The sequence below is a fragment of the Halichoeres trimaculatus genome, unplaced genomic scaffold (genome assembly GCF_033239565.1).
Source record: "Halichoeres trimaculatus isolate MK-OKI-2021-1 unplaced genomic scaffold, fHalTri1.1 fHalTri1_scaffold_4, whole genome shotgun sequence".
Lineage (NCBI taxonomy): Eukaryota > Metazoa > Chordata > Actinopteri > Labriformes > Labridae > Halichoeres > Halichoeres trimaculatus.
This window is the reverse complement of record NW_027437182.1, coordinates 2,765,703-2,817,600: the sequence shown is the minus strand read 5'-3', so window position 1 is coordinate 2,817,600 and position 51,898 is coordinate 2,765,703. Positions and strand designations below refer to the sequence as shown.

Sequence of the window (51,898 nt, the reverse complement as noted above, 5' to 3'; positions counted from 1 at the left end):
AAAGACAGACATGGCTCTGTAGTAGGAATCACTGCATGGAGTCAAAGTCACTCCCAAAAGAATCATAACCACAGTTATCCGCTAAATAATCAGCTCACGGTTAGATATGCAATATGATACAGAGCTCACAATAGGAAATACTCATGATACGAAAAACTTTACCTACCCATGAAATTGATGTTCTGTCCTGATGGAAAATGATACCTATCCATAACAGCCGTGCCACAAACAGGGCAGACTGGGTGGGTAAACCAGATGCACCCTTCCCAACATTGTGTTAATGAGGTAGCTGGCAGCTTTAAGCACATCAAACATACACCATCCGGTAATAATACACCTTCACCACACACTTTACCCTTCAAAGGAGCAGATAGTGTTGTTTTTGGCGACCTGTTTTAATTTTAGTTTTGGTCTAGTCTTTGTGTCAAACCATTATTTTAGTTTTTATTAGTTTTAGTCACATTTATACTCATTTTAGTCAAGTCAAGTTTCAGTTGACTAAAAGTCTCAGCATTTTAGTCTTATTGTAGTCAGAATTATCCATGGTTATTTTAGTCTAGTTTTAGTCAATGAAGATAGGACAGACCGCTTATTAATGACTTTGTTCTTGTTTTCTAATGTTTATTTGTTTATTGGGGCTTTGCTCTCTGTATGATCCCGTCTGACTCTCTCCCAGCTCTCCATAACAACGCGTTAAGTTTCGTTTCTCTACATGCGCTATTTCGCTCATGCGCACTCCGCCCTCCTCCTCTCCGCTGAGTGTTACCGCTGCAAAGTGAGCTTGAGAGTGATAAGTGTCCTCTCTTTTCAAAAGTAAGGGAAGTTTTGACTCTAGTTTTTGACTCAGATCCTGAAAAACTGTTGGTAACAGAGAGTGAAGGAGACTCTCTAAATCACGTTATCAGACGCTAAACTCCAGGAGCTGTCAAGCTCCGTCAGAGCCTCTGTCAGCGCACAGCGCTCTCTGGAAGTGGAGATTTTTCCTCATCAATATTCCTCACGTATGAACTGAGTGATCTTTTCCGTTAAAAGTATCCAATAACACAGCACCTTATGCTGTGAGCTGAAGTTACAAATGAGTATTCCCCCCCCCTGGTGTTTGATTTCACCATGTGACAACAACAATAAAAACAATAATACGACGCGTCAACTATTAAAATTTGCATCAATTATTTTTTTTCGTTAACGTCGACTAATCGTTGCAGCCCTACTGTATATTAGCAGAGTTTTCGTCTTGTAAACCACATTTAGTTCTGTTTTTATTCATCAACAATATTGCATTATATATTTAATTATAGTTTTAGTCACATAACCAATCACGTCCCGTCTCCTCCCGTTTCCGTCAGGTGATAAAGGTTCGTTGACGTTGATATTTAGTCATAATTCTGTTGACTAAAGCAACACTAGGAGCAGATGCCAAATAGTTGCTAACAGTGGGACAACATTTCGCCCTTGGCACTATAGAGGGATTATTTGTTTACCAACAATGGCGGATGCGTGCGCAACTTGGGTGCAGAAGCACTGCGGAGTATAATGGTTTGTAAACTGACGTGGAGGAGGTAACCACCAAAAAATGCATTTTTAACTAAATATTGTCACTTTCATGGATGATATGAAATAGCAGTGAGTGGACAGAAGAGATCAGCAAGGTGACAGAAATTAGGTGATAGAGATAGAGGAGAAATCCAGAAATTCAAACTCACAACTGTCATTCGATGCTCATTACTGCATTGTGGACACTCACCAGACTGTGACAGACCAGGACGTAAACATGTGTCAATAAATCAGAAACCCTCCCAGACCAAAAAGAGCACACAGACTGCTGAGTCTGAGACCAGGTTCAAAATAAAAGAACCAGAAACTACGTCCAGGGAACTGCAACAAATCAGATTATTAATGATTGTGTGCCTAACCCTAGCTCATTATTCACTGCCCATGTTTGGTCATAACCTCGGCCCCCAAACCAACTTTTTTCTTAAATAAGCAAAGTCAAATCTGCATTTTGAGTATCAGCAGTAAAAGTTGCTTGTTTGTGGTCAAACATGGTTAACTGAGGTTGGACAAAGACGGCACATTTAATTACTGACATGCAGACATCACTGGTGTTTCAGTGTAAAGTGTGACCCTGTTAACTGGTGACTCTCGGCCGTTGATTACCTTCAGCTGAGAGTCTCCAGTTAGCATGGTCGCTATTAGCTCTGAAACACTGGTTGTGCTGTGATGGTCAAAACTTGTTAGAAGTTGCTTCTATTGTGTAGTAAGGTTTCTGACAGCTGTCCACAGAACACTAACGCTAACTCTTCTGAATGAATGGAGCTAAAGATGCATGCGCAGCTTTACGATGACGTACACTGATAATTCCTCTTTAGGAACTAACCTTGTCATGGGATATTTTGTATATTTTGTATACGTCATCTAAATTACACCAGACATCCAATCATCCTTGATCCTTGAGCTTTTCTCATTAACTTTGCTGCTTGTTCTGAGTCATGCTTTATAACACTTTGAGTTTCCACTTTCTGGTCTATCACTCAGTTAAAGTCAGCCCCCATGATGACTAGTACCTTTGGCACAGGTCACTTTATCACTCCTACTAAAGATGCAGGGAAGCATCTTCAGAGTGGGCTGCATGGTGGGGCACTAGCCATTGCCCTACCATGCAGCCCACTCTGAATTTCCCTTTTGGGGATAAGTAAAGTACATTCTATTGTATTCTATTGTATTCTGTTCACCTCCTCTGGCTAATCAGTACCTGCTTGCTATCTGGGCTGAAAGGTGAATTTATTGATGTGACCTGAGGTCCAGGGTTCTCTGAGGCCACATTTGCTGTTCACATATACACTCACTGGCCACTTTATTAGGCAAATTTTTAATGAGCCAATCACATTGCAGCAACTCACTGCATCAAGACATGTAGACATGGTCAAGACGATCTGCTGCAGTTCAAAGCGAGCATCAGAATGAGGAAGAAAGGTGATTTAAGGGACTTTGAACGTGGCATGGTTGTTGGTCTGAGTATTTCAGAAACTGCTGATCTACTGGGATTTTAACCCACAACCATCTCTAGGGTTTACAGAGAATGGTCCCAAAAAGAGAAAATATCCAGTGAGCAGCAGTTCTGTGGGACAAAATGCCTTGTTGATGCCAGAGGTCAGAGGAGAATGGACAGACTGGTTGGAGCTGATAGAAAGGCAACAGTAACTCAAATAACCACTGGTTACAACCGAGGTCTGCAGAAGAGCATCTCTGAACACACAACACGTCCAACCTTGAGGCAGATGGGCTACAGCAGCAGAAGACCACACCGGGTGACCCTCCTGTCAGCTAAGAACAGGAAACTGAGGCTACAATTCACACATCAACACCAAAACTGGACAATAGAAGATTGGAGAAACGTTGCCTGGTCTGATGAGTCTGGATTTCTGCTCCACATTCAGATGGTAGGGTCAGAATTTGGCCTCAACAACATGAAAGCATGGATCCATCCTGCCTTGTATCAACGGTTCAGGCTGCTGCTGCTGGTGTAATGGTGTGGGGGAGATTTTCTTGGCTCACTTTGGGCCCCTTAGTACCAACTGAGCATGGTTTAAAGTCCACAGCCTACCTGAGTATTGTTGCTGACCATGTCCATCCCTTTATGAGCACAGTGTACCCATCTTCTGATGGCTACTTCCAGCAGGATAACGCTCCATGTCATAAAGCTGGAATCATCTCAGACTGCTTTCTTCAACATGACAATGAGTTCAGCAACTGTGTGATGCTATAATGTCAATATGGACCAAACTCTTTGAGGAATGTTTCCAGGACCTTGCTGAATCTATGCCACCAAGGATTAAGGCAGATCTGAAGGCTAATAAAGTGGCCTTTCTTAAAAATGCAGCTTCAGCAAATGCAGATTCTCATTGTCATCAAACAGGCTGTGATCTAACCAACAGGGTCAGGAGGCGGATGTTTACTTTCTGCCTTGCCTGTATCTCAAACAGCAGATTACGTGGACCATGCTCTAAAACAAAATGAAAAAAAAAAATCCTGGAGGGCAAAAAGTTGTTGCCGATTATGCCGGGGACACACCACCTAGAACTAAAATGAGGGAATGAGGGACAGATATCTGGTTTAACAATGAGCTGCTGGCCTGGATGAAACAGTTCAAACTAAGCTCGATTGTTTGGCCTCTTTAAATCGTCCTCTGAACTTTCTCCAAACACCTAATTTGACGCTAACAGAGTCATAAGCCTAGTCCCTAAAAGTTGTTAAGAGTCTTCTGCATTATCAGTAACCCAGTTCTTGAGGACTCTCTGGGATCACATGACCTCGGACGTGGGAGTGGCCTTACCTGCTTAGGTAAAGAACTCAAAACTGCCTGACACGTTGGAGCTAAGTATTGTCTAAGGCCACCATCTCTGTTTAGGAAAGGTTATGTAAATATGGTGAGTTTGCAGAAGCACGTTATCGTGGCATTAACCCATCGCTGACCTCACTCATACCTATATTTTCAGTTTCCACCTGGAATAGATTAAAAATGTCATGACCCTCATTCTGAAATGTTACAGAAAAGCTGAATTTGGTGGTTTGAAATCCTTTAAAGCTCATACATGTTAAGGAACAGATCAAAGACAACACACACATTTCTCATCATTTTTTAAGAGGCAGAAAAACATATTCCTGTGGGTGTTGATAAAAGGAGTTATTTTTGTGTCAAAGATAAAATAAGCTCATAGAAAGTAAGATAGTCATGATGCTAATTGCGTTAGCCCATGAATGGGATTTTCCATTGACATTAGTGTTAAGCTAGCAGACTTTCGCTAAGCGATGCTAGCTGGTTAAGAATCACTTTCCTTTGCTCAGTTAGGCTGTGTATATCGCTTGCTATCTGTTTTACTGTGTTTTTGTGTGTTGAGTCTAAATAAATGAACAAATCAACAACAACTGTCTTTCAATTCACTCCAAATTATTCAGCGATCTGTCGAGCTGAGGGCTTACGATCAAGGAGGGGGAATGGAGTACATTAGGTTTCTACTCTCTTACACACACATACTTCTACTATGACTATTTCCATATCAGTATTATCAGCAACCTTAATTCATGTGAGCAACAGACACGCCCGGAGAAACTGTCAGCGAGCAGAGCTACCGCTTGCATACCCAGCCATCAAAGCGTCTCGAGACATCTCAAGACATTTGTGAACATCAAGACGTCTTAAAACGTATTAAAGTGATACTCCGGGATGGAACAAGTTGGGTCCTATCACAAGGTTTAGGGCAGAAATTACCCCTACAGCAGTGTTTTTGTGCAGCAGAAGCCCAGAGCGCTCACACCAAACACCCCCTCCCTGCTCCTCTGCCGGTTTCCTCTGCACTCAGACGGGGCCATATTTTACTTGACCAAAAACACAAATAAACGGACTCCCACCGAAAAACTCTGATATGGGTCTGCATTCACGCTTTATTTAGAGAGTTTTCAGCGTGTTACTTTCACACAAAAACACCGCTAAATAAGGCTCTAGTTCTCATCGTGTCTCTTCGTCCTGGCAGACTACCTGCGTTTGTTTATATCTGGCACGCCGCGCGTGGACTGATACACTAAGCGGCGAGAGCCTCGTAGCCAGCTGTGGCTCTGCAGCGGAGGTAGCGCCGTTTTACGACACGCTGAGAACTAGAGCCTTATTTAGCGGTGTTTGTGTGTGAAAGTAAATTCTCTGTAAATGACAATTAAGTGTTTTTTCAATATTTGACTTCAACTATTTTTAATTGCCTTGAGAGCCCAGTGTAATGGTATTACGGTTAAAACAAACAACAAGTTGAAAACGTAAAATATTTTTTCTTATGAAGAAAGATACAGTTAAGTACTGATTTTTAGTGTAACAAATGTTTTCAACAGAAGGTGAACATAAACAGGGTGAAATTATGTTTATAAGTGTTTGATTAATTAAAATGATAAATTACAAGAATTTCACAATTTGTTTTGACAAATTAAACAATTTAAATATACAATATACAATACTTCCATTTAACAAATTTTATATATATATATATATATATATATATATATATATATATATATATATATATATATATATATATATATATATATATATATATATGATGAGAGGAACTATCTGGGCATTGTTTGGGACACGTCTCTTCACATTTCTATGCTTCAGTCTCGATGATGTCCTTGTTTTCTTTCTTCACGTGTCATCAGGTCATCAGCTGTATCATTAGCATCCAACACAAATATTTCCTAAGCCTAACCTTTACCAAAGGCTGCGGCAAAGTTTCTACCGTCACTAAATACAGTGCTAATATTTTCCAGTGTTTACCAGATCACATGCAAACTTTGGAGTTATTCTGCCAGAGAAAGGTATATAAAGAGAAGTTTTTCAGCAGCACTGTGTCTGAAAATCTCTACTAATCAAGTCTCGTCTGATCGTCACAACAAGGTGAGTCAAGATACTTTCTTTACAGTGTGACACATCAACTGACAGAAACTCTGCCCCAAGCAAAACTGGGAAAGCTTTTAAAAATGGATTATGAAATTAGCTAGAAACCTTAAAAAGTTTACAGATGAGATCGATTACTCAAAAGTTGGAAAAATATCCTTGAGATATCTGTGCTCAAAGGAGTGACAAGAAAAAGAAAAATACACAATATGGCATCAGAGATCTTTGAGATAATTGTCCTTTACTCCTAAATTTGAGATAATAAACTAAGTTTGGAGCCCCCTCTGAGGAATCAAAGTATGGGAGCAAGTTTTTCGTCTTTGTAATGACGGTAATCAAGACATCTCATTACTTCTTGTTTCATGTTTGGTGCACTGGACGATTGGAGTCAAAAGAAACAAACATGTTGTAAACTATCAAGGCTGATAACCACGTTTGATCTTCCCCCAGATGGCCTTGGTGTTTGGTCTTGTTGTGGCTCTTGGCCTGTGGCTGGGCGCAGATGTAAGTATGATCAGAGAGTTTGTTTTGCCCTTGTTAGGCTTCTTTTAGACCAGTGGTTTTCAACGCCCTGGGGGGCGCCAAAGACTTCCAAGAGAGGCGCGAGAAGAGAAACAAAAAACAAAGCACAGTATACAGTTGCTATAACTAATAACTCTTTTAACGTAATTTGAAAAACACTGGTGGTGATTGGTTTACGAATGAAGCTGTGATGCTGTGAGTACAGAAACAATAATTTTGTTTTTGACATTCACAGGCCGGATGTACCAAAAGAGGTTGGTGCTTCTTTCTTCTTGTAATCACAGACACGAAGGTCCTCTATTTCTGAGGCTAAATGGCATAAACCATGTTTGTTGCAGGAGGCTGCTGTATGGCCTGCTCCGAAGGTTGGACTGAGTTAAACGACAGCTGTTATATGTTCTTCCACGAGGAGAAGCCTTGGGATGATGCTGAGGTAAGAAAATGATGAGTCAGCACCACTCGTGGCGTGTTTCTGATGTACGATTGTTGTGGTCTCGCTTCACTCAGCGTCTTGTTGGTCTTCCTGTAGGAGCACTGCATCAGCATTGGGGGAAATCTTGCTTCGATCCACAGCAAAGCAGATTACGAGGCTCTCTTGGGCTTGATAAGAAGGGCATCAGGCAGGGATAAACCAACGTGGATCGGCGGGTATGATGCAGTCCGGGTGAGTGTTTTACGGGTCATTCTTTAAGCTTAAATAGCAAACTGAAAATAAGATAAACACTTTAAAAAGCAAAGCACTCGCCTCCAACTGAAGAACTTAAATCCTCCAAGGACTAATGGCTGAGTGAGACGAAGAACATTGCTCATTTTCAGGTGTTATCAAGTCTGACATCTGGTCATACCTGAGCCGGGTGCTGTCGTTTTATTCTATTAACACTCTTAATATTGTTTTTAATATTTGCTGTCCTGTTTCCTACTCTCTTTCTCCTGCTGACTGGTGTTTTTAGCTTTTATTTTGGCCCTCTGTTCTCATTTTGTATTGTGTGGTTTTTGTATTCTCTGGGTTCATAAGTCATATGAAACAACAGTATCTGTAGGAGTGCAAATTGCGTGCGTTTTGCTTGAGATAAACCCAAACGCACCAAGCCACAAAATTGAGTCGGCTGTGAAATTTTATGAATCACCCCCTAGTGGCTCCTACCTTGGGCTACTTTGAGCTAGAGCTCTGAAATTTTGTTCTTCAGCATCAGGAAAACCTCAATAGCTGTCTTGTATTTTGTTGTCTCAGGACCAAAATGCACACACTTGTTAAGCGTGTCATCCTGAACATATCTATATGCCTGTTTCAGCTCAAAGTACAGCGCCCCTTACTGTCAATAGGATGTAATATGTTTTTATCCGTCATTTAAAACCCTTCTCAAATGTTTTTCAAGCCCTCATAAAGCATCATGTATTACGTCATGTTCTATAGTTAAATCAATCAATGTTTATTTCTAAAGTCCTTTACAGAAACCCAAAAGGCCCCCAAAGTGCTTTACAGCCGTATCAGAGAACAAATAAGAACACTATGGATAAAAGCAACATAATACAATACTGTGAGAACAATACATAAAAGAAAAAGATACATAAAAGTGCAACGGGAGGTAAGGGTGTCTTTGGCGTCTAGTCAAACTCTGATATCCAGCCATGAACCAGGAAGTCAGTGTAACTCCTTCATATGAGGTCCAAGTTCATGTATGCATCCACTCACATGGCTGAAGCAGATTATGCTGCTTCAGCGGAAAAGGCCAGGACATGCCCTGATGGGCGCACGTGGGCCGAGGGCCCGCTTAGCGCTGCTTGCAGCTTTAACTATTATTACTTCGTTATTACAAACATAAATCAAAAAGTAACAAACGGATCTTGAGGACATTTTCAGGAAATGTTTGAAGTGGGAAAAGGAAGAAGTGATTAAATTTTGGAGGTGATCCGGATCACCGTCTGGATCGAGAGGCACCCATCTGCAGGGACTGAGCGTCGCCATATCGTCAACACATAGCGGAAAAGGCAAATCGGAAGTTTGTCTTCTTCATCTATATTTTTCACTTTTTCCGCTGTACGACACCATGCAGGAACTCGGGCGCCCCTTAGACCCAATAATACCAGATCTCAATGAAACACAAATAAAATTTTGACGTAACCAGATTTTGTAGACGTTATGCTGTTTACATATATTATGCACGTTTCAAATGAAACGGTAAGAAACAAAACAGGAAACAAAAATTTAAACCAGAAATACAACAAAAAATGGTAAAGAAACACAACCAGGGATATAGCGCCAGATGTCCGTTAACCATAAACAGGAAATTAAAAACACATTTTGTTGTGGAGCCCCGAATAAAATCTCAAATATGTCCAACTTTCAGTTTAATGAGAGCACCGTGGCGCCAAAAAAAGTCAAAAAGAACACGAAGAATATTTTAACTTTTCTGTTTCTTGTGTTGTTATGTGTATATTTTTGTGCATCTTTGTTGGATGATTGCTGTATCTTAGCCCCTGGCTGCAACTCTGTGAATAATGTTAATTATACTTTGGTAATACTATAAAAAAGGGAAAAAAAGGGCTCCAAAAACAAAAGAATCTTCAGTACTGTTATAACTTTAATTGCACATTCTTACATTACAAAAAAAAAAAGGACACGAAGAAGACAAACTTTCGGTTTGCCTTTTCCGCTATGTGTTGACGATATGGTGACGCTCAGTCCCGGCAGATGGGTGCTCTTGTCTGGATCCAGGACTTTTTTAAAGGATTTTTTTTATCATTGTGAGATAGGGCCGTTTTCACCATATGTGTTTATAACGGATTGTTTAGAAAAACAATACAAGACAAGGTCACCATAATTTCTGACAAATGCAAAAGTACGATCCAGATCCTGGCAATATTCTGGATACAAATATCCAGAAGATGAAATATGTACTGGGTCATCATCATTTTCAACACTGTCAGGAAAAAAATTATCGTACAAACCTGCAACTAACACCAAATTGTAGCAGACAGTCTGCTTAAAGGAAGTATAACATTAAAGTCGGACTAAAGTGTTGATGACAATTACAATATGCTTGGTGGAGGTCTGCGCTCTGACTGCTTTTCTAGTTATTATTAATTTAAGTTTTGAAGCTGAGAGCAATGTTTACTGGACAAGTTAGGGCTGTCTTTTACAAGCTTTTACATGTAGCTCATTCTCTGAGGACACTGTGTGCATCAAGTTTTGCCTTTCAGACACAGAAGCTGCATTTCCATCATCCAAACTTTGGTAGAAATGTAATTCGGGGGTATAACTTCACCCCTGTCAACGACTGACTGAATCATCCTTTTCTTGCAGGAGGGCTACTGGAAGTGGGTGAATGGCAGACCATTCACTTACAGGTTTTGGGGCCCAGGTCATCCCAACAACTATGGGCAGAAGCAAGACTGCCTGGAAGTGAACTATGCATGTACGATTTTTTTTTCCATTGTAAAAATAAAACTGTGTTCATCTTTGTTTGTGTAACTCTAACATGATTGATAAAAGCCAAACAAACCACCTGTGTGATGTGTTTCTACCCACAGTGGACAAAGAAATCCCCAATGACTTGTTTTGTGAAAGACACAGATCTTACATCTGTGGACGGGACCTGGAAATCAGGGAGAAGCAATGAGACGGTCACGTCTCCAGCGGCCTTTGACTGATGCTACGTCCTGGCTGATTTCAGTGCTTAAAAATCTACTGACATGTCTGATTCACTGAAATTTACCTTAATAAACCAAACATCTCCAGCATGAGTCTGTGCATTGTGTTTTACGTCAATGATCCAGTAACCAGAAGACACAGAGCAGAGGATATGAGTGTCAACATCAGTACCTGTGCATCAGATCAGTGTTCATGCATGTAACACTACAATGGTTTCTTCTTCTTTCTTAGAATTTGAAAAGGGGTCCTTCAGGGTTTTGGTCTTTCTAATTTATCAGCTGTGAAAGTCACATGATGCTCTATTTAAATATTTCTATACACCATCATCACAGACTGATAAACTTGATCCCAGATGATCAGTGGTCAGTTTTCTGCAGAGTTACGTGCTGTGTAAACATCAGCAAACTCTGCTTCAGACCAAGGAACATGTTCTCCATCAGGGGGCGATATGGGGAAAATATGTCAGGATGTGTTTATGGCAGGATCAGGATCTGGATTGTATCAGGAATGTTTTTCATGTTCAGACTGTTTTGATCTGAAAACAACAATTTTAGCCCTGGATATTTCTTACCCTACTCTGCCCCCTGGTGTTCTCTCTGGTGCTGGGTTAGCACGGCTAGCTCATCCATACTATCAGAGATAGATCTTACATTCTCCAGGGGTCTGCAACCTTCACTTTCAAAAGAAACGTTTTTCCTCAGCTCACCTGGATAAAAGTCATTCGGGAGCCGCAAAATCTACTTTATCTTCAAATTAAGACAAAAAAAGTGTACAATCAGGTGAATAATTATCTAAATGAGAAGCTTTAGTGTTTATAAATTTGTACATGTGATTTCTTGTTTTTTTCATTTTTTTAAATTAATTTATTCAATGTATTTAATTTATTTTTTAATAAATTTGCAAATTGAAGAAAAAAAAAAGAAATTTGTAGTTTCAAAGATTTTATACATTTGGCAAAATTTGGAAATTGAAAAAGAGATTAAAAATTTGCTAAATAAGAAATGAATTTAAAAAATGTGCAAAATTTCAAAGGAATTTGATGAAATGTCAGAAATTTGCAACAAAAAAAAAACCTAAATAATGTAATTTCAAAATTTTGCTTAATTTCCAAAAATTGTAAAAACCTTTTTAAAATTGCAAAAAAAGGGATTTATATAAAAAATAAAAAAATTTAAAAATCTTTTAAATGTGTGGAATTCTTTTTCTTAATTTCCAAAAATGTCAAAAAATTGAAAAAAAAAATTCAACTTTGTTTTTAAAAAACTACAAAAACATGACATAAAAACTAAAGCTTTGTTTCAAGAGGTGATGTATTTTTAGTCCAAATTTTATATTATGATTTTACTTAGTGTCTGTGTTGTTATCATTAAAATATTAAAAGCCCTTTATTTTAATTATATTTTTTAAAGATACAAGGAGCCACTGCAAAGGAGTCAAAGAGCCGCATGAGGCTCCAGAGCCACAGGTTGAAGACCCCTGCCCATGACAAACTGAAAGCACTAAATTTCATAGACTTGGTCAACCTCAAAACACTTCTAATACCGCACAAAGCAAACCAGAATCAGTTACCACTGGGCATCCAAAAGTTGTTTTTAAAAAAGAGAAAATAAACACAATCTCAGAGGATTATGCTTTTCAAAAATCAGCCAGTTTGTTCTGCAACAGTGTCACCAAAAAAGAACATTTAATTAAATGAGAGAATGAAATTAATGAAAGCGCAATCAACGTAATGAGGGGTTGGTTTTCAGTTTGTTAAAAAAGAAATAAGAAAAATATAAAGATATGTTGGGGTACATGTTGTCATTATGTCTGAGTTTGTTTATGAGTAACAAATGAAAATAAGGGTGAAATGACAAAAGGAGAATGTGGTGTCAGGGACCTGAAAAAAAGAAAAGAAAGAAAGACAAGGAAAAGTAACAAGCTGTCCGGTAAAAGGGGCAATAAACTTAAAATGAATAAACGGATGGTAGTTACTTGAAGGATCCAACATCCCGGGAACCAGGAGTTTGTGCCAGGAGCAGAAGGACCTTTGTGTGGATTTACGTTGCTCTGGGAGTGGTGGGATCATCTTTCTTGTGGCACTTTTGTTTTGTTTGTTTTTTTTGTGTGGATTACCTTGTGTTTCTGGGGGGATTTACAGCGTTTTCCGTTGTGGGCAACGAGGACAAAAAAACTGTGGGAAAGTCAATTTAAAAGGACTCAAGGACAAGCGGGTCAATTTTAGTTTGATTGGGATTTTTATATTATTTGGGAAAAGACTGTGTTTGGGGCATCATTCGGAGATATTTACATTAGATTGTTATTACCGTCTCCCAGGGGTTTATTGGTTCATTCATTAAATATTATTATTTTTGACTACTAAAATAGTCTTTGTTGACAGGGTTTCTAGGTTTCCTGAAAGTTTTCCCCTTGAGTGTTTTTAATGCTGACTTGAAAAAGGTTGTGTTGTTACAGAACTACCACCAAAACACAAATGCAGTGAAAAAATGAAAACATGTAGATCACTTAAACAGTTCAAACAGATTTATATAAATCTTAGTCTAAGTAAATACAAGAGTGAGATGGAAGCAAATTGTTACTTATTAAAAAAAATGTGTGTTTGTTTGATTGTGATGCGCTTTCTTTTCTTCTGTTTGGGGTTTCTACTCTTGCTCTTACAGATTAGACTATGAATATGCAAAGACAAAGAGTCAGGACTAGAAAGTTTCTGACTTCATCCTACACCCTTTGGAACACTGTATGAAGATCCATGGTAACAGAGTTGTTCCTTTGGTATTTTTTGGTTTGATTAAAATCATTTAACCTGTCCAATAAACAAATAAATAAAAATGAATGAAAATAACAGCTGGTGGGAAACATTGGTCCTAGCACCAATTAGCATCATCATGCTACAGGCTGCTAATAGCTGAACTCTCGTGTGAGAACAGCACTACTATGGTTCCATACAGGATCCCTGGACACAAAGAGGCCAAAAAAAGTAAAAACAGTGCTGCAAACGCAACCATTTGGTGTCAATGGCCATCGAATGAGACATAAAAAGTAGATACAGATCCCAAATAAAAAGAGGACCAAAAGAGAAGAAAAAAGCTGCCACTCAAGCATTGCTTAGCAACTTGTTTGACCCTGTTCAAAGATCCCAAACATCTGTTATCACTCTGAGGCAAACCAGATCCAGATCTCACAAAAGAAGGATTCAGGTAAGAGGAAAGCTCCACCCATTTCTCACCTTTTCCCTGTTTTTTAATTGTTCTGCGAATAAATTAAGGCCAATTTAATAACTGAGCTCTTGTCGATCAAACACAGAAGCTGAGCTCTGCAGGATGGAGTCAGGCTTAAGCTGCACAGTGGTTCATGTCCTGCTTTATCCCATGAAAAGAGATTAGAGGGCTGTGGGACTTCCTGACACAGATTTCTCCTGCAGGTTCAGAGTAATTAATGTAACGATACCCCCTGTTTCTTCTTCGCCCTCTTATCAAACTGGATTTCTTATCTCTAATGAAAATTTAATTAGAAAATCCTTCTAATTAATGTTCATGCACAATGATTTTTAATCAGGGTCCACATCTGGACAGAGGAACATGTGAAACGTCCAAAATTGATGGAGCTCATTTGCCCCCTGGTGGCCAAAAAACAACAAGCACAAAATCCATTCATGTCAGGTCAAGGGTTTGCAGCCTGTGGCTCTTTGACTCCTTTTCAGTGGCTTCTTGCAGCTTAAAAAGCATATTTTTGAAATTAAGAATTGTTATTTTTCTTACAGAGGGTGTTGATGATTAAAGACACTGACAATAAATAAAATCCTGTGTTAACATTTAGTTGAACTAAATCTTCATCAGTCAATAAAGTCTGCCACCGTTCTACTTCACCTCCTACAACATCAACAGCCCACCAACTTTCCATGCACCTGTGGCTAACCTCAAGTTTTACAGCCCTGGGAAGATAACTACATCTACAAAAAGACTAATCTGGAAGAAAATACTGATTTTAATTCTGTGTGGATGGATTCATTTAACTGACAATGTGCAACCTTAATTAAGACACTTAATATGTGTCTAGATATTGGCGAACAACAAAAAATGATGAGATGACTGAAATTATCAATATGAGTCATCACATTCAGGTATTCCTTTGAAAATAAAAATGACATCTTTCCAAATGAATTAAATTACTTTTTTTTTTCTTTTTTCACTTTTTCAAATTATTGAAATCACAACTTTGTGAAATTTCTAATTTATTTACATTAACTTTTTTGAAAATTAAAAAATATATATCTTTTTTTGTTTTTACAAATTTTTTAAGGTTCAAATTTTGGGGATTTTTTTGCAACTTTTTACATTTTCAATTTTTTTACATTCTTTTTTTAATTTAATTTAATTTTTTCAATTTTTTCATTTTTTTTATTTCATTCTAATTATCAATTATTAATAATTTTTTTAAATCTAATTTGATCTCCTTTAAAGGATATTTTTACTAAAAGTGTTTCAGTCCTAATACTGCTTGTATTTCATTTTTTTGTTTATATTTTTCTGAAGTTTTACTTCCTTTGATCAGGTGCTGGTTTTTATTTTATAGATACTTTTATTCTCTTCTGTTAATTATTAGGTTTCCATTCTTGTCCTCACGTTTCTCCTCTATTTCTCGTCACTGTTCATTTATATTTTGTGGAGTACTTTGTATCTCTGTTTTGAAAACTGCTTTATAAATAAAGTTTTTTATTATAAAATCATCTCTGTGTTCTGAGATATTTCACACATTATATGTTCTCTACCTCTACATTTGATATCAAACACTTTGTGATAACAGATTAATATACATGCATGATATGTGGCAAGACATTAGCACCAAAAAAAATGAATAAAATTATCGGAATATGTTATCACATTCAGGTATTTGTTTAAAAAACTGACATCTTTGCAAATTAATGACATTACAATTTTTTACAACTTTTTCAAATTTTTGGAAATTATTATTTTTTTATTTCTAATTTATCTACATTCAATTCTATTTTTATTTTTATTTTTTTGAAAATTCAAATTTGCAATTTTTTCAAATTTTTCACATTTCAATTCTTTTGGATTTTTGTTTTTCAACATTTTTTTTTCAAATTATACATTTTTTACGCTTTCTACCTCTATGTTTCATATCAAACACTTTGTGATAACTGAAAGTTCTGCTTTAGTGAGAGTTACAGTTAAAAGATTAATCTGGTGTAACGACCAATCCTAAAGTCAACTAGCCAAAGAGTTCCCAAACTTATCAGCCTTTGACACTCAAAATAGTGGTGCCAGAGACCAGTTACTCCTTACTGACACTTAAGTGATACTATATTAGCTGATCTGTAAGGAAATAGACCATCTATGTGCACATATTTCTGATCTAGTCATAAGGATGAATGCAAAAAAGTTTGTTTGCAGCCAAACATCCGGGAATAGACAGGAAGCACAGAAGGACATTTTGCCCCTGACAACCTCGTGAGTGTTTTCCTTCACTCTTCTGCTCCACTGGCTGTCCTGAGGAGAGCTGTGGGTAAACTGTACTGAACTATCATTACCTTTGTTGAGATTTCAACCAAGAGGAACGACCTGATGGTTAAACACACAGAATAATTAGAGCTTTGATGTCTTTCAGAGATCTGGCTGCTGTCAGCTGTCAACCAGGTGTTCCTCAGGTGATTCAGGTCCTGAACTTCACCCTTTGATGTGTTTTTGTTTCGCTGGTGCTTTTATGCTAATATTGGACTAACAGCAAGGCCTGCTGTCTGGTTCGATGTACATGAAGCAGCAAAATCCGGTAACCATCTGAGCTGTAATGAGGCATTAGTTGACCAAATGAGTCTCTGCAGAGCGCTGCAGGAAGTCAGGGTTTGCTTCTCAGAGGAGGTGAGCTGAGGACATCACAGCAAATGTGACTGATATTTCTGAGTGATTGCATCGCAGCTCAAAGAAAACAATCCCCACATATGTCGTCAAGATTACAGTCAGCAAACAGGTTTACAGGGTGAGCATGTGTTGACTGGATGTTTCCTCAGGATTAAGACTGCAGAAAATGATACCTGCAGTGATAAATCAGGAGCAAAGAGGGATCAGTTTGACCTCTTCACAAACAGGCTTTTTCTGCAGCAGGCAAGATTGCCCCCTGCTGGTCATTACAGGGAATGCAAGTTCTCCACCTGGACTTCTTATTGCTCAGTTCTGTGCATTTTAGCTCTTTTTTAAAATGAATTGTTATGTAGAAAATGATATAACCACAATCTGATATTCTGTCAAGACTGATTCAGTCTTTGTTGTCTCACTGAAGGACACTTTTCTTAACATCTCTTGGGTCAAACTTAAATTTTCAGTAATAAACTCAGACACTTTTTACTGCAGCATGAGTTTTAACCAATAAATGAAAATTAATCCCTAAAATGTCTTCTTCAAACTGATTTTTAACCCTTCACATGGCATCACTCCTTGACTCATTGCAGATCTTCTTTTATTTAATGTCTCATCCGGATCTCTGAGGTTTTGGAGTGCCTCCCTTTAAACCTTCATTGTGCTAACCACACAAAGAGGATCTTTCTGTTTTTATGCCCCAAAGTTTTTCTGTTGGACACTGAATCAGTGAGCTCTGTGTTTTTAAAACCAAACTAAAGACTTAGCTTTCAATCAGGAGTTATTCCTCCCAGCACCAGGCTGTATTGTTACGATGGATGATAAGGGCCACGTTAGCCCCCTTAGTGCTATGACAGTTGATACCATGTATTATTTCCTCTGCTGAGTCACATGGCCAGCTGCACGGAACTCCTAATCAGTGTGTGACATCATCAGGGCGGAGGGAGGATTCAAATTCACAAAAATTTCTGAAACAACTCCTCACAGAGGCCACAATTTTATCCAAATGTGTGTAAAATTATGATATTTTTTTAGGTAATTATGTCAGAAATCCGTCCATGACACTTTTAAAGCTGGAAGACTTTTACTTTTTTTGTCTAGAGGCCCAAATGCAGAAGCCTGCGTAAAGTGGAGGCTCCAAACCTATGTTTTTTAACGGAGGTAGCTGAGAGGGCTTCTGTGGGGTTCACCAACTTTGAGGGCTCGCCATTCAAAAACTGGGTCTGAAACAGCAAAGTCACGCACATCTTTTGTAGAGTAGGGTCTAGTCTGTCATGTGAGCAAATTTCAAGCTGATACAACCTTTGCTTTCAGAGGAGGTAATTTTTGCAGAAAGGGTAAAAATGCAGCAAAACCTTATTTTGAAAGGCGAACTGCTGGCTTCCTGTTGGAGATAGGTCAGGGGTGTCCGTAGATGATTTATGCATCTTAATGAGACAAACATTTTGGCGTTGGTTTGATCTCTCCACGACATTCCTACTGGCTACTAGGGCTGTTTTAGTGTGCCTAGGTAGCGCTAGAGAGCATATTATGAGATGCTGGGGGGTCATGTTTGATAGCATATTGAAATACTTGGCGCTCATAATGTGTGTGCCAAATTTGGTGAGTCTAGCAGTTGTAATTACAGCTCAAAGCACAGAACATTGCTTTAAAAACTCCACACCTCTCTGCAATCAGAGGCAAAATTGTCCAAAATTGATGGACCAATGAAAACAGCAGTGAGAGGAGACTTATGGTTAGATATGTCATGCTAAAAAAGATCATCTGTAAAGGATGTGTGTCAGTTGGCCTACTGTGGAGCTCCTTTGCCCCCTGGTGGCCAAAAAGCATCAAGCACAAAATCGATTCATGTGTTAACATTTTGTTGGACTAAATTTGCATCACATCTGTCAATAAAGCCTGCCACTGCGAGGTAGACTAAAAGCTGCAGACGTATTTTCCCTTAACGAGCCGTCCTCAGCGCTGGGGAACTCACATTGTCCTCTGTGCAGAGCGGCTCTTGTTTAACTGAATTTTTTCAGACTAAATTTCTGAGATTTAAATTTAATTGACGACAACGGGTCAAGACTTGATAATGTCTTTGGAAAGTGTCTTGAGATAACGTTTGTCATGACTTGGAGCTTCGACTAATAGGAGCCTGGGTAATTTCAATAAACAAATGTCTCCCCCTCATTTGTTTTTAAAAATAATTTCGTCCACATGCAGCGGGGAAACCCACCGAAAAGTGTGGTCAAGCCCATTTTTGGCTGAGTTTTCCAGACATGAAACTAGTGCCAGCCAATCAAAGTGAGCCCCGTCTACACGGAACCATGAAACCGGAGTTTTCCAAAATCTTCAGATTTTCAGAGAACATCATTTTTAGTGACGTAAAACTGCTGTTTCGTGTGGGTGACAGGTCTAAACTTTGAAAAATACACACGGTTTGTGACATGGCCAAAGATAATGAGCTTATCCTCGTAAATTTATGACATTTTTCCTCATACATGTCTGAGATTAATCTCGTAACTTTACTTTTTTTTTTTTTCTTTTTTTTTTGGGGCCTTATGTCCCATCATAGCATTATAATGACTATTGTTTCAACATTTTATTTTGATTTTCAAGAATTTATCTGACCCTTTCAAATTCAACTTGTTTGATTAGACCTTTCTTGTTTTATTGCTCTTACTGTATAGATTTTATTTTATTACCAATTTTTTTAATCACAATGTTCTTTCATCCATCTCTTTTTATATTCCTTTGTGAAACTCTTTGTTCTGCATCATTGACTGCATGAAAAATAAAAGTTTTAGAAATAAAGTTGAGTTTTGGTTAAAAAAAAAAAAAAAACATGATGAAGGTTAAGAATCAGGGAAATTGTTACTGAGCTGATTAATCAGCTGAGAGGTGGGTTTGATTTCACTCATTTAGTTTTCTTCTGGAGAAAAACAATCGCCCCCTGCTGGCAGGTAAAGGAAACAGATATTACATTTGAAACATGCATTTTTAACTTTTTAAATCTTGGATAACACGTGACAGATGTGGGAAGTAATCTTGGATCTAGTGAGAAAATCTTTGTAACTGTTCATTACAGTTATACTGGCCACACAGGGAAAATTTGAGGCACGTTGGATGAGTTCAGAAATCAGAGCATCTCCTCTTTACAGAAAGATAAAAATATTTCTAATGTGTAAAATAAAAACAAATGAACACTCCTTTTTGTGTCATGATTGTGTTGTGCACCAACAGCTGCTGCAGAGATGAACCCACGCCACACAGACAGATAGTTTGCTTTTTTCTTTATTTTTTTGAAGTTTTTTTCTATTTGAGTTTTTTTTCCCTTTTTCTTGCTATCCCTGCTTTTGGCACTACATACTTAGGGTGACATGTTAGATTGTTTTTAAAACAAACGTCTATTCAAAGCCTTCATCTTCTGGCAAGCAAAGTATGAATACAGCTAATAAAAATAAAGGTTTACATTTTTCCTTGTTTTACTTTACACATAAAATAAAAACACTTTTTTGGACCCCCTCAAAAATGGGGGTATTAAAATATTTGACATTTGTATCACAAATCAATGTAATGAGACAAAACATAAAAACTGTACAAAAATGATAAAATTCATTTTAAAAATCCTCGTGATCGAATGTTGCCAGGGGTAAATGATTCGCTTGGTTATGTTACTGACCATAAATCGAATTAAAAGAGACACGAGTTCACTTCTTCTGCTGGATGAAGTTCAGGTTGACCTGGTGTCGGACATGGGGGACCAGGGGGAAGTTGGGGTTCGGATGCACCACAGAACCTGTCGCAAACAGAAAAGGGGGTTCAGTGTGAAGCTGGAAGGATCGGGTTTCAGAGCAGAGTTTAAAGAAGACTCTCTGGGGTCTCACCCTGGTTCACGAAGGGTTTGCCAGGCTGGTAGCCTCCGTTGCCCTGCTGGATGAAGTTCTGGGGCATCCTGTAGGGCCAGGAGGGGGAGAGGGCGTACTGCGGTGCTTTGTTGTGCTCCCATATCCGGGAGCCCTGGCTCACATTTACAAACTGAGCCGGGTGGCCTGAATCTGGAAAAAAAAAAAAAGTCAGAACAGTACCTTTAACTGCTGCAGTAAAGACAAAGAATCACAGAAGTCCCGTTTCCACCAAGTGGTACAGTTAGGTACGTCTCGGTACGGTGAGCATTTTGTGGCATTTCCACAAGAGAATGACCCAGGAGTGGATTTTCACTCCTGTCCCACTCCTGATAAAATGACGCCCAATTTTTTCCCTTGTCTTAGATTTTTAGGCAATACATTGAACTTGACTGGATTTTCTCTCCATTCTTTTTTTAGATTACTGTTGGCTTCTGGGAACTATAGTTCTTTTCACTTGCGTTACAGTGTAGGCTAATTGGAAATACAATACACAATAAGAGCGCATTTTACATATCATATTTTATCTTTCTGATTGGGTTCCGCTCTTGTCTGCTCCTGTTAACTTCCTGTACCGTCCTAATCACCTGATTAATAGTAAAGCTGACTCCCATCCAACGGGAAACCCACGGGATTCCCAAAAAATGTTTGCCTCTAGCTTCCACTGACTAATCCTGGGACAGTTCCCCAAGTAACTAAGACGAGCCGTCCCACTTTTTTGGGACCCTTCTGTTGGGGTGCCAGACTAAACTGATCCAAACCCAGAAGGTGGAGATACAACACTACAGACCATTGATAGGTCGATAAAAGCGTCCAGTTACAGCCAATTTGCTGAAAGGCCAAAAACAGGCCTAATTTGCCCTGAAAAATAGCCCACATAGAACTGTGTTTTTTTAACAGTTGGAACTGAAACCCAGTTTTGAGAAGACTCACTGGGGACGCACCTAGGGACCTCACAGATGCACCCTAGAAATTTTGGAGCCCTCGGGCTACATTTTGTGGAGTTATGGCCCGTTTGCTGAAAGGCTAGAAAACAGGCCTAATTTGCCCTGAAAAAACTCAAGTTTGTACAGCCTGGCAGGCTCCCAGTGTTTAACGTCTGATAACGTGTTTTGGAGATTCCTCTTCGCTCTATTACAGACAGTTTTTCAGGATCTGAGTCCTGCTTCATTCATTCTGAGATTTTTTGTTTTTGTATTGTACTTATATTTTTATGTCATCATGAATGAAATAAAGACAGACAAACAAACAAACATGACACAGGGCTGACCAATCAGAGGAGAGAACTTAACTCGGGGTAAATGCAGTGAAAATGCAACACACATGTTGAATTTTAAAGGTCTGCACATTTTAAAGGCCAAATTAAGTTGAAACACAAAATTATCGTGATTAATCGACTAATCGAAAAAATAATCGATAGATTAGTCGACTTAAAAAATAATCGTTAGTTCCGGCCCTACAAAGAAGACAAATTTCTGGATGTCTTCTTATCCATTGTTGCTCTTTGTTTCCTGTGTCGCATTTTTCTTCTTTGTTGGATTTATAAGAGGGCTACAGTGTGTTGCGCTGCGATGGTGTCACACTGTAACCTAACTGACGCAGCTATTGGCGTCCAGTTAACACACAGCCTACCACGAGGGGGCACTGTTGGCTGTGGAAACACAAACGGGCTTAACAGAGCAAACCCGTACAAAACCGTACCAATCTAAACCAAACTGCTTGGTGGAAACGTGGCTAAAGACTGAAACCTAAAGAGTGCCACCAAAGTTCACCCGGTGAATACCTGACTTGACTACAGTGCCGTTGCCCATTAGTGACCCAGGTTGTGCCATGTGGTTGTGCCAGTGTCCTTCCCGTCCAGGCCCGCTGATGCCCATCTGTCTCCCCGCCGGCTGGGCGAAGATGATGCTGGGGTCGTTCAGGTTCATCGGGCTGTGGTTGCCCCCTGAGCCCGTGGGACTCCCGTTCCCAGACGCAGAACGCAGGGTGAATTTCATGCCGGGCGGGGAGGGAGCGGTTGGGGAGGAGGAGGCGAGGACCGGGCCGTGAATGGGCCAGGAGGTGGAGGGGATGTGGACCGGGTGATGGGGCTGCCCCTGGGAGTGATGCGACTGGTGCTGGTGGGAAGGAAGGAGCCCCAGTGCGGTGAGGTGGTACTGGCTCGGGTGAGAGGCGGGGAAGCTGAAGAGAGACAGGGGGACCTGGGGGTGAGGGGACTGCTTCATGGGGCCCGTGGAGCTGGGCTTACTGTGGGAGGAGGGCTGGGGGGAGCTGGAGGACTGGGACGAGCTCTGAGGGGCTGCTGTTGGCTGCGGGGAGTAGGGTGGAGTCTGCCGAGTGTCAGACTGATGAGGAGGAGGAGGAGGAGGAAAAGGAAGAATTAGAAATTAGCTTCTAAGGAAAGATGTTGGGATGTCAAAACTCATTTCACACTCAGAATGCTCAAAATTCACAACATTTGATCCCTTCATAACCTGAGATTTCAGAAACTCCCAAATGGGATAAACTTATAACTCTTTAAGCCAGCGGAGCTAAATGTAAAGTTGTGAATGCTTCAGTTTCAAGCCTCACTGTCACACTCACACATTCAGAGGGTTGTCTGGTCCTCCCAGGACCATCTGCAGCTGCCTGTGGAATGGGGATGGACTGGGAGTTCACGATCGTTCGTACCATATGAGGAGCTGGGGAGGAAGAGGAGAAAGGCACTCTAAGGTCGTGTCCTTGCAGAAAGTATTTGGTCTCGCAGTCTCTGTTTCTTTTTCTGAAAAGGAGCCTAAAGAGGCCGGTTTTGTGTACCTGGTGCTCCAGCAGTCCTCTGTTTGAGGTGGCGATACTCGGGGCAGTCTCTCCTCACGTGGCCCGTGTCTCCACACTGGAAACATCGCCTGTCCTTCGGCTCGCGCTCTTCCTCTTTCACGTCCTCATCTTTGTCGTTTTCCTTCTTTTTGATCCTGGAGGATGAAAGAAAACTATGTCAGGAAAAGGAGGTGTCAAATCCGTTTAATTTAGGACCCCAACAGTAGGGTCTCAAAAAGTCTTGGTCATTTGGGGATCTGTCCCAGGATTAGTCAGTGGAAACTCCACAAAATGCAATGCGTGCCGTACCGAGACTAACCGCACTGAACCGCTTCATGGAAACGTGGTGGGGCTTACTTACTCTCTCTATTCCTACTTTGAAAGCTGTTAGAGGAAACACAAGTTTCTGTATTTCTCTTTTTTATTGGTCTCACAACGTTCCTCAGACTTGTTTCTGTGTTTGTTTTTAATTGTTGGACCTTTTCTTTAAAGTGCTTATAGTGCAGGATCAAAAATAAAGGATTTAATGAAGCTGCAGTTGGAGCTCATTTGTAAAAATAAACATCCCAGTCTATGGCCCTAGTTCACACGTAGTTGGGTATTTTTAAAAACAACTATCCCTCATTCATTTTTAAAAATACTTTTGTTCACATTGACTCAAATTGGCAAATCTGCCAACAAGCAATAAGCTTGAAGTGTGCCAGACCCGTAGGTGGCAGTGTTTTTCAGACGTCATAGCTGTCATCAGTTGTGACGTTTGGCAACAAAACTGTTCCCTGGCGTGAAACCATAAAAACAGAGTTTTCCAAATTCTTAACTTTTCAGAAAACATTGATTTTAGTAGCGTAAAACTGCGGTTTAGAGCGGATGACAGGCCTCCCTGTATAAAAACATGTGGTTTCCCAGATACCTGACTACGTGTGGACATTGCCTTAGTCTGAGGAGGACTGGGACTTCCTCTGTGTCTGAACAGCTGCTTTAAACTGGATCTCCACTGACATGTTCAGCTGAAGGTCTCCAGTTTACAGGGTCACTCTTTAAACTTTCTTTAAAAGTCTTTCTTTAAACTGGAACATTGGGAGCTGTCCGAGACATATTCACACGATCAGGCTCAAAGAAGACCATTGGTTAGGAGGTGCTAAACCAAGTCTGTCACAGCTGGGGGTCATCTAATTACGGATGGGGGGGATCCTCCAGAACTAAAGACCCTGGTTCCCCCCCGTTGAGAAGTCACCTTTTTTTAACAGTCTAAAATCATGATTTCATTAAGAACTCAACTCTTGTGTATTTTTTTCTGACTCATTGACCCCTATTTATACAAAAACGTTTCATCTGAAAACGCGAAAACGCAGTGAAAAAATGTGCGTTTACACGGAAAGGCTGAGGGACTGAAAACGCTGTAGTGAGCATGCCAGGCCAGTAGTTGGCGCGATAACTATCTTGTCCAGAAACTGCTTTTGGTTAATCTCCTCTGAAGTAGAGTGTTTTGGTGAATACTAAGAGCAGAAGTGGAGCAACAGATGCTCATTTTGTTAAAGACAGTCAGCAGATTCTGACTGACAGGTACTGTTGGACTGTTATATGCGTGAAACTTTTGAATTTCACCCTAAAACCGTTGTTGTGTAAACGGCCCCTGAAAGTCAGTAATTAAAGAAGCTGGACTTTCTCTTTTATCGAGGACTAAAGCTTGGATGCAATTTTTGGGAGCAGTTTCAGGAAGATGATGAAAAAAAGTAGAATGGAGACAAAAGGCAAAGTTTGAATCATTCGGGTTAAACATCTGATGGTTAAATGGAAAACATCTAAAGCAGCGAGCTGTCAGGAAACCTTTCTTTAAAAGGCAACCGGGTTGTTAATGATGGTACTATTGAGCAAAAACTGACCAGCAGATTTCTTTCCTGTAGAAAATGGTCTCAGAGAGTAACAGAAGCTATTATAGTTCAGTAAAGTTATGAAACTTCTTTTCAATTTCAAAAACTCAGCATTAAAGGATGTGCAGTTTTTAATCTGTGCAGCAGAGCTGTGAAGTTTTTTGAAGGAGCTTCTAAATCGATTTTTCACAGCGTGAGAAAACACAAAAAAAGATGATTTCTGACTCCGTAAGATATTTATTACTCCTCAGTCGTTTCTTTTAGTTCTTTGAGGATATCTCCCAACCTGCGCCTCTTTGGACAGTCCTTCATGTAATGTCCGATCTTCCCGCAGATCCTGCAGCACCTGTCGTTTGGCGCCAGCTCGCCGTCTGTCAGCACCTTTGAGTCGAAGAAGTAGTCCTGGAGGAGAGGGTAACGAAAAAAAGGAGAAATTAAAGAACAAGAAGTTCCACAGGAGGACGATTTTCTGATACAAACTCCGTCATGCACTGTAGCTGGGGCGTAAGACTTACCACTTCAGTGCCGGGGACTGGGTAGTACGGAGTGCCGAACAACTTCCTTCCATTTATAAAAGCCTTCATGATGAAGTTCGTCACTGGAGAAAGAGAGGAAGGACATTTTATTTTACAGAGAACTTCAGAGCAGAAAACTTTATCTTATTGTGGTGGAATTTTCCTTTTGCTTAATGCCTCTTTTAAGTTTTCAAGCTTTCTGAAATCTCCACCACAAATTGGCGTCACGAACAGGATCTCAACACAACGACTGGTAAGTGCAGATTCTTTTTTTTTTTTTGCAACTACCAAATCTGGGTTTGACAAGACCAGAAAGAAACTGTTCCATGTTTGCTATTTGTTGAAGCTTGACAAAGTTCAGTTGAAAATTTGGAAAAATAAGATGAAAAACTGATAAAAATGATATGGACAAGACCACTCTGTGAAACTATGTTCGTCAGAAAAGCAAGCACTGCAAAAAACTGAAATCTTATCAAGTGTTTTTGTCTTATTTTGAGTAAAAATTGTCTTGTTATACTTGATATGATCCACATTCACCTGAACCGTCCAGAGAAATGTGTTGTTTTGAGTTGCTTTACCTTTGTAAACTATAAAAAATGACGTAAAGCAGTGCTGCTTTTGTTAAATACCAAACAGCTGGTAAATCTTTGGTATCAAGAGAAACCACCTCTGATCCATCAAAACAACCTGAGGATGTAACAGAAAAGACTCCTTTAGTGTGATAAAATGTTCTCAACTTACTTTTTCTAGAAACTCCAGCACCAAGATTATGGTTCAAATCAAAGGGATCTGAGGAGAAGAACAGGCAGGTGAGTACAAACAGGACCTGTGACCCTGAAAGTCCAGGGGTGAGACGACCTGTGCGAGCACCTTCGATAGCGATGCATTTGCTGGTCCACTGCTTCTCGAAGGTGGTGAGGCGTTTCCTTTGACGGATGCTGATGACGTGCTCTTTGAAGTCAAACTCCTCGGTGTAGAAGCGCAGGAGACCCAACCACAGCTCTCCCACCGACTCGGTGTTGGGCTGCAGATCTGAGAGGCGGCGGCGCTGTGGAGAACATCAAAATAATGCCACACACTGGAGAAAAAGAGACCCCGAAGTGTGCGCTTGAGTTTATATCGCCTCGATTAGACTCACCAGATCTTCCAGGTCATCGAAAAAGAAGGCGTTCCAGCCGTCTACCATCCTCTGGGGGACAGACTTCCCATCAAAGATCTGAAAGAGACAGAAATCATGGTGTTAAAACTAGGGCTACAGCTATCCAATACTGACAATTCAATGGATTAATCGAGTCATCGGATAAAAGACACTTTTGTTTAGTTAAAGAGCAGCTAGCAGCTAAAATATCGATCCTCCTCAACTATTTATTCATACGCAGTCTTTTGCGCGGTCTCACTGGCAATCCAAGCTGTGCCATACTCTACGTGCCTGCACAATGAGACTGCTTGCTACAACTTCAGTGACTTTAAGGCTCATATCAAGTTGTTTAGGTCCGACACAGCCCTCTAACACCCCCGCTGTTGTTTAAATGACTGTCAAGAGGAGCGGTTGCAGAGATTGTACGTCATTGATCATACATGAAGTCTACGTTTGTGCCATAGACTGTATATAGGGTGGACAGCGTGGCTCCGCCATTTATCATTGTACGGTTTTGAAGCCAAAATTCCTCCGTCACAGGCGCAGCCATTGAGCAGCAATTGTGCAGCCAGAGTCTGTGCAGTAGAGACTGTGGGTGATTCTGGGAGAATCTGAGTGGAGCTGGGTGATAAAGATTTTTTTTTTCTTTTGAGAGTCTAATCACTTCTTGACTCTACTCAAGAACAGCAGCAGTCAATAATTGTTGAACATGATGTAAAGTCTTGTTTTTAACCTCTTATAACTAATGAAAACAAAACTTTTCAGAAAAAAAGAGGACTTGGATACAAGACAGCCAAATGATATCTTCAAATCACCACAACAATCAGACGTGAGAAACATTTCTACCAGGTGTATTATTTTTTTAAAGTTTGACCACAGCCCATCTGGAATGACTGGAGAGAGAGATTTTTTAACCTATACAGCAGCCAGCCACCAGGGGGAGCAGTTTTTGTGGAGACCTCACTTCGAGCCAAGAGAGATGACGTCCATTTTTTTTACAGCCTATGGTTTGTGTGCATACATAAAAAGGTACCTCGCTGAAGCCAACCTCTCCAAAGGTGCCAAAGAGGAGAAGTGAATCTTTCGGTCACACTGGTCAAACAAAATGGACTTTGAAGCGTGCTTGAAAGCGGTTAAGATGGCCAGTGTGACCGCACTCTGAGAGACTGCTGCGAGCGAGACGTCCGTCTGTGACTGTCTGTAAGTGATTTAGATAGGGGAGGGGCTCAGCAAGTGTGGCTTGTTAAGAAGCAGCTGCTGATGCAGATCAATACATGCTTTCATATCTGTCTCCAAACTCCATAAAAGAAGCTAGATTTGTTGCTGGTCACCAGGGCTGAACAATTTATCGTTTTCAGATCGAAATCCCAATTTAGACAATGCAATTTTGAGATCGCCAAAGCAGCAATTTTTTGCAGCACTCCCGACTGACTCAGGATCTGTTGTGTCAAGTATTATACACATTCTGTTTTACAAATTTGTAGACAATCTATATGTTAAAAGTGCTGGTAAGCAGGTCAACAACACAAAGCCTCTGTTTAGGAGTAGAAGTTGATGAAAACAGATTATTTATCATCACTATTGATGATTAAAAAATCGTGAATTGCAATATCTGCCAGAAAAATTAGATATTGTCCTAAAATCATTCAGCCCTACATGTGAATATCCCAAAGCTTGATTTGAAGAAAATCGTGAATTGAATTGAAATCACAATATCTGCCAGAAAAATCGCAATTCAATCTTTTTTTAAAATCGTTCAGCCCTACTGGTAACTTTTTTGTGGGAATGAGGAGGTCCAAAGGGGTCTGAAAAATCACTATAGCATCAGCTCTATGTGACACATAAAAAAGTAGTCTGGGCGAACCATCACCCACTAATCTTTTAAAATTAAACGATTCCTCAAAGTAAGGGTCGTCACTGTCACCGGTGTCATATGTTGCTACGAAATTTACCGTAATTACCACGAAAAAGCATTGTTACACCTAATTTAGTCCAAGTAGTGTATATCTGCTGGAGATTTATTTCTCCTGGCGTGAGAAGACACTTTTCTGCCACAACCATTCTGAAAACACACCTTTAAGTGACATGAAGTAAACATTTACCGCGTGCAGAAAGCGAAACAGCTGGTGTGCATGATGACGGTTACCCTGTTTTAGACACAGGCTGTTCATGGCTATAGGTAAGTGTCTACGGTCAAACCTCAAAACCTAAATGTAATTTAACAGTTTTTAACAAAAGTAGAGGCATCAAAATAAACGTGTTGAAGCAAACTGAAGCCGTAGTTTTCGGACTATGAGCTGTGACATTTTTCATACATTTTGAGCCCTGCGGCTTAAACAACAGTGCAGCTACATTACGGATTTTTACGGTCTAACAAGCTTCACAAAACCAATAAGTTTCTTGGTTATTTTAGTTATCAATAAATGACGAATCGAAAGATATGAGTTTTGCCAAGCCTTGATGGAGTTTAGGCGTAAAAAGCCAGCCTGCTCCGGTGCGTTTGGACGAGGCGCAGGAAATTCCTCGATCATTTTTTGTAATCAAGTACCTCAAATTATTCGAGGAATCGTTCCAGCTCTAGTTAAAACTAATCCCTTACAGTTACAGGTGTGGCTGACTTGATCATTTACCTCCTGCAGGACGGGGATGACCGGCGGCTCTCTCTGCTGCAGGAAGTAAAGCACCATCAGGATGTATGCATAAGAAGAGAGGCTTCCTCTGGACGCGTCCCCGATGTCGCAGCGCTGCGAGCACAAAGAAGTTTTGATTACAAAGCAAGAGAAGATGAAAACCTTAAAACTTTCCTGTCTCTGTGCTGTGATGGGTTGTTGTAACAGTTGCACAAACCTTTGCAAAGACCTTCATTGTGTATCCGAGGAACTGCACGCGTGGGTCCAGAGCTGCGTACGTAGCCAGCATCCTGGTGTTGTGTTGAGCCTGTGAAGACGAGCAGTTTGAATCAATGAGGAGCACTTTGGCCTGAAAGCATCTGAGCGGTAAACACTTCTTACGACGTGAAAGACGGTTAAAGGGTTTGTTCACTCACCAGTGTGTTGTAAAGGCTGATATCTCCCTCCAAACCGCTCTGTCTGTGCTCAAACTTCACAATAGGCACTTTGGCTGTTGTGATAGGCAGAATGTTCCTCAAACCTGCAGCAACGACACCGTGAGATTCACTCCTCGACCGCACAAAGCAATAAAACCCTCTGTGAAAGAAGCTCTCACCTGTGTGCTTCTTCAGCACTTTTGCAAGTCCTTCAATAATCTCTTTGCAGTTCAGCTTCTGTTTGGAGAAAAAAGAATGACTCAGAGGAAAATATAACAGCTGCTCTTCATGGGATAATGGAGTGAGTTTGGTTTGCTGACCTCTGCAGTCTCGTGGCCCTCCAGAGTCATGCAGATGTCGAGGTCGCTGTCGCGGAAGCCGAAGCCGTTCTTGGAGGAGCCGAACAAGCAGAGCTGAGCTTTATCTGAGAGTTAACACAAAAAGGAGGAAACTTTAAACAACTTCCACAACACATTTTTATTTTCTTCTCAGAAATCACCGAATAAAAACTGGCAGACTCAGTCCAAGATTCAAGACATGACGTCTCTGGGCGCCATTATGAGTTTGTTGTGTGATGCTCACCGTTGTACTCTTTCCTTATGAAGCGCTCCAGGCTGGCGAGGATCTGCTCCCTCTTCTGCTGCTCTGCATGTGTGGGTGACAACTCATCTATAAACAATCAGCAGAACAGAAACTCAGTCACACACACCAGTTAAAAGTCAAAACTCCATTAAACATTAAATAAATGGCGCAAAGTTGTGAAAAATTTGGAGGCGTCATATTCAATCTCTGCAGCTATTCTCCTTCAAACTATGTCTTTGTAATCGTTGCTGGGACAAAAATAAAATCAACGTTGAATGTTCTGGTCTGTGATTTAACGTTTTGATTGGTCAGATATGTACTAATTGCAAGCAAAACTTTGGAAAAATCAACCTTGGTCTGTAAAAAATAAAAGCTGCAATTTCCTTTGGGGAAAGAACGTTGCTGGTGAGAAAAAAGTAAATAACTGCGACAATACACTTTTCTCAAAAATTAATTCTTTTACTTTTTGGGTGATGATTCGGTTAAAATTGCAATTCTTCGATGTTCACAATTTTTGTAATTTTTTGTTTGCTTCTTCAACACCAGACCATGCGAAAAAATTTTAATGGTGATGATGCCGTCTACAGACTTTATCAGTAGCCATATTTTACCCCAAAAATGCACATTATATCTGAGTCTCTCTTTAGAGATTTCTTCAAGGGATCTGACCAAGGTTATAATAGTTAACTAAAACGAAACTAAAAACGAAAACTAAAATATAAAATACATTGCAGTTAACTCAAACTAATAAAAACTGGAAAAGAAAACAAAAACGATAAGAAAACTAAAACTGTATCTTATGTTCACAAAACTAACTGAAACTGACTAAAATTATAGACAAAATGTCCTTAGTTTTAGTTTTTGACAGTATTTATAGTCTTAAGGATTTAAATTAATCAGACACATTTTCCCAACCGATTTTACGACAGTTTTCGGCAGTTGTCAGCGCCGTACAGCACCATCACAGCGAAGTACTGGGACGTGCTTGTTTACTGCACTGACTGGCTGTGCTCTGTGCTGCGACCAAACGTAGAGGAGCAAAGAATCAGAGCATCTGCAATAGTTTAATTTCATGTGAGTCTGCCTTTATTGTTACAGCGTCCAAGTTTCTAATTAAAGCTCATATTATATTGTTTATATAATTAATGTTTTTATTATTTTTATTTAATTCATGTTAACATTATTTAATGTAATTTATGTTTATATTTTTATATAAAGTTTATATTATTTTCATGTGTTGAAGGCAGCAGCCAACAGTTCAGTATCAGCATTGACTGAGCAGTGAGCACTATGTTGGACTGGAAAATAAATAGTGTGACAAAATATTTACTCTGACCTTTTTGAATCCTGCACCTGGTTAATAAGGTATGAAAAACTAAAACTAAACCAAAACTTAAGTAAAACTAAACTAAAACTAAGCCTTGTTGCAAAAATCAAAACTAAATAAAAACTAGAATGCCCGCTCCAAAACCAATTAAAACTAAACTATAATGGAAAAAAAAAATGTCAAAACTAACTAAAACTAAACTATAATGACAAATCCAAAACTATTTTAACCTTGGATCTGACATCTCAACTTTTTCCAACTCAGCCCATAAACAAAGACTTAAATGAAGGCCTTAAAGTTGGAAAATAAATAAATACAGTCACAATTTAAAATCATTTAAAAAATCCCAATACCACAAAATATTGCATTTTTTTCCCAGCCCTAATATTTACTCTCATTATGTTCTCACTTACAGTAGCTTCTATAAAAAGTGGCTGGTGGTACTGAGTTAGCTCCTGTGTTCAACCAATCTATCCTTAAGTCCCTTCTGTGCTTGGAGAGCACCTACTCTGAAGCAGGAGCCAGAAAAGTTTCTCTAAACTGGAAAAAGCAGAAGGTTCATATAGTTCATAGAACTATATAAAAGTTCCTGAGACCTGAGCGCCACATATAGTACAACTAACGAGGGGTGGTAAAAAAAAAAAATCAATTTGCACAAATATTAGGGATGGGCATTTGAAGCAAAACAGCTATTCCACTTGTAAGTATTAGAAATTATATGAAGATCAGAGCCCCCCACAAGCTGCCGGCCCCACCACCCACCCACATACACATAAGGGATGGGTACGGCGATACGGTACCGATGCCTGGTACCTGGCAATCGGTACCACTACTCAACAGTACCAATTTTTGTCACTTTTTTGTGTTTATGTGGTAAAAAAATATCAGTTTGTTTAATAATAGAATCTAATTTTTTTAACATTTAAAATTTTTATCCCTCAATATATAACCTTGCAATGCGGTGTTCATCCAAGCCAGAGGCAAATGCTGTTTGGAAACCCCCGTGCTGGACTAACCTTGCAGAGTTTACCCTGCACTTTTTTTTTGGTTCATTTTTCCAAGAAGTTCCCGCTCTTCCCAATCCATTCCAACAAGAACATCTCCTTGTTCTTGTTTTTGCTGTAAAACCTCCAATCTATTGACTCCTGGTCTGGCTACGTTCAGTACGTCAGTTTGTTACCGAGGCCAAAATAAAAACAATCTGGTTTGGACACAGTTTGTTTTATTTTGAAAGTCAGTTGGGCAATTTGGATGGTGTTTGTGCACAACTTCCTGTCCTAAACCATTTTTTTGTGAAATTGATGCGTAACAGCTCCGGCATAAAGCATAGAACTGATCTGCTGCCGAGTGGACAAAGCAATTGTCACATGAATTATTCTATTATTTTCTATGTTGACGACAATTTGAATATTCCAAAATTGCTGCCCATCCCTAATAAATATCTGGATTTGTTGTTTCTTGCAATTTTTGAATTTTTGTTAAACAACTGTTTTGTTTTTCCTAAGTTAAAACCTTGATTTCAGTCTTTGTTTATAAACTGGGTTAGAAAAAGTTACCGCTTTTCTCCAGCAGAGGGCGAAAATGTTTGTCTTTCACTTTCTAGTAAGTTGGAGTCAGATTGCCTGAATAAATCCTAAGAACGGACCCAAATGTGATGTGCATTTTTTGGGGAAAATATGGCTCCTGATTAGAGGTAGACCGATATATCGGGTGGCTGATATATCGGGCCGATATTTGGACATTTGTCTCTATCGGCCATCGACCGCATTTTCTTTTAAAAAGCCGATTTTTGATCCGTTGTATAAAATGACGCAATTTTTGATCAGGCACAAAAAAGATGAGCACCTCAAACTTGTGGAACCACTTGGATACATTACATACTTTTGTTCAAATTATATTAATAAGTTTAAATTTCTTTTTTGACATTTTAAGAAGAGTGTGAATGTTTACTACTGCTTGTTACATTGTGTGTTTACTCAGACAAAATATTTCATTGTTTTAAAAGCTGAATAAATGTTCAGAGGACTGGACACGACTTGTTGTAATAGATTTCTTTTAGTTGCTCAGAAATTGCTGCGTTTCACAAAAATGTGATAAATATATATTTATTTAACAATCAGCCTGAATATCAAATTGGAAAAATCGGCATATCGGCATCGGCTGCCCAGATTTGGAAAGCATCGGCATCGGCCCCAAAAAAACCCATATCGGTCGACCTCTACTCCTGATATAGTCTGTAGAAAACATCATCATCATGAACTTTTTCACATGGTCCGATGTTAAAAAAGGGAACTTAAAATCAAGATATTGCGCTTAAATTAAATTGGAACCCCAAAAATCATACAAGAATGTAAGTGTAAAAATCATTGAGTAATCTAAATGTAAATTGTTCGTACAGTAGCAGATTTTGCAGAGGCCATCCAGGATCTCCCTGAAGCGGTCGTTCATAGGGGGCAGAGGCTTCAGCTCGATCTTCTTGAAATCTTCAGGACACTCGTCCTTCAGGTGGCCGTCCCGTTTGCAGATGCTGCAAACGACGGTGGGAGGCTGGGACAAAAACGTTGACAGGTCATAAAAAAACAATTTATAACAAAAAATCATTTCCCACCAACCAACGAGTCAGCGATGTAAGATAAAATGAATTATTTATAATCACCTTTCCACCGGTGAAAATCATCCTGTCAAACACATAGTGCAGATCTTCTGATGCAATGGGTCCATCTTTTTCTGGAGCCATGCAATTCTCCTCCTCTTCCTCCTCCTCCTCCTCCTCATCATCCTCCTCTTCCTCTTCCTCCTTCTCCCCCTCCTTGTCGCTGTCCAGCAGGCCATTTGGGGAGAAGGAGGATTTGTCGTCCTCGCTGAGAACCATGTCCGTGAGGCTGGCGTCTAAAGTCTTCTCATCCTTCTTGCTGGACGGATCTGAACCATCTTCCTCCTCGCTGTCGTCTTCCTCTTTCGAGCCCTGCTGCCAGCTCTGACTCTTCTCACCTTTCTCATCATCTTTGTCCTCATCCAGTCCTTGCTTCCCTGCCTTCTTGCTCCTCTGACGCCCGGCGCTGCCTCTTCTTTGGGGGCAGGCGAAGTACTTGTAGGCCGTACGAAAGCGCTCTTGGATGTACTCGAACACCATCTGGCTGTTTAAGCTGCGTGCAACGTTCCTCTTCAGGGCAAAAGGATCTGCACACAAAGATAACAGGACAAAGTGTGATTTTCTGTTATTTTATGACCAAAGAGGTTCAGTTTCTACCAGAGACGACTTTTACCTTCGATGGCGAGCCTGCGGCGAGGCCAGTTCTTCACTTCCCTGGAGAGGTACTCCTTCAAGCGGATGCTGATGATGTATTCCTCGAGAGCAAACTCCAGCGTGTAGAAACGCAGGAGCTCCAACCATAACTGACCCAGGGACACGCCTTTTTTGAGGTCCAGGGTTAGCCGAGTCTGAGCAGGACGACAATAAGAAATCTGACAAAAGGTAACGAGAGATTTCTTCTTCACTGTGTCTGTGCTGCAGAGAGACTCACCAAGCCTTCAGCGTAATGAGCGTCATCCCTTTTTTTCTGCTCTTGTCTTGGTCTTCCCTCTCCTCTGGCCTCGTTTCGGTTCTCCCCCCGTCCGTCTGTAGAGCTCTGAGGTCTGTGCTCCCATCGGACGAACATGTCCAGTGAGATCCCGGTGAGATGATACTCGTCCACACGCTTCACATCGAAGCCTTCGATCTGAACAAGAGAAATAAAACCAAACATCGTCAACAAAAATATGCAGAATAACCTTTAGAGACTCATTGCTCCACGTCTTTTTTAAGTAATCTGACTTTTTGTGACTCTTTTATCTCATGAAACGTTGCAGCCTCGCTTTCTAGACTCTGGGCCAATCCCAACTGTCACTCTTACTCCTTCCCCTTCTTTGTTTTTCTTGGTCCTCTGTTTTGAGGCCAAGGGGAAGAGGTGAAAACACATCCCTTAGGCTGTGTTCAGACCAGAAAAGTCCTTCGGTCCACTTGTTTGGTCCGGACCAAAAGCAGACTTCATTTTTTTCGTTTAGTGCGGTTCATATTCAGATTGTACTTTTTGCAAGTGGACTATATTCTGTAAACACATCCACGCGTGTGACGATCAGTGCTCCCATTGGACAGCACTGACAAAGGGCGGCACACAGAGTACAGACCTGGAAATGGAGGTAAACATGTGTTTGTGCTCTTATTAGAGCTGCTAAATCATTTTCAGTTTCAAGAGCAGCTCCTTCAAAGCAGCTTAACAACACCGCTTACAATTTAGGAACAGGAAGACGAATGATCGCAGCAAGGAGGCGCTATGCTCTGCGTGTCCTGACCCACAACATGTTAGCAACAGCGTGGCTAAACAGAAGACGGAGGATCAGGTATGAACCAAAGACGGTCAGGTTACGGTGGCTTTATAGGCCCAAAAGGCACATGTATCCTGTAGTTAGTTCGGATGGACCTTGGTTTGTATTCAGACCTGCACCGGAGAACCACGAACCGCACCAGAGTTCGTTTGGAAGCGGACCGAGACCACCTCAAAAAGTGGGACTCGGTCCGTTTTTTTGGTCTGCACCAGCGTGGGAAACAAACCCTGGTCCGCTTGAAGTGAACCAAACAGTCCAGGTCTGAATACACCCTTAGAAACTAGACGTCACTCATTTCCTTCTACGTCTCTCCCCGTCTGTTGTAGTCAGAGCGACTGTTTCTTCTCTTCCAAAGTGAACACATTTTTACAAAGTGATGATAAACTGACGTCAGAATAGAGCAACACATTCACAGCTAACAGACTTCACTACCATGGACTGCATGGATGCCTTCCTTATTCAAAATCCCATCAACCTTGAACAAATCTCCCCCCTTTTCAGCACCAAAGCAACCCCAGACCATCACGTTACCTCCACCATGCTTGATAGATGGCGTCAGGCACTCTTCCAGCATGTTTTTGTTGTTCTGCGTCTCACAAATCTTCTTCTGTGTGATCCAAACACCTCAAACTTTGATTTGTTCGTCCATAACTGTTTTTTTTCCAATCTCCCTCTTTCCAATGTCTATGTTTTTTTTGCCCATTTTAAAGGCCAGCATCCCGGAGTTGCCTCTTCATTGTAGATGTTGACACTGGCGTTTTGCAGGTACTGTTTAATGACGCTGCCAGTTGAGGACCAGCAGGGCCTCCCACTTCTCTTACGGCTCTGGTTAGAGCCTGTTTTTGCTGTTCTCTGAAGGGAGTGGTACACACCATTGTGAGAAATCTTCAGTTTCTTGGTAATTTCTCACACAGAAAAGCCTTCATTTCTAAGAACAAGAATAGACTGTCGAGTTTCACATGAAACTTCTCTTTTTCTGGCCATTTTAAGCGTTTGATCAACCCCACAAATGTGATGCTCCAGATACTCAACCTGCTCTAAGGAAGGTCAGTTTTATAGCTTCTCTAACCAGCCAAAGTGTTTTTAGCTGTGCTAACATGATTGCACAAGGGTTTTCTAGTCATCCGTTTGCCTTCTGACGCATTGAGCCAACACATTGCACCATTAGAACCGGGGCTTGACTTTAACTTTTTTGCTCACTAGCCACTGTGGCTTCAAGCAGTAGCTTCTTAGAGCTACTAGCTACTCAGCATTTTCACTAGCCACAATTTTTTTGCTGGATAATTATGTTTAATGTGATTCCAGGTGATGATGACATGCTAGAGCTTATTTGAACTAGATTTAAAACCTTTTTAAATGTAAATGACCCCTGTGCACACTTATATGAAGACTACGTAAATGTTTAACGCTACAGGTCATTATCAGGTATTTAGTTTTGAAATGGTTGTGTTGAAGGTTGTGCTCCTTTAATATGAAAATATGCAGACTATTGAAACAAAGTAATAAAAGGAAGAGTTTATTATTGCATTTAATGAAAGTTGTGAAGGTTGAAGATCAATTGAAAAGATTAAAACTAAACTTTTGTGGTATAATCATACATTTCTTGAAGCCATATCAGTCAAAAAATGCGTCATGAGAAGAGGAAGAGGAAACAACAGATATACGTAAGTCACACTGGACTATTAAGTCAGTATTTATAATGATTTGGTTTGTTTTTGTAGAGGGAACTTTTTTACATATAACTTTGATAAATGTTTGTATATTAAGAGGTTTAAATATTGTTCCTACAGCTCCTCATATCTGTGACCAGTTTCTCTTCACTATGTGCACTTCTCGACGCCCACGCACCCCACTCCTTCCCTGCTCTAGGTAAGTGTTGCTGGTGAGATCGGTGCAGTGTGAGCTTAAATGAGCTCCATCTGATAAATATCCTCACTTTTAAAAAGTAATGGGAGATATGACGCTAGTTTATGACTCAAATCCCGGGATCTGTTTACAATAGAGAGGAAAAAAGACGCGAGTGAACTTTTAAATCAAGTTATCAGGCGCTTAACACCAGAAGCTGTCACGGTGTCCAAGCGGGAGGCTGGAGATGAAGTCTGAGCACCTCTCAGCAGTTATGCCAGCAAAAGCCTTCGTGGATGGACCAATGAGCAAACACTGAGTGCAGGCAGTGTTCATGGGAGTTGTAGTGTCGTACTCCCATATAGCAACTGGTTTAGTATTTCAGATGCCGTTTCAGAAAACTACAATTCAATAATTCAACCGCCAAAGTGGCTAGAAGGAGTGGTGGTGTTACCTGTCACAGCTGGAATTCACCCGCATTTGGCGGGTGTTAATGTCAAGCCCTGATCAGAACACGATAGTGATAGTTTCAGGAAATGGGCCTTTATACATCTATGTAGATATTGCACCAAAACCCAGTCATTTACATCATTAACAATGTAAAGAGTGTATTTCTGATTAGTTTAGGGTTATCTTCATTGAAAAAATAGTGCTTTTCTTTCAAAAACAAGGACATTTCTAAGTGCCCCCAAACTTTTGAACAGTAGTGTAGCTAGTCTTTGTTATCAAACTAATCATGTGGTTATCTGCCTCAGAGCCATGTTGCTCAACAAGCAAGTGCATTTTCCTCAAGAGGTAAAACTACAGCGAGAACAAGATGTTCCCACCGACACTTATCTAGACATTGGGGTGAAGTTATTTCCTGTGGTTAGTGCAGGATATCAAAATAGAACAACTCTGTTATTGCCAGTTTATTGTGAGGTTGAAAGACACGTCACCTACCCAGCGGCCCAAGTAGACAGGGAGGATGGGGTCCTTCCTCTGCTGCAGGAAGAAAATGACCATGAGGGCGAAGGAGTAGGAGGGGATGCCACCTTCAGCCTGGCAGTCGATGTGACACAGCTACAGAGGTGCAACGAAAAACAGCAATAAGCATACGGGGGAAATGTGTCGTTACAGCTGATGAGTCACCGGCGGTGTCGGCCTTACCCTTGCCCAGTAGCGGAAGGCCAGCACCAGGGGAACCAGTCTGGGCTCCAGTTTTGCCAGGGCTGCCAGGTGATTGGTGGTGAGGCAGGCGACGTCATTCCCTGCGCTCACTTTGCACAAGAGACCGCTGAAAAAGAAGGAAATCAATGAATGGGTCCGATTTTCAAACTAGAAGTGACTAAATCTAGTTCTTACCAGCCATTAAGGATTTTCAGAAATTTCTTTACATTTCAAATTCCTGTTTATATAAGCATTTATCTCGTAAAAACAGGAAATCACAACGTTCAGGTCCATCAATAATGATTATGGTGAATTAAGTACGATAACACAGGAAAAAAGTATTGAACACGCTAACTGAGACTCATCTAATACTTAGTGGAGAAGCCTTTGTTTGCAATGACAGCTTCCAGAAGCTTCTTGTATGTTTGAACTAATGGCCCACACTGCTCAGGTGTGATTTTGGCCCATTCCTCTGCACAGATTGTCTTTAAATCTGGAATATTCTTTGGTGCCCTCTGGTGAACCCTTTTCTTTACTTCTTTCCACAAATGTTCAGTTGGATTGAAGTCAGGTGATTGACTAGGCCATTCTAACAGATTGATTTTCTTTTTCTGAAACCATTTGAGAGTCAACTTTGCCGTGTGCTTTGGATGGTTGTCCTGCTGGAAGGTCCAGCCACGTCTCATCTTCATCATCCTGGTGGATGGCAGCAGATTCAGATCAAGAATTTCCCCATACATGGCTCCATTCATTGCTCCGTCAGTTATATGAAGTTTGCCAACACCATGAGATGAGAAACAACCCCATGCCATGATGCTTCCACCTCCAAACTTCACTGTTGGTGTAGTGTTTTTTGGCTGATGTGCAGAGCCATTTCTCCTCCAAACATGGTCTGAAGTATGACAGCCCAAAAGTTCAGTTTTGGTCTCATCTGACCAGACAACATTCTCCCAGTATTCTACCGGCTTGTCAAGATGCTGTTTAGCAAACTTTAAACCAGCTTCAACATGCCTTTTCTTGAGGAATGGAGTCTTGCGGGCTGAGCATCCATAGAGGCCATGGCGGTGGAGTGCATTGCCTGTTGTTTTCTCTGTAACAATTGTACCTGCTGCCTCCAAGTCTTTCTGGAGCACTTTCAGGGTGGTCCTTGGCTGGTTGAGTCCTCTTCTGACTATCTTTCTGACTCCCTGGTCAGAAATCTTCAAGGAGCTCCTGTGCGTGGCCTGTTGATGGTAAGGTGGTGCTTCTTCCACTTGTGAATAATGGCCCCAACGGTGCTGACTGGAATATTCAGGTGCTTTGATATAAGTCTGTAACCAGTTCCATTCTGATGCTGAGCAACAATCAGGTTGTGAATGTCCTCAGAGAGCTCTTTGCCTTTACCCATCATGAGGTGTGTGCTATTTAACTGCTTGGTGAAAAAACACCTTTTTTATAGGACCATCAATTTGCTCTAGCCCAGCTGATGTTGGTTTGCACTAATTGGAAGTTCAAGTAATAATTACTGACAGATTTCAGGTGGTATGGTGCATTTCCTTGCCAAAGTATACAGCCTTTCCATGGTGTGTTCAATACTTTTTTCCTGTGTTATCGTGCTTAATTCACCATAATCATTATTTATGGACCTGAACGTTGTGATTTCTTTTCATGTGTGGATTATTTGAGTTAATACCAATGTCTGGGAGAAATTTTGTTTGAATTGCATCTTTGGAAATAAATGTGATGAGAATAAACTTGACACGTTTAATACTTATTGTCTCCACTGTATGTGTGACATATTACTGAAATATCAATGACTTTAAAACTAGCAGGAAAAAAACTAACCATAAAAAAACTTAATCTGTGCATTCAAGCTGGTACTCACCTGCTTACATCCCGACAGAAGACAGCAGGAACTTTGGCATGAAAATCAGACTCAACCTCAGAAAATTCAGCTGGAAAAAACAAGAAAAAGAAACAGTGAACCACCTAAAAGACAGAAACTTAGATCTAAACTCCACAACAACATAAACCAACAAATTTTGTCAATATTTTGAATTAATCCAAGGAATATCATTAAAGTTAAAAGTAAGAACTACTTGCTTAAATCATGGTGAAGTTAGAGTCTACTTGGTAAAACTTACAGCTGTTTTTAAGGATTTCCAGCACTTGAATCAAGACCTCAGGTTGTGTCATCTGTGAAAGTAAAGAGAGAAGGCGTTAGAGCACTGAAATCAGTCGACATGTTGTAAATTGTGTTTTTTCTTCTCCATCAGACTCACTGAAGCAGGATGGGTGACATCTATGTTGATATCGCTTGTTTTGAAGGCAAATCGGGTAAGACACGAACCGTAGAGACGGAGAGCACAAGCTGAAAAAAACAAGAGAAGGAGGATTCATTTAAAGGGCTAGTGCGGGGTATTTCACACCCAGGAAGATTAAAAAGTGCTTCCAATAAAAAAAGAGGACACTTAGGACCGGCCTACCTGGGAGGTCCCTTTTAATGATCTCCTCCATCCTGACCACCATGGCCTTCCGAACCTCAAAGTCCTCCTCAGAGATGCCGTGCACTCTGGCTGTTTCCCGGACCGCCGCGTCCACCGCCCTCAGCTGGGCGGCAGAGGCGGGCGGCAGGGCACGCAGCGCATTCTCCTCTTGTTTTTCCTAAAACGCCACAACCAGAACACACAGAATACACCACTGTAATGCCTTCCACCAGGCCGGTTCGGCTGTGTGACAATAAGACCAGAGGCAGCAGGAGGTTACCGCACCATTATGTTCTTCTTGTGTCTCTTCTCCTTGATGTGTTTGTGGGCTCCTTGGATGTTCTCGATGTGCACGGAGCAGAGCTTGCATAAGTATTGATAGTTTGGATACTCTGGAGACTGCTGCAGAATCAAAGTGAAGGAAAAGTGCTGTTTGAGTTTGCATGTTTTTATCTGCTGGTTTGTTCTTGTTTGCAAAATGCATGCAAGAAACATCAACATATTAACGCAGGGAGAACATCATATCGCAACCGCAGCAACAAGGCGGACTTCCTGTACTCAAAAGACCAAGATTTCTTGCAAACAGAACATGCACAGAATACAAATGAATGTTCCTTTGATGGCGATATCCTGATAGGTGTCGATAGACGTGACCAAATATTCAGATTGGAAAAGGAGGAACCCAGGGAGGCATTTAAGTGTAGCCTGTGTCTTCAATGATTCAGACTTAGCAGCAGTAGTGTCTAAAATCAGGCTTAGTCGCCAGCTCAAAATAGTCTGAATATAAAAAACAGCCCTGATAAAATCCTGATCCTGCCATAAAAACATCCTAACATATTTTCCCCATATCGCCCCCTAATGGAGAACATTTTCCTTGGTCAGAAGCAGAGTTTGCTGTAAGCTGACATCATATTTGAGGCAGCAAGGTAATATAAATTTATCTTAACACTGAAACAACCACTGCAGTCTGACGGACACTTTGTGATTTTCTCTACCGTTAGATAATATGTGATCTTTCTGTCTCCAAAAATCATCAATAGCATCGAGTGAAATATTTCCCATAGGAGTTTGCCATATCATACCGTCTCTGATAATACCTGTATAATTTCTTTGACTATGTAAATTTGTCATTTCGTAATATGCACAGTGCAGACGCAATGACGTATGACGCTCCCTGCTGTGTCCAAAACAACAGCTGAGAGTGAAAGTAGCACCGAAGCATCAACTTCGTCCTCACATGAGGATTTAGAGCCTAAAAGAGGAGCTACCTCTGTGATGTGGAGGTGGTTTGAACAAAGTCCACGCATGCAGGAGAACTATTACTGTGAAGGGTGGTAACCATAGACCGTATAAAACATGGATGTAGTTTCCCTGATGTCACCCGTCTGTTTCTGAAACGGTAATTGAAGCAGATCGGCTATAGCGGCCATATTGGTAGTGGCAAAGCCTTCTCGTACAGCTATAGGGCGCCTCTTGGTCATGTGACCCTGAGCTGTGCTTCTGATTGGATGAGCTTACAATCTCAATATCCTCTGAACTGCCGGGTTAGAAAAAAAATCACCCCCGTAAGGTGGGTGCCAATAGTAAAATTAGCGACTCAGACAGGAGACGTTTTTTGAACCAGGCTGTAAATAGGTTAATTTCTGCTTTGAAAACAGCTTTTTTTAGGTTTGGTGTGTCTGTGACTTCCGGTACTTCCGGAGCCAGCCTCAAGCGAACACACGAGAAACAGCAGATTTTAGCACTTCAGCATTGTCTCATATTCTCAGACTGGAGACTGCTGCTTGGTGACAACACCACAAACATGTTCCTCCACCTAAAGCTGAAACACATGGACAAATACAACCAGGCTATGAAGACACGTGAGGAGGAGGCGAAAGCTACGCTAGTATCAGTGGATTTTTTGCCTCTTCTACAGACGTGTGGTCCATGCCTTCTCCTTTCTGTTGGTGTCCTTATAGAAAGAATGTGAAATAAGAAGTTTTTCACTTCCAAGATTAACTTTTCCTCCTCCAAAACGTCAGATTTCCTCTGGATCTGACCTATTTACTGTGTTTACATTTCCATCTTGTGTAGTTGTAGTAAATGATTGTTTAAGTGGCTTCCATAATGTGTGTGCAGTTAAAATGCTGTTATTCAGAAGCAGCATCCACTAATAATAGGTTGTTGGATTGTTTTCTCATTCTCGCAAATTTCCTTAAAATATCGCGATAAAATTTTTGTCCGAGTGGCTTAGCCACAGGTCAATTGGGGGTCAGGTGAGGTTTTATTTCATACATTTCAGCAGTCCCATGAAAATGGTAGAAACTGTTGCAGTTGGGGTAATCATATTAAAATTATAAACGAGTATACTGAAAAAAACAACATTAAATCAAACTAACAGGAAAATAACTTATCCCAGCTACACAGCTGCCAAATGCAGCACACTTTCAGTTTTAGACAATTTCAGACTTTATTCAGCATCTTGTTAATCTGCTGTTTGTATGATTTAAAGGCTGCTTCAGGCATTTTTATGAGTTAGGAAAACATGTTTGGAATACTAACAGTCTGACTCATTTTTCCACATGAAGACGCTCGACTTCTCTGTTTGAGCCTCAGAAATAAAATCCACTCATTTTCCTCCACAAGCATCTCTGCTATCAACAGCACAGCTTCCTGTTCAGGTTTTTTAAACACATGAAAACATCGAGGTGTTGGGCGAAACATGAACTAAAGGGCGTCTCTTTTTCCTTACTTTCAGCAGTCGGTGGATGTAGTCTCTGTACAGGCGCTCCTCAGCTTGTCGGAGGCCCAGCTGTTGCTCTGTCAAAGGGCCGTCCTCCACGCTGGGCCTCCTCTGTGCGCGCTCCGCAGACTGATGCATCAGAGCTGCAGTTTTCGCCCCTTCAATCAACAAAGATTAAGCAGATTAGAGACACATTAGTGGAAGGAGATGAAATAATCCCAGTAAAAAGCCTCCTGCAAACCCACCTTGGGATTTCTCCTTTGCTGGGGCTGCAGTGGAACTCCTGGCCCTCTCTGCGAGACCTTTCTCAGACGCACCCAGCGCAGCAGGAGGGCTGGTCTCTCTGTTGGCTGAGGGGCTGCTGTCTGCGGACAGAGACGCCCTGGAGTCCACTGCCTGCGCCATCAGCGGCTGTTGAGGGCTCGCCACTTTCCCCTTTCCTCTTTCCCCAGAACTCGTCCTCCCAGTCAGCCTCGTCAGCCTGGAGGGGCGCCCTCTCCTCTTGTCCAGGGGTGTATCCGTGAAAGTCTTGCCTGGTCCGCGGCTTCCCTGGCTGCCTAAATTGTGCTCATCCTTCGCAGCAGGGAGGTTTTCTTGTCTGCGGGGCGCAGACTTGGTGCCCTCTCTCTGAGCAGGAGCCTCCTTGTTTGACTTCTCGCCTTGTTTGGCCCCTCTGGGCTGAGACTGTTTGCTTGACTTTAATGGACTTTTGGGCTCATCCATTCCTACTTCCCTTCGGCTTGTGTACCCGGTGGGGTCAACGCCGCTCTGAGGTCGACCAGGGAGGCTGGCCACCTGAAGTCTTCAGGAAAACAGGAGAAGGATTAGATGGTTCGGGTGAGGCTAACTCAACAAATAGATGTGCCAGCTTTCTTTATATGAAGCTCACAAAGTCTCACATGCATTTTTCTTTGGTGCAATTCATGAAAAACAAACTCTCAAAGAAAATATTCAACTTCTTAAAAGTTTTGATCATTTATGACTAAAAATTACACACACTGGGGCTTCTACTTTCACTAAAAGAAACAGAATTAGTCATTTTCTGTGTGATACAAGCCTGTTCCTTCACACAGAACACCAACATTTGACAGGATGTTAATGAAAAGGGTGAGAAGACTGCCGCTTCTCAAATTATCCATTCATAGGTTTTTCTTGTGCAACAAATAATAGCTTCACCTCCTCAAGTGTCTGTGTCAAAAGGATATACATCAAGTCTGAAAACATTTCTAGAAAACTGAAGACTCTTATCATGACTGGTTTTTATTCCTGCAGAAGATGACTGGAAAGTTCTGGTAAAGGGGCCGTTAACACGACAACAGTTTTAGGGTGAAACACAAAAGTTTTGTTGAGTTTCTGCCTCACGTTTACACGGAAACAGCGTTTCAGCCAACCTAAAACACAAACATTTAAAATGACCTCCAGAGTGAAATTTTCTGAAACACTGCAAATACCGTTGAAACAGTAAGCTGACGGTTTCAGCTGAAACGCTGACATCACTCTCCACTTTGTTGTTACGATCGACGTGGTCTACCGTGTTGAGCTTGTGCTGCTCAATCTGCTGAATCTGTGACTGTCTTTAACAAAATGAGCATCTGTTGCTCCACTTCTGCTCTTAGCATTCACCAACACACCAGATGATCAGCTCAACTCTACTTCAGAGGAGATCTACCAAAAGCTGCTTCTGGACAAGACAGTTATAGCGCCAACTACAGGCCTGGCATGCTTACTACAGCGTTTTCAGTCCATCAACGTTTGATTTTTTTCATTGCGTTTTAGCGTGAAACACTCTAGTGTTAATGGGGCTTAGATCCTGATAAGGATACACCAATCTGACTTTTCTTATACCTATACTGGGGTTTTGGGTATCAGCCTATACCAATCTGATACCATTGTTAAATAATAACCTGCATGCCTTACTGTGGGACAAGACTGGTAATGTTTTGGGTAAAAGGCAAAGAATGAGTAGATGGAATTACTGAAGTTAATTTTATCTAAACTCTAAAATATTTAAATGTTTACCTGCAAAACAAAGCTTCAGAATGTACAAAAATGACCAGGGTTGCATTTATCACATTTTGGCTGATCACCGATCTTTAAAAAGCCTGACCTGCTGATACCGATTCCAGCCAATACCGATTGTTATATTTCACTTTTTATAACTGACAGCATTTACTTTCAATGTTCCAATCTGATTTTATTGAAAATCATTGAAAAATACCTGTAAAACAATAAAATCTTTGTGTTTTAACTTAAACAACCAATAAAGTGTCCTGAGTTTTAGGTCTCAGAGCAAAAAGCAACAATGGATGGCTGTCAGACCTTCTCAGAGGAGTATAGGATCAGTTCCATATGTAGGATAGGCCGATCATAGATCCCCCAAAATTAAGGAAATCAACACTGATTGATCGGTGCATGTCTAAAAATTGCTATTCAACTGTAAAGTTTTAAACCCCATAGACTAGTAGCCGAGAGCGCTGGAAAAAATAAAAATAAGAAGCATAGAGCTGGCTGCCTGGATCCGCCCCTTCTAACCGATGCTTGATACCAAGATCGGTATTGGTGCATCCCATAGACTGTATATAGAGTGGACAGCGTTGCTCCGCCATTTATCATTGTACGGTTTTGAAGCCAAATTTCCGCCGTCTCAGGCGCCACCATTGTAGCAGTTTGGAGCCAGAGTCTGCACAGTAGAGACTGTGAGGGATTCTGGGAGAATCTGAGTGGAGCTGGGTGACAAAAATAATAATTATTTTTTTCTTTCGAGAGTCTTATCACTTCTTGACTCTACCTCCCAACATATTTTACAATCCCTGAAAAAAATACATGAGAAAAGCAGCTGTCAATCATCGTAAAACGTGACGTAAAACCTCGTTTTTAACCTCTTATAACTAATGAAAATGAAACTTTTCAGAAAAAAGAGGACTTGGATACAAGACAGCCAAATGATATCTTCAAATCACCACAACAATCAGACGTGAGAAACATTTCTACCAGGTGTATTAATTTTTTAAAGTTTGACCACAGCCCATCTGGAATGACTGGGGAGGTGGATTTTTTTGACCTATACTGCAGCCAGCCACCAGGGGGAGAAGTTTTTGTGGAGACCTCACTTCGAGCCGAGCAAGATGACGTCCGTTTTTTTTTAACGTTTATGGTGCATCCCTAAATCTTGGTAGAAGTAGGGTTTACGAGTGCAACCCAGCGAGCAAAGACATTCAGAGGACGTCTTTTCAGTAGGGCTGCACGATTATCGCAATCGCAATCGCAATGTCAGCACATGCAATTACGTAATCGCAAAAGAGGATATCGCAATCGCAATCGCAATGTCAGCACATGCAATTCAGATTTTTCTCCATGATAACCAAGCAAGTCTGTAGACTCATCATGACACAACTTTTTTTATTAAATCGCAAGCACAATCGCAATCGCAATATTGTCCACCTAATCGCAAATCGCACCTTTTCCCCAAATCGTGCAGCTCTACTTTTCAGTATCATTTTTTGGGAAGCCTTACTTTAATGCTCTAGACAACATCTACCGAACATCCATTTAAGACTTCCCGTAGTACCCATAAATAAAAAAATAAAACTGGTCTATGCCGTGACTTGAACCAACATCCCTCTAATTTCAAAGCCAAGTTCCTAAAACTGAGCTTTACTTTCTGCTGCCCCTGCAGCTATTTTAGTCATTCTTCTTGTTTTTATCCTCCTTCTAGTTCCTGTGTCTAACTGTAGTCCAGTTTCTGAAGGTGTCAGACTGTTCCTGTTCATTTTCCTGTAGCTGGATTTGATTTTCTCAGCAGCAGATGGTAACTGTAAATAAACCTGGATAATAGGATAACACATCACCACTTTAGAATGGAAAACAGGAAATGGAAACAAAACGAAATATTACTTGATTCAAAAGTGATGTTGAAAGGACGTCCTTTGAATGTCTCTAATTTCCTTCAAGTTCAGCTTCTGACTGCTACAGGTGTATTTTCTGCTCTAACTCAGAGCTTCGTTCAAGTAGCAACACATTTTTTCCCACTGTGCATCTCTGTATAAACTCTTTCATTAGTTATCAGGAGGTTATATTTCATCAGGTCATGTTTATCGACTCCCACACCATACAAATCTCAAGGGCAGCACTTTTTCCCTTCTGTTTCATAAAAATATGATGCATCAAAACTACTCTTCACTTTCAGTTAGAGCGTGCAATCTTTTTACTTCAGGCTTCTGCAAAATATCTCCCGTCTCCAGCCCTGAAAGCTGATCTAACACGCTGTCTGGATTACAAGGACTATGAGGAGATCATCTTTCTCCTACATGAGCTTCTTAACACCGGCTCCCTTTGATATCTAACAAATATAATTTAACTCCACCCTCACCTGCACAGCTGGAGAAAATCAGGCACCATCATTTCTCAAAGAATAAATACTGTACTCTTTCATATTTAACAAACGATAATGAAGTTAAAAGTAGAGATAGATCAATATGTTTTTTTCAGGGCCGATAAAACATCGATTATCAGTTGTCAAAGCGGCTGATAGCTGAGTCACAATTTGGTATAATAATTATAATAATTTTGACAGAAAGTCAACTTTTTAAAAAAATAAACGGTCCTAAATTTAATGTCTCATGGGCCGCTGGATTTTAAAAAAAAAATGCCTCAAAATGCTAAATATCGGTGCCGATAATCAGTTTATCCCTAGTTACAATGATAGGCAAAGTGCTAAATGTGATGTAAACTTAAGTTGGACAAGATAATCAAAGATTTGGATCAGATTTGTGGCTCAAAATATACATTAACACTGCATGAGTTGTCATTTTAAGAAGAGAAGTACAACAGTGGGAGAGGTTTCCAACGTGCTTGGTTCCTGAGTGCTGGAGAGGGGGTGGTTAAAAAGACAATAGCTCAAATTTTCCAGCACAGCAGACAAAGGATGAATGAAGGGCTTTCCAAGTCACTGATATGAAATAAGAGAATAATACTTTTGGCTGTCAATCATGCAAAACTACAACAAAGCAATCAGAAAGACAATGTAAAGCCTAGATTTGAGCACAGTGTAGAACTCAAACACTATACATACAGAAGGGCAGGCATCAACATGTTACAATAAAGCAGGGGTCTTCAACTTTTACTTTATCTAGAGCCATTTTTCCTCAGCTCACCTGGATTAAAGTCATTCAGGAGCCACAAAATCTACTTTATCTTCACAATAAAGACAAATAAGTGAATAATCTAGTAAAAAGTTTTCTAAACAATAAGTTTTCTGTGTTTAGAAAGTTTAACTTGTGATTTCTTAGTTTTTTTTAATTTTTATTCAATTTGCAAATTTGAGAAAAAAAAGATTAATTTTTTATGTCATACTTTTATAAATTTGCAAAATTTATGAAATTCCAATAAGTTGAAAATTAAAAATAAATACATTTACAAAATAAAAAAATAAATTAAAAAATGTGCAAAATTTTGATATTACAAAAAATGCTGAAATGTATTAAAAACTTCAATAATGCAATTAAAAAAATTTTGCTTGATTTCCAAAAAATGTCTAAATTTCTAAAAAAAAAAAAGCTAAAATAGGATTTGAATAAAATCTTTTTAAAAATGTAAAAAAAAATGCTTAATCTTCGAAAATATTGGAACCCTTTTTCTTAATTTGCAAAAATGTCACAATTGAAATAAAAAAAAAATCACTAAATAATAAAAAGCTTTTCTCACGAGGTGATGCATTTTAGCACCAAATGTTTAATTATAATTTTACTTAGTGTTTGTGTCGTTATCATTGATTCCCTTTGTAAAAAAAAAATAAAAAAAATATTTCTTTCAATGATATGTTTTAAGGCTACCAGGAGCCACTGCAAAGAAGTTAAAGAGCCACATGAGGCTCCAGAGCCGCAGGTTGAACATCCTTGCCATAAAGGAAAATAAACACAGAATGGGAGATTGGTGAATGAATTATTATGATAATATGTTATCATGAATGACTTTTAATGAGTTTATACATGTGGCTTTTGACTGTTAGAATGTAACTCAGCGCCGCGGTTATGTTAGAGTTTGTCTACCCCTCTAACTGTATCCCATACAGTAACCCTCTATGGTCGTTTGCGTTATTTATCCTTTAACTACTTTTATGCTACACCACGGGGCGACTGGGTATCAAAAACAAGCCAGGTAAGGCTAACACCTCAGCTAACGTTTGTTTCGAGTTACACAAAAACGAAACTGCATGGGAACCAGAATCCGACACAACACCAGAGTTAACGCTAGCCCAACTTCCAAAACAGAGAAGAAGACGAAGAGGGCATCCCACCCGGAGGTCCTCTATGTGACTTAATGTGCCCTCCATGAAACTATAAGCTGTTTCTGCTGTTCAGGAAATCATCAACTCTGACTTCTTGGAGACTCTTTACCTTTATCTGCCCTCGTAAGCTTAAAACGTTAGCCGCTGTGCCCCCGGCGGTCGTCCGGCTGAGCTAGCTAACGGGGATAAATAACACTGGTTTCAACGCAGCAGCAAGTCGCGAGGGACGGAGCAAACAACGCTCCCGCCATTTGAAGAAAATCTGTTTTTGTTGCACTTACTTTCCAGCTCCAAAGATGATTTGAATCAGTGATTATCTGTCTCCATGGTTCTGTTTTTTAAACCTCTCGGCCCTGATCACAACACCAACCAGTGACGCCATGTTAATACTTTACCCCGCTGCATTGTGGGAATACCAGTGATCACGAAAAGGGGCGTGTCACGTGTTGCGTTCAAAGACCAGACGCAGGAGTCTTTCACTGCAGTACAGTACAGAGTACAGGAGCGCTATTGTTTTACTTTTTCCCTTGTTGATATTAAATCTCTGGATTATTTTTTTCTAAAGCACGTAATACCCTGGTCTGTTCATAATGTTTTATTTTTGTTTTTTTTTTAAAGAAACAAAATAAAAATGAAGAGATGGAAGAAGAGAGTAATTAAAAAATGTGCAATACATTCAAAATGGCTACAAATTAAACAAACGAGTAAGACTAATAACAACAATCACTATGAAAAAACAGTTGTAAAATAGTTTTGTGGATGACACGGTGTGAGTCAAGTTAATTAGTATCTGAGGGAAAATCACATATTATTAAGAGTAACTGTTTGATTTACTGGATAATTTACATTTCTTTTCCCATAAACTGAGGCTGTTCAATAATTTAACTTATTTTAACTTCTAGTTTTCATGTTAAGAAGACACATTTGCTTATTAACTTATGTCATTTTCTTTTTTCTTAAATTAAACAAAAATGGAGACTTTTATTTCTTGCTCAAAAAGTATTTCTGATGGTCTTAGGAAGTTTAGAAAGGTACAAACTTCAAAGAGCAAGATTAGACAATTAGCAGTAGAATTAGTAAATTCCTGAAAATAAACCACAAGCTCATTTTAGGCTCTTAAATTCTACAATTTTTTTGTTTGCTTATTTGTTTGTTTTTATTGTGTTTAAGTTTGACGAGTGTCAAGTACTCTGCACTGTTCAGATTTTTCTCATTATTAATATTGTCCACATCTCTTGCATTTTTTATGCCTAAATGCCACATTGAATTTTGAATTACTTTTTTGTGTGGTTTTCTCTCTGTTTGGATGTCAAATATTTATATTTTTACTTCTGTTTTTTTTTTTTTTTTTTTTTTTTTTTTAAATCAAAATGTCACTTTTTTTAATTATCAATTTTAATACCTCTTTTTCATGC

At 40.2% G+C, this 51,898-nt stretch overlaps 2 protein-coding genes across 3 annotated transcripts; one reads left to right on the top strand and one right to left on the bottom strand.

Annotated features, from left to right (window-relative positions):
- The first annotated feature begins 6,405 nt into the window (after positions 1-6,405).
- On the top strand, positions 6,406-10,694 carry LOC141789533 (galactose-specific lectin nattectin-like). The gene is made up of 7 exons (XM_074668983.1): positions 6,406-6,439; positions 6,890-6,943; positions 7,197-7,215; positions 7,300-7,394; positions 7,491-7,625; positions 10,266-10,377; positions 10,493-10,694. The coding sequence occupies exons 2-7, from the start codon at positions 6,890-6,892 to the stop codon at positions 10,579-10,581; spliced, it is 504 nt and encodes a 167-aa protein (XP_074525084.1). The 5' UTR covers positions 6,406-6,439; the 3' UTR covers positions 10,582-10,694.
- Positions 10,695-19,769: 9,075 nt separating this feature from the next.
- Positions 19,770-50,902, bottom strand: tut4 (terminal uridylyl transferase 4). Of its 2 annotated transcripts, none has more exons than XM_074668036.1 (30): positions 50,765-50,902; positions 44,443-44,999; positions 44,207-44,355; positions 41,758-41,874; positions 41,473-41,650; positions 41,269-41,357; positions 41,131-41,182; positions 40,872-40,941; positions 39,008-39,134; positions 38,801-38,920; positions 35,173-35,367; positions 34,915-35,089; positions 34,305-34,828; positions 34,045-34,195; positions 30,322-30,408; positions 30,060-30,163; positions 29,919-29,976; positions 29,740-29,843; positions 29,541-29,630; positions 29,324-29,437; positions 26,694-26,771; positions 26,426-26,603; positions 26,297-26,344; positions 25,556-25,638; positions 25,327-25,442; positions 23,170-23,324; positions 22,957-23,054; positions 22,157-22,718; positions 20,356-20,526; positions 19,770-20,267 (listed from the first exon to the last, which is right to left on the bottom strand). In XM_074668036.1, exons 2-30 carry the CDS (start codon positions 44,918-44,920, stop codon positions 20,179-20,181), a joined length of 4,560 nt encoding a protein of 1,519 aa, XP_074524137.1. In that variant the 5' UTR covers positions 44,921-44,999; positions 50,765-50,902; the 3' UTR covers positions 19,770-20,178. The 2 variants fall into 2 exon arrangements, with proteins under 2 accessions (XP_074524137.1, XP_074524138.1); XM_074668037.1 differs by having other exon boundaries at positions 22,622-22,718.
- Between the last annotated feature and the right edge of the window lie 996 nt (positions 50,903-51,898).

What these genes read in the sequence shown, in the direction of transcription:
- LOC141789533 (XM_074668983.1), top strand. Translation starts at nt 6,890, where the DNA reads ATGGCCTTGGTGTTTGGTCTTGTTGTGGCTCTTGGCCTGTGGCTGGGC. An exon ending in AGCCTTGGGATGATGCTGAG is followed by an intron (nt 7,395 to 7,490) that starts GTAAGAAAATGA and finishes GTCTTCCTGTAG; the next exon opens with GAGCACTGCATCAGCATTGG. An exon ending in CCTGGAAGTGAACTATGCAT is followed by an intron (nt 10,378 to 10,492) that starts GTACGATTTTTT and finishes TTCTACCCACAG; the next exon opens with TGGACAAAGAAATCCCCAAT.
- tut4 (XM_074668036.1), bottom strand. Translation starts at nt 44,920, where the DNA reads ATGGATGAGCCCAAAAGTCCATTAAAGTCAAGCAAACAGTCTCAGCCC. An exon ending in TTCTGTCGGGATGTAAGCAG is followed by an intron (nt 39,135 to 40,871) that starts GTGAGTACCAGC and finishes CTTCTTTTTCAG; the next exon opens with CGGTCTCTTGTGCAAAGTGA. An exon ending in GAGGACTGCTGGAGCACCAG is followed by an intron (nt 23,055 to 23,169) that starts GTACACAAAACC and finishes CTTCCTCCCCAG; the next exon opens with CTCCTCATATGGTACGAACG.